The sequence below is a fragment of the Phascolarctos cinereus genome, unplaced genomic scaffold (assembly GCF_003287225.1).
Source record: "Phascolarctos cinereus isolate Bilbo 61053 unplaced genomic scaffold, phaCin_HiC Scaffold_4;HRSCAF=312, whole genome shotgun sequence".
NCBI lineage: Eukaryota > Metazoa > Chordata > Mammalia > Diprotodontia > Phascolarctidae > Phascolarctos > Phascolarctos cinereus.
In genome coordinates, this window is record NW_027555847.1 from 79,721,303 (window position 1) to 79,793,391 (window position 72,089).

Here is a 72,089-nt window from a genome sequence, read left to right on the forward strand (position 1 = left end):
TGAGAAAGTTTAAATGAAGTATTCAGGGTCATACAGCTAATAAGTGTATGAGTATGGTTTTGAACTTAGGTTTTCTTGACCCCAGATCCAGCATTCTATCTACTCTGACACCGAGCTTACAATACGAAAGAATTAGTAAGATCATTTTTTACTTTCTCTACCCTGAAAGAGCTGAACTGATGACTGAGATATGAAAAGGGAATGACTCATTCATCCCTTATACCAACGCAAAAGTGAACATCTTGTTGAATTCATCAATGGAGAAAAGGGATCCTTGAGTCAGGAAATACCACTACCACTACCACCATTCTCAAGTAGGGGAGAGCTTGTTTTGTGGAAGTTGATTTAATTTGAGTCCACTCTCCTCATGGTCCTATAGAGAGAAGAGAGTGCCAGTGGTTCATTGTGGGGGAGGGGAACAGTTTCTGTACTTTGTTCCTTGATATACATTCTCAGTAAATATCCCATTATAAATTCTAATTACTGTTAACTTGAATAAATGACATTTGGACACACTGGTTGGAGCACATAAATGCTAATACAGTTATCCTTTCCACATCGTGACTTTCTCCGTTATAGTTTTGATATATTACAAGTCAGCATAAGAAATTAAATGGGAGATTTGAGGAAGTTTTGTGGAAGCCGCAGGCAACACGTGAAAGCCAGCAGATGACACAGGAAACATTTAGAAACTCAGAAATGCATCAAATAGATGTATAGTCTTGCATAACATCAATATGTTTTAACTTTTAATACCATCATAATTCAAATTGCCTCTGGCACGAAAGGAGAGGCAAAACATTTTATGCGGATTTTCTAGATCAAGGGGGCACCATGCCCCTAAATGAAAACCCCAAGACTCTAAGTGTTTCCCTCAGAGAACTGAGGGCAGAGGGTAGCAACAAGAAGGCATACTAAATGAAATTGGATCTTGCAGAATAATGTGTTTTTTTCTCCCAATAATGAGCTTCCTGCAGCATGGTGGAGAAGTAAGAGATGTCCCAGAGTAATGCAGCCAGAAAGAAGGAAGTATCTGAGCTAAGCTCCCTCCTTATTGGAGATTTCAGGACTCATCACTTGGAGGGGTAGAGGATTTTGTTAAGGTAGAAGGGAGATAGGCCTTCTCCAGTATGTCAAGGACCAGTGATTTTGTTTATGTGATAATCTCTTTTATCAGTGAAGATTACAGCCCATCTCTAGCTTGGTAGATGGTGTTAGAGAATTTACCTGGCTGAAAAGTTATTCACCCTGCAAGCAAAGTGAGAGATAAGCATTTCTGACCTCACCTGGATGGTTCTCAGATGAAAAACATAAAATCTGTTATTGTGTTCTTATGAGAAAGTTTCCAGTTTGTTAGAACTTCTAGGGCTTATACTCCACTACTATAGTCTTGTCAAACTGAAGGTTTCCTTATTGGCAAATTGAGGTACCAAAGTAGGACTTTTTAAGGTAAAAATAATGTTAGCTAATGTTCAAAATCATGTTTTCCTATATATTTTAGATAAGGCTGTATTATACTTTTACAAAATAAACTAGAAATTCATAAAATATGCTGCCAACAAGACATTTGGAATTTGAATTAATCTCGCAAAGATAAGGGGGCAGCTAGGTGGTGCAATGGATAGTGAGCTGGGCCTAGAGTCAGGAAAACTCATCTTCCTGAGTTCAAATCTGGTCTCGGATATATATTAGCTGTATGATCTTGGACAAGTCACTTAACCCTGTTTTCTTTAGTTTCCTCATCTGTAAAATGAGCTAGAGAATGAAATGGCAAACCACTCCAGTATCTTTACCAAGATAACCCCAAATGGGGTCACGAAGAGTTGGACATGACTGAAATGACTCAACAACAACATCACAAAGACTAAGAAAAGCTTTAAATATATTATTTACTACCAACAATTGGAGGATTTAACACACTGTCATGGAAGGTGATCATCACCTGTCCCATGATGAAAACATTTCCATGAAATTCAGACTTCTGGAAGGAAAATGTCCACTTCAAGTCAAAAGCAAACCATACCTCATTCAAATGCACAAGAAGTATATGCTTCTAATTATCTAGTTATTAATTATGAGATGAATGTTTGATTTACACTATAAATTAAAAAGATGGATTTTAATGGGACACTTTAAAACCCAAGGAAAATGGTTTGGTTTTTACTCTTAACAAAATGCCTTCTATTTTGTAGCACTCTTCAATTTTCAAAGCACTCTTCTGCCCATTATCTCACTTACCTCTGTGAAGAAGGCAGTATTCCTATATTACAAATGAGGAAATGTTAACTTGGAGAGATTATATAACTTGTTGACTATCACTGTATTAGATTTTTGTTTGTCACAATTCTTTGTGACCCCATTTTGGGATTATCTGGGCAAAGGTACTGGAGTAGTTTGCTATTTCTTCCTCCAGCTCATTTTACAGATGAGTAAACTGAGACAAACAGGATTATGTGACTTCCCCAGGATCACATAGCTGGTAAATGTCTGAGCACAGATTTGAACTCAAGTCTTTCTGACTCTAGACCCAGAGCTTTATCCACTGTGCCACTTAAACCAAATGGGTTAGAATATACTCAACACTTATCATATGCATTCCATAGATACTGTGCTTATTATATTCAAATATTTGACTTAGTCAGTGTTAGAATCTTACCGAAGCATTCTTCTCTGTCCATTGGCCAGGGCTTAGCATTAGGAATTCACTTAGCTGATTGGTCAACACTGGCCTAGTAAAGACATCCCACAATAGTGGAGTGTATTGTGTTAACAGCTGGGTAAAGCAGAATGTTTGTAAAAGACAAATAGGTATTGTCATAGCTTCCAAAAGAATCAAGACAACTCAGGTCTGTACTCCGTGAAGAAAAATATAGTCATTGACTATGGAGGATCTGGCCTTACAATCAAGGTCATCCAAAGTTGGCTGCCTTTCCAAAGATGGACAGTACTTGAGTTTTAAAGGAATTCTCGCTTAGGTCAATCTGAGAAACCATTGACCTGAATGAGAGAAAAACCTAGCCTAATGATTCCCTGTGAGTAGTATCCTTTTAATATTGATAACCTTCAAAGACTATCATGGAAGGTGTGTGAATTTTGTCAGTGGAGGGAACTGTTCATGTAGGAACTTCCCCCACAACCTTAGACCAGTAGTCCATGTAGGCTACTGCATGTAGTTGGGAGAATATCTTCTCAGTATTAACCATCATTATACATGTTTTGGACAGAAACTAAAACTGGTCATTAAGATAGGCACAGAATTTGGATAGGAGGAAGAGAGCAGGTTGGATTACTTTTGGGAAATTACAAAATCATTTAATGAGCCATGTTCCACCTTGAAACAAAGCACTGTTTTTCCATGCTGCCCAGAAAAAGGCTCTACATGGCATTGAACTCAGTTTCCATCATAGCTTAAAATGAAAATTTCCCATTGGCTGTAGCCCTAAATGTCTTGCAGATGAAGGAGAAGGATGAATAGGAGGATGTCCTTTTGGATGTCATCAACTTGGGCGTCCAAATGGAACAATATAAATAGAAAAGAATGATAGCATCTATATTATTAATTTAAAGAGAACTTGGAAAAAGTTTCTGTTGGCAGCTCATGCTATTACTACCGTTGAAAATCCAACTGACATGTCATCTCATCCAGGAATATTGATCAGAGAGCTGTTTTGAAATTTGCTGCTGCCCCTGGCTCTGAAGCTATTTCTGGATGCTTTACATGCTCTCTACCTTCACTAACTAGATCCACTATTGTTCAGACTCAGCATTAATCCATAAAAATTTAAGAACTAAGTTTTCAGTAGATGTTGCCATACCAAATACATATCACCTCCAAACAGTGTGCAATGTAAAATTTTCAAAATGGAGAGACCCCAAGGAAGAAATCCAAACTATGCTGGGACAGAAAGAAATACATACCATTCTAGTTCTCCTATGTGCTACTGAATTTGTTCTGAAGATGCATTCACCAAACTGACGGATGAGCTTGCATCCCAATGTTTTCATTCAGTTACAAAAAACAATCATTTCATCTACCTTCTCAAAAGTCGTACAACATTAAACATAATGCAACCAATGGAGGGTAGTGAATTCTCTGATGACTGTATCCAGGGTGTACTGGAGGCAGTTCAAACTAGCTCATGAGAGCTGACTGATAAATTACCATGCTTACATTTATATCATGGAAAAGAAGAAATGCTACAAATCAGGGATGGATTTATCATTTTGTTTATTGTCTTGATTTAAGAAAATGATGGAGAAAATGTTAAACTTAAAAGCATGCCCTATAGACATTTATCAGCACACCCCTAAGTGTATCTGTCTGTACACCCTTGAATATAGGTTAAGAATGAAACTACAACAAAAAAGAGCAAGTTAGAAGAATTCAGGATATAATTATAAGGAAGGAACTTTACTTGGATTAGTAGTTAGGGGAAGAGGCTCCGTTTGTCCACCCCCTCCTCACAATCCTATTGCTTTTCTGGAAGTCTGAATTCTTTCTCTGATTGGATTCTAGTAATTATTCTCTCAAATCTAAATAATACAAACAGAATAGAACAATCTATACACCATCTGAAAGCATATTGTAGACCCGTTTAGATTCAGATTTTTAAACCATCTAGGCTAAAAATTTTGTAGTGAAGTTCTCTTTAGCAAATATGGATTAATCACCTACATGTTGATAGCCCTGTGGGAAATGTCAAGATATAAGGAACAAACCACCCTGTCGTGTACTAAAATAGTCTATAACAGAGGTGTCAAACTTGAGTCCTGTAAGCTTCATGCAGCCTGCAAAACTCCCTAATGAAGTCAAACCAGATGAAACTGTAATTGGGAAATGCTTAACAAAATAAAAACACAAGATGGATAATGTTAATTTGTGATTTGTTTTTTCTTTTTGCTTAGGCAATCAGGGTTAAGTGATTTGCCCAGAGTCACACAGCTAGGAAGTGACAAGCATCTGAGGCTGGATTTGAACTCAGGTCCTCCTGACTCCAAGGCTGGAGCTGTATCTGCTGTGCCACCTAGCTGCCTCTACTTTATGATTTTCTAAGTAAATATGCAGCACCCAGGGATTCATTTCTATTTGAGTCTGATGTCTCTGCACTATAATATCTGAATCTCTCCAAGAACAGTTGAGTAAAAAAGTTATTGAAGGGGCCCTTTAAGAATAATTGTTTTACAATGAAAAGACAACTTACATTTCAATTATTTTGCTCAAGATAAAGGAATAAATGTTGAAATGTCATAAGTATTATTACTCTGGTTTTATTTTCCCTTTCCTACACCCATTACATTAACAAAAGCTCTCATTTTCTTTGTGTGTATGCACACATGTGTGCTTTCCTTTGCAACACAGATAATATGGAAATGTGTTTTGCATAACTTCATATGTATAATCAATATCATATTGCTTGTCTTCTCAAGGGGTAGGGGAAGGGAGAGAATCTGTAACTCAAAGTTTTTAAAAAAAGAATTCTAAAAAGTTTTAATGTAGTTGGAAAATATTTAATAACATAAACAAAAATGCATAAAAACTCCAAAAGCCCTGATGTTTTTCACTCTTCTCCCCAACCCTACTAGACTAGCTCCTGAGCTAAGCATCTGCTATAGCTATCTTTGCTGCTCTGCTTGCCACCTACAAAGGAGGTGACTAGTGTGTTCTCTCTATTCAACTCAACCTGGTGAGTACCCTCAGACATGTCAGTTGTCTGTCTCTCAGTAGCATACATAGTTTCTTCTTTATTTCCAACTATGAATCATATAAGATTAAGCTCCCAGTCAACATGTAATGACAATAACCATAATAAACAATAGCTTACCTTTATACAGCACTTTAAGGTTTTCAAAGTGCTTTACAAATATTTTCTTATTTTATCCTTGTTAACAACTCTGGGAGGTAATTGCTATTATTATACTTATTTTACAGATGATGAAACTGAGGCTTGTAAGTGTCTGAGGGTAGATTTGAATTCAGTTCCTCCTGAGTCCAGATCCAGCACTCTAACCACTCCATCACCTAGCTGACTTTTGCTTTTTTTGTACTTCTATAAATAAATCATTACTGAGTACACCTACTTTTAGAGCTAGAAATCTTTGCACATGTAACATGGTACTGGCCAATCAGATCCCATTCTTTATTAGCATGCATAGCATATGCTGCCTAATGAAACTCCCCTCCTCTATGTGGATTTAGATACATGCAACGTGTCCTATGATTGTTTCTTGTCTGCTTACTATGTGGTGAAGAGGGACCTTTTAGTTGGCTGCTCTATCAGAACTGGTATGCATACAAAAGGCATTAATCAGTGAATCTGATTGCTCTCTTGGTTGGTGGTAAGTGAGGGAAGGCATGCTATAAGCCTCAGAACCTTCCCACCCAAGGTGTGGCTCATGAGCACTTGGCCTTTCCATTACTTCTATTTCTGTTGTGTTTTACTATTTCTTGCTCTTAGTTTAGGGAACATTGCAGTTAGCCAAGATATTGTCAGCTTCAAAATGTTGGAAGAGGGAGGGGCAAAAAGTCCAGGAATTAGTGTTTATACTAGAGCTTTCTGGTAGCCAGGCCTAGAGAGATCCTAGTGCAACCCCAAAGAGTGAGTGACTGACCTAGCTAATCAGAAGATCAAATCATCAATCCCATAGCTGACATGTCATGCCCTGCAGCAAGGGAATCACTCATCCAGCATCTATGCTCAATTTGTAAATGAACTTTAAGCCTAATAATCTGTGGTAGCCACTTAAAATTTGAGTCTGCTCTTCCCAGGTACCAAGGTGGTAGAAGGGATAATAACATGGCCTCATTCAGGGGGAATATTTTGTTCTATATGTTTTATGTGCTATATGTTTTGCTATATGTTTTCAGTAAATATCTCTTTGTGATACATGCACACACACATACATAGATATTATACATATATGTGTGTATTTTACATATAAACACACATATTATAGGTATATGTATATATAGGTATGTATAAATACCTTTTATAGGTATATATGTATACATACCTATAAAATATATTCATATGTAAAACAAATATACATGTGTGTGTATTTATATATACATAATATATATATTATATATATATATATATATCATAGGTATATATGTGTGTATGTGTGCGTGTATGTTCAATGTTAATAGATCTGGTGATATTGTGGCACTAATCACTGCATTAATGAATGACAAAAGGAAGATACTAATTGGTACTATCAATTGATATTAAGAAGAACACACCAGAATGGGGGCTTGAGCTAATAGAATTAGGAAGATACTCAAACCTTCAGGGATACCCCTCAGAGTTAGCTACCCTCTGGGGACCTAAGTTGGTAAAATGAGCAAGAATATTGATAAATATCCAGTGGATCCTATATGGAATATACACACGTACCCTACCACTTCACGTCACATATGTTCCCCTGAAAAATTACTTCAATTTTAAAAGTCTTCTGTGGGCCAGCAATCACGCAAAACACTTATCGGGAATATGTATGGCAGGGACAAGATTTGTGTCCAGATCTTCTGATACCTAGTTCCACATCATCTCCCCTAGGCTGTGTTATTGCTAAATCATGTCAAATGATTATTTCTGGCAAAAATATTACAAATAATTAGATTACTTTTTACAAAGTCAGTTTGACTAGAGGTTGTGTTGAATTTTGAGGCCTAACAGGTGCTGTTTAGCAAACTCATGATTGATGTTCAGCCAGAAGATATAGCTTTAATTTGATGACTTTGTAACAGCTAGCTGTTGCTGCTGTTGCCAAGAGAGACTGAAGCAGCTCCCTGAAAATGGGCTAAGTGCTTTAAAATCATCACCATGTGTTTATTTTAATGCATTAATTCCATTTTTGGCACTCTGACATCCATTTCCATGGGAACCCAAGCAGTATCCAGTAGCTTTCTGCTGTGACCGAGGAGTCTTATATGTTGGAAGTTGTAGTTTCAGGCTGAGCCCTATAAAGGCAGTTTTCAAAGAACTCCTCTTGGCTTTTGTGTCCAAGAGCTTTTCTGACAACCAAGCTGCCTAAATTGATTTAAAAATAACATTTAGCACTTTCTTTTGTATGGAAGATGAATAAGAAGAGCAAAAGTTAATTAATGAAACTCCAACTCCAAAGTTTTGCTAGGCTTTTATGATTTCAACCTACCTGCTCCTCCCCTAGGATTTCCATCTTCCTTCATCTCCCAAAAGATTTTCACAGATCTTTCCCCACATTTTCAGAATTTCACTTTGGCCATATGTAAAATGGGCATACACTGTGCTGTTGTTGTTATTATTGTTTTTTCACTAGATAAAATTTAAAATAAAACCACCATCAATTTGATAAGAAGATTCTTAAAAGAATCACACTGATTAATTAATATTAACTGGATTGGATTAAGGGTCATCTAAATGGGGGAGAGGGGACCTAAGACACTTAGGAGGAGTAGGGTCTTAAGTCACAAGGGATATAAGAAAAAAGTAAGAACCTTTAATGGGAAACTTGTCAAGGACCATAGATATATCCTGATTGCTTGAAGAATGGCATATTTATAAAATCTTAATCTTAGCTATCATGTAGGTGGTAGAGAAAAGAATCATATGCTCACATGTTTGATTCGGAAGGGACCTTAGAGTTTAGATAGCCCAACTCTTTCATTTTTAGCATAGGGAAACTGAGCCCTTCAGAGATTAAATAAATTGCCTAAGGTCACAAAATAATAAGTGGCAGAACAGAGATTCAAACTTTGGTCCCAGTTTTCTGGAAATTCTCTTTTTGCAAAATATTTGGCCTTTACTGGAAACTGAATCTGACTAGATACCAAGTGAAACAAAACAGTGGTTCTCTAACTTTTTGGTAGTTCTCTTAAAATTTTTTGAGAATGCCTTGAAAAGCTTTTGGTTTTGTGGGTTTTTCTGTTGATGTTTATTGTTGTTTTTCAATTGTGTCCAACTCTTCGTGAACCCATCTGGGGTTTTCTTGGGAAAAATACTGGAGTGGGTTACCATTTCCTTTTCCAGCTCATTTTATGGCTGGGGAAAGTGAGGCAAACAGGATTAAGTGACTTGCCCAGGGCCACATAAGTAGTAAGTGTCTGAGGCCAGATTTGAACTCACAAAGATCAGCAGTCGTCCTGACACTATCCTCTCTGAAACCTAGCTGGCCCTATTGTTATTTAAATGATAAAATGATAAATGATAAAATCTTAGTATTATTATAAAAGTAGTTTGGCCTCATGGACACCCTGAAAAAATCTGGGAGATCCCCAGGATTTCCCAGACCATACTTGGAGAACATTGGATTAGGGTATTGGGGAGGGGCAATAAGGCCAGAAGAAGGAAGATATTTTAGGACTCATGTGAGGGAGATTTCTAGTCTCAAAGGCAGGTTAATATGTTAGTGGTTAATTAAGAAAGCATCAGGAAAAAAAATTTTATTCTGACTAGGAGTTTGGTCTTATATGGGTCATGACTGGAGAAAACACTACATTAGTGAGAGGTGACTAATGGTAGGAGGAATTTTTAAGAGTTCTCACCAAGCTGAGTTGAGCGTAGGAAATATATGCCATCTCCACTAGTGGGCCACACACAGTGATGAATAAAAACATACATTATAAACCATTATACTTATTTTATGAACTCTCCAAGCCTCTCTGCATAACCCAGATAGGTTTATGGGGAAAAGTTTACCTATCACAGAATTGTTACAATAGGACAGCAAGCTTTCTTTTAGAGAAGATACAATTTTCAATGTTGTGCCAGGATTATTTTAAAAGTAAAAGATTCAGGATAACTTGGGGGTAAAACTTGGCATCGTATTTGCAAAAATGGCTGTTTTCTGATAAAAAATTATTTTGTAGTTTAAGAACAAGGCTTTTAAAAACCTGCATTAGGACAAATGATAGAAATGGTTAATTCTTCAAAACCAATCAATAAACCCAACAAAAGAGAAAAAAAGAGTGCATCATAAAGAGTTTGGAATGTTATACTATGATTTTTACTGGTTTAAAAGTCAGAGAATAATAGCTCTCTTTAAAAAAAATTCTCCCTTGTAGTACTTTAATTTTGTAAAATGTTTTACATATTTTATTTCATTTGATGGAGAACATATTTTGAATGATGGTAATTTACAGTATACTTGTGAAAGGAAAAAATGTACACCAAGCTTCAAAAACGTGCTGAAGGGGACAAGAGAACCTGAGAAAAGACGGCTTCAAATTTGAAGCAATTATTTAATTTGCAAGAAAGTATCCATGTTATAGTGCCTCAGAGGTAAGCATTGGCACATTCTTTCTTTTTTTTTCCTTCTTTTTCTGACAAATTGCAGTCTATAATGGGGATTTATTATTGTTTAAATCAATTTTCTGAGTAGTGGTGGGATCATTTCATATTTAACCAATCTTCCATATCCTCTATGTTTACAATACTATACGGGGCTAACTTTTGTTCATCATGCTTGTACACTGAGTAAATTAAAGACAATAAAATGTATTCAGCATAGTTTAACATTAAACATATAAGGTAGGCAGTGAAAGTATGAATATTCCCCCATTTATTTTGACTAGAGCTGTGAGTCCATTGGTTCAGGGAGCTCCCAGTGAGGAAATGCCTTCTACCATTTCAGCTCAGCAGAGAGCCAGTAGAGTTATCCCTTCCCCATTGAGACTCTCCCCATCACAGTTCTGATATGTCTCAGGTCAGCATGAGGAATTAAATGGGAATTTTGGGGGAGTTTCGCAGAAGCAGCAGTTGATACATGAAGGCCAGCAGATGACACAGAGCTTATGATCAAATACTTAACCCAAACTTTATAATAAGGTACTTTAAACACCCCATTATAAAGAAGACAAAATTCAAATTTCTGCTCTGGTATGAAAGGGGGGCCAAACTTTTTTTTACATGGATTTTTAAGATTGTGCGGGTGCTACGCCCCTAACTCCTGAGATGTGGAAGGGATAGCTGTATATTACAGAGTGTTTAGAAGGATCCTGGGAAAGAAACAGAATCCGAGTTCAAGTCCTTGCCTCTTAAATTACTGGCTTCATGCCTCTCTGAAGTTCCTTAAGCTCTCAGTGGCCCCAAGCAAATTTATAAAGCTTTGGGCTAGAAAACAGACGCTCATACTTGTTTTACAACCAAGGAAACCCGGGTTCTGAACAATTTAATGATTTGACCAAGGCTGCATAAGATAAAAGTAGAAAAACTAGGCCTTTGACTAAGGTCTTAAGATTTGGAATCTGGCACTTTTTGCCTCTCAATTTTTTTATGGGTGTGTCAGATAACATGGTACAATGTATTCTACACTGTCATATGTTATTTCCATTTATACAAATCTCTGGGTGTGATGGGAAGATAATAAAAGTGAGTCTTGACCTATAGCACTAAGAAAAGGGGTCTGCCAGAGGCAAGGATTTATATAAGAAGCCTCAACTGCAACTGGTCAGTGAAATAAGAGAAACTGAAGTCTCCCTGAAAGAAGAGTGGTGCAGAACTAGGGATGCCACATATTGCATGCAATAAGTTGTCTTTGCCAAGGCAAGCACCAGGATGAAGACAAAAGCAAAGGACTGTGAAAGGAGCAAGCCAGTGACAAACTTCCTGGTGACCCTGGATCAAGCCTTCCTCAAATTGGTCTATCTGATCCAATAAGCATTTATTAAGCCCATACTCCTTGCAAGCCATTATCTAAGTACTAGGAAGGGGAAAAGGTAAAGACAACATTAAAAAAAAAAACCTGTCCTCAGGGAGTTTCCATTTTATTTGTCATGATTACATGAATAGCTCTTTGAGCCATGGGTGGGGTAATTAGCTGCCATCAGGTCCCTAGAAGCACCCAAGGGTACCTTTGTACATCCTATTGAAACTGCCTTGTAATTGCTCTGAGAGGATTTATAGAGAATCCGTCAAGCAAGAATCAGGTGAAACAGTCTTTGATCTACGTGTCTGTTGGCTTTCGCCAAACTGTGTGATTCCAGGTTGGCAGGATTTGGGGGAAAATGTAGAACTTTGGAAAAGGGGCCTGAAATCAGGAGGCTCTGAGGGCTTTTTCCAAAAATAGAAGACCTATAAGAAATCTGATTTGTTTTGAAACATTCTGGTTGGCAACGAACACAAACATGCAGAGTCCAAATCGACCAAAGCATAATCCTCCAAAACTTTCACTTTTGTCCTGGCATCATTAATCTTAATCAGTAAGATGCAGCAGCCCACTGGCAGGCAGAACATCGGAAACCATTCACCTATCAGTGCTCCAAGATTGCCAGATGTTCCGTTGTCCAAATATTTTGATAGTAGGGTGGTCTACCGTTGCCAATTAAGTGGAACAATGTAAAATGAGAATAAACCATGAAAACTATGCCTTGGAGATTTTACTGAACATTTAATGCAGGCAAGGAGGTGTGTTTCTCACTTAAGACACTGTGGATGTTAATATTAACTGCCAAGTGCCCTTGATATTCCAGAGTGCAGAAAATATAGATCTGATGACTTTGTAGCTCTCTCACTTTTTTCTTGGGCTTTACTGTGAAGAAGCATAAGGGAAGCATAGTATAATGAACAGAAGCCTGAGCTTCTGAGTAAATGTTAAAAGATTATTCAATCATGACATTCCATTTATTGCTGTTATTAAGGTTCATATGTGTGTGTGTAAAAATCAATCAATAAACATTTATCAAATTTGTATACCAGGCAATGTAGGAGGCACTGGAAAATGCCATAATGCCTTAAGATTTGGAAAGCACTATCATTACAAGATGATATTTGGCATACTGGATAGAGCTCTGAACCTGGAGCTAGGAAGATATGAGTTCAAGACTAGCTTCCAACACTTCCTAGTTATATGACCTTGAGCAAGTCACTTAACCTCTCTCTCTCCTCAGTTCCATCATCTGTAAAATGGGAATAGCATCTACCTACCTCTCAGGTATAAGGTTGGATTGAGACAATATTTATAAAGTACTTTGAAGTGCTATATAAATGCTAGCTACTACTTTTAGGCAGATAATTCAAGTATTTCAGGGGAGGAGAGGTTGAACTTACGATTTTACTGGTCTAAGGAATCCTCAAAATGGAAAGAAAGCAGTGTGTTTTTTGTGGGGGGAAAATGCTGGACTTTTGGAATCAGAGATCTTGAATTCAAATCTCTGGCACTTCCTACACTCCCTGGGTCACTTTGGGCAAGTCTCAGTGCCTTCATCTATCAGATGAAAAATTTGGGTTATGGGGATGCTCCCATAACCTACCTTCCAGATTTAAATCTTTAATTGAAACTTTTTCCTCGGGTACTTGGCACAGTGCCTGGCACATACCAGGAACTTAATAAATGTTTACTGACTGACTGAAATGCACATCTGAATTTCACTTATTCACTTATACTCTCAGAAAGATGCCAGGGGGCAATGAGAAATAAAGTTATTTTGTCAATGGTCACCCTGCTAGTACATTTCATTGGTAGGACTTGAACCCAGGCCTCTTTACTCCAAGGCTAACCTTCTATTCACTATGTCATGCTACATCTCATTATTAGTGTGAACTTCAAATGAGATTATTATGAAAGTCCTAATAATAAATAATGATAATGAAAATATTTTAATAGCACTTTAAGTTTTATAAAACTCTATTCTCACAACAATATCATGAGGTAGATTTGAAAATATATTTTTCCCATTTCATATATCTATGCTACTTTTCATCTGCTAAACCTTTCATCCACCAAAAACCAAGGCAATTTCTTTCATGCTATTGGGCCATAATATCATTCCACTGTTGCCAAAATTACATAGAAAAAGTATGTTCTGAAAAGGTAAAATTACAAATCAAACCTCCAGGTTGTTAGAATTTTTTAAAAACATTCAATGATTAATTTGAAGTAGCAGGCTGCTATCAGTAAAAATTAGGTGAATCACATTCAGCACCAGAAGCCTGGCCTGGATGATAACCAATCAATCAGCACATATTTTATTAAGCACGTACTATGTTACAGGCTGTATGTTAGTCACTAGGGATACAAAGGCAAAAAGAAACATTCTCTGACTTGGAGGAGTTTATATTTAACCAGGGGAAATAATCTGAGGCAAAGCACTCCCCCCAGTCTCCTCCCTCCCATCCAACACACTTTCTGGGTCATTCAAATCTAGGTGTAGTGTTATTGATGTAAACCCTGTAAGCTGCGGCCTATTTGAGCTAGTTTTGCTCTTCTGCAGTCCAGCTTTAGAAAATATGGCAAATCCATCATGGGGATTAAGCTAAAAATGTGTTATAATGACTTAACGGGTAGCTGACATTTCAGAACGGGGTTGGGAAGATAATTTGGAGGCAAGAAGATGTGAGGAGAATAAATGTTCAAGAACAAAAATCAACATTAAGCAAAAGATAAAAACAATCAGCTAAGAGAAAGTTAGTTGTTTTTTTTTATTAAAGCCCATGATTAAGAATTTTACTTTGATAAAAATGGTTTATGAATGACATGTGGGGAGGCAGATCCTTCCTTCAGTTAAACATCCATAAATTTAATATGCCTCGTGGCAGAAAATAGCATTTGTAGTTGGAGAAACTTTGGATGTGACATGAATAGCGGACATGGTGGAAAAGGAAGTCCGGATTTTGAGCATAGGTGTAATAAGGTAGAATGATGGGTTTTGTTTCAGAGAACTTGTGTTTAAATCTGCCCTCATTTGCAAAGTGGCTTTGCACAAACTACCTTTTTTCTGAACTTCAGTTTTCTCATTTTTAAAAGAAGTGAGCATGGAAGATTTGGATGAGATGATCTTTAAGGTATGCTTTTCAGACTTAAACCTATCATCCTATGGTCTTTTCATCTCCCTTGGTGCCTGGCACAGCACCTTTAATGTGAAAGGTACTTAATGAATAAATGAATGGTAAATAATTGAATGAAATTGGTAGTGATGAAATTAGAAAGAGAAATACTCCATAGCTTCCAATAGTAACTAATTAGTGTTTTAGTTGTTTTCTTTTTAAAGAAATTCCTAAACTGTCTAATAGAAATTCTTCCTGCAAGAAGGCAAATTTGATTAGTTATCAATATGACCTGGTGAGATGAGACCTATGATGAGCGTTTATTTCCAGGTAGTGTTTCTATCTTATTTTGTTTCTGTTTTCTCAATTTCTCTGCCTTTGCATTGGAAATGACAGCACAAAAATTGCCAGTAGAGAGTTAATACCTGAGATAAGAAAGGAAGAGTAAGGAAATCATTCTCTACTCTCTTTATTTAATCTTTAAAAAAAATTATTTTTGGTGAGTCAATCAGGGTTAAGTGACTTGCCCAAGGTCACACAGCTAATAAGTGTCAAGTGTCTGAGGCAGGATTTAAACTCAGGTCCTGCTGACTCCAAGGCTGGAGTTTTATCCACTGCACCACCTAACAGCTTGTCATTCTCTACTCTTGAAGAATTAAGCTAACCTGTTCCATATGAACTATGTGTTAAGCTTTGAAAGAACTGGGTGACTGTCACTGCTGAGATTTTTATTGTAGTAGAACTTGAAAGACCATGGCTAACAGGAGAGGAGTAGGGACTAGATCTTGTCCCATTTGGGGGTTGTTACCTTCAGAGAACAGAATCTAGAGCACAGTGAATTTCATTTTGATTCCTGAAAAAATTCTGGGATGGATAAGTGGAGTGTCCTAAGGATCTGCGTTTGTCTCTGGGATGTTTAATATTTTTCTCAGTTTCTTAAATAAAGCCATAAATGATATATTTATTTTGATATTTGGATAACTATATTTCAACATAACTGATTTCCATTGTAACTCTCTGTGGTTTGTTTTATGCCTTTTCAAACATTTTTCTGAAAGGGAGTCCGTAGGTTCCACCAGGTAGACTCGCAAAGTGTCCCATGACACAGAGAATTTCAGAATCCCTGTTTTAGAATGTGAATAGAACCAGGAGCAATAAAGTACAAGTTTTAAAGAATCAGCTTTAGGTTTGAGGTCAGAAAATAGGAAAGCTTTCTAGCTAATTGAAAAATAGAATGGACTACTTTGGGAATTACCACATATTCGGGGACAGTATAAAGCCAGGACAGGAGACATGAAAAATTACCAAGTCAAAAAGAAAAGCTCAAATAATATATGGACCTGGGTGTTATAGGAGAAGGGAGTCAGCTATGGGACAAGTTTTAATTTTAGCTAATTCTACTCACTTACTGGGTCCTAAGGTCTGTTGTTTTTATACTTCTGAAGAACTTCAAGTCCCTTTATCACCAGCTCAATTTGGCACCATAGGACAAAGCTAATGTTTCCACCATAGTTATAATTCTGTTCAGCACTCAGTGAGTCTACAGATACTTAAACTTAGTCCTTGTCAAATTCTACCTAATGTACTTCATCCATACCTGAACCATATAATTTGAATTCTACATCATATTGCTTTGTGCTTTATAATGAATATGTATTGGTTGATATCCACTAAATTGTAATGCAATTTTGAAGACAACTTTCTTTGAAAACAAAATTATTCTAAACTTGTGCTACTTTCACTTGAAACTATAGAGCATCACTTGGTTACATGTGACTTTCACCAATTGGAACTCTGGTCCATTACAGCCTAGGCTCTGGTTGATCACTATGCACCTAAAGGTTTCATCAGTGCGGCTTCTGGCTCCTCTAATGTGAAGGCAATGGCAGGAGGAGAAAGCATTTATTAAGCACCTATTATGTGCCAGGCAATGTGCTAAGGGCTTTAGAAATATCATTTCATTTTATCTTCACAACAACATTGGGTGGTAGGTGCTATTATCCCCATTTTGTAGGTGAGGAAACTGAGGTTGACAGAGGTTGTGACTTACCCATGGTCACACAGCTAGAAGTGTCTGAGACCAGAACTGAACTCAGGTTTTCCTGACTGCAGATCTAGCACTCTAGCTACTGAACCACCAACTGTCAAAACAGATCAATAATGGACTGAAACACTTCCATGCCTAAGGAGATAATGCTCATGAGATACTTTTGCCAAAAATAAGTCATCTTCCATAACCACCTCTGGAAATGAACCCAGTTGATTGAGGTATGGATAAATGTTTGGGTCTATAAATCTATGCATGTATAACACCAGTGAAATTAATTTAAAATTGAAAAACCCCAAACATTCCACATGACAGAAAATAGTTGAAGTTTGCTCTCACCAAATTGACAGCAGGATAGATAACGGAAAATACACTAGATATATTGCTGGGAGGCCTGACTTCTATCGTTATCTTTGTCAGTTAACTATCCAGCATTCTGAAAGTACAGTTGTCCTTTCTATTTCTTCTTCTGGAATGTCAGATTCCCTGGTCACATATTCTATGACTCAGGTATTTTGCTGTTGTTTGCTTACTTTTGTATCATGTAGACAAACTTAGGTAGTAGATCAGCTGAGAAATGTTTCTTTCATCCATCTGAGATATTTGGATGAATTTATCACCTTCTAGAAACATTAAACCCTCTCCATACAAAGTCCTTGAAATTAAAAACCTCTAAACTCAGTATTCTTTAACTTCAATGCATGAAGTGTATTTACTTGTCTGTGTACATGACTTATCTACTGTACTAGATTATATTTTCCTTGATATTAAAAGCTTTGCCTTATTTTAATTTTATGTCTCCTCACCTGGAAAAATGCATCGGACATGTTTTATCTTGCCCACCTGGTCAAATATGTTGGAGGTAAGGCAAAGAAAAGTGGGTTTGTCAAGAAGTGAGCCCAAATCCTAATTTGACATTTCCAATTGGATGGCCCTGGGCAAGTCACATAACTTGTCTGAGCCCCTTTTTCTTCATCTGAAACCCTCAGTTATTCTTAACTAATCTCAGAGGGATGTTGTGAGGAATGTACTTGGTAAATAGCAGTGGTCTACAGGGTGGAGCCAAGATGGCGGAGTGAAAGCAATGACTTGCTTGAGCTCTCCTCAAACCCCTCCAAATACTCATAAAAAATGGCTCTAAAATTCTGAAGCAGCAGAACCCATAAAAAGACAGAGTGAAACAAATTTCCAGCCCAAGACAACCTGGATGATTGATCAGAAAGGTGTATCGCATTGGGCTGGGAGCACAGGGCAGCCCAGCATGGGCGTGCAGGCCGCAGCAAACCTGGTGCAGGCCTCAGAGGACTGAATCTCGGGCAGCTGTGGAGGTTTCCAGACTCCTCAATCCACCAATGCCAAAGACAACTTAGAAGGTCAGTGGGAAAAGTCTGTTTCTGTTGGTGGTCAGAGAGGAAGCTGGGGTCTCAGCTCCATTCCCCAAGAGCCTGGCCCTGAGGGGCGGGGGGCAGCTGCTTCCCGAGCTTCCAGCCCACAGACTGAGGGGGAATCCAGTGGCTGATCAGAGAGGGATGACAGGGATCTCTTTGCCAGTGCTGAGGCAGGAATCTCTTGCTTTGACCGTGTTTGGATCTGGGCCACACTTCTGTGTGGCAGTGCTGGGGTGAGGAGGAGCTCTGGATTGGTGGAGCTTGTAGTGGTTGTAGAGAGGGGCCCCTCCTCACAGATATAGGACAGAAAGGAGTACTTGTAGTCACAGGCCAGCAAAGGAGTAAACACCTCACCCCTTATCATACCACCTTGGAAGAACTGAAAATTTACAGGGCCCTACAAGTATCTCGAAAACAGCTGTACAAACCCCGAAGCTTGGGACAGTACATTCTCCACATTGGAAGCAGACTTTACCTTAACAAAGAGTTTAAAACTCAAGTAATTGGCCAGGATCATGAGCAAGCAGTGCAAAAAGAGTCAGACTATATTATCTTACTTTGGTGAATAAGAAGATCAAAATATACAACCAGAAAAAGACAACAAAGTCAAAGCTCCTACATCCAAAGCCTCCAAGAAAAATATGAATCAGTCCCAGGCCTTGGAAGAGCTCAAAAGGGATTTTGAGAAGCAAGTAAGGGAAGTAGAGGAAAAACTGGGAAGAGAAATGAGAGTGATGCAAGAAAATCATGAAAAACAAGTCAACAGCTTGCTAAAGGAGACCCAAAAAAATACTGAAGAAAATAACACCTTAAAAAATAGCCTAACCCAAATGGCAAAAGAGGTCCAAAAAGCCAATGAGGAGAAAAATGCCCAAATGGAAAAGGAAGTCCAAAAGCTTACTGAAGAAAATACTTCCTTAAACACTAGAATAGAGCAATTGGAAGATAGTGACTTTATGAGAAATCAAGACACAGTAAACAAATCCAAAAGAATGAAAAATTAGAAAACTGTGAAATGTCACATTGGAAAAACAACTGACCTAGAAAACAGATCCAGGAGAGAGAATTTAAAAATTATTGGACTATCTGAAAGCCATGATCAAAAAAAGAGCCTAGACATCATCTTTCAAGAAATTATCAAGGAAAACTGCCCTGGTATATTAGAACCAGAGGGCAAAATAGAAATTGAAAGAATCCACAGATCTCCTCCTGAAAGAGATCCCCAAAGGAAAACTCCTAGGAATATTATAGCCAAATTCCAGAGTTCCCAGGTCAAGGAGAAAATATTACAAGCTGCCAGAAGGAAACATTCAAGTACTGTGGAAACACAATCAGGATAACACAAGATTTAGCAGCTTCTACATTAAAGGACCCAGGGCATGGAATATAATATTCAGAGGGCAAAGGAGATAGGATTACAACCAAGAATCACCTACCCAGCAAAACTGAGTATAATCCTTCAGGGGAAAAAATGGTCATTCAGTGAAATAGAGGACTTTCAAGCATTCTTGATGAAAAGACCAGAGCTGAATAGAAAATTTGACTTTCAAATACAGGACTCAAGTGGAACATGAAGAGGTAAACAGGAAAGAGAAATCATAAGAGACTTATTAAGATTGAACTGTTTACATTCCTGCATAGAAAGATATTTATAACTCATGAGACCTTTGTCAGTATTAGTGTAGTTGGAGGAAAAAAAAATGTGTATGTATATGTAGATAGCTAGATAGAGGGCACAGGGTGAGCTGAAGATTAAGGGGTCATATCTGGAGAATAAAATTAAGGGATGAGAGAGGATTATACTCAGAGAAGAAGAAAGGGAGAGGTAGAATGGGGTAAATTATCTCACAAAAAAAACAGAAAAGTCTCTTACAGTGGAGGGGAAACAGGGGAAGGTGAGAGGGAATGAGTGAATCTTATTCTCATAGGATTTGGCTTAAGGAGGGAATAACATACACATTCAATTGGGTATAGAAATCTGTCTTACCCTACAGGAAAATATGGGGAGGAGGGGACAAGAGAGCAGGGGGATGATAGAGAGGAGGGCAGATTGGGAAAGTGGTTTATCAGAAGTAAATACTTCTGAGGAGGGACAGGGTCAAAAGAAAGAATAGAATAAATGGGAGGGCAGGATAGGATTAAGGGAAATAGAGTTAGTTTTTCACAACATGTCTACTATGGACATGTTTTGCATAACTGCACATGTACAACCTATATTGAGTTGCTTGCCTTTTCAATGAGGGTGGGTAGGGAGGGAGGAAGAAGAAAATTTGAAACCTAAAGTTTTAAAAACATATGTTTAAAAAAAATGTTTTCACATGCTACTGGGAAATACGAAATATAGGAAATGGGGTACAGAAGTCTATCCTGCCCTACAGAAAAATAGAAGAGGAAGGGGATAAGAGAAGGGGAGAGAGATAGAAGAGAGGACAGACTAGGGGAAGGGATATTCAGAATGCATGACATCATGGGGTGGGGGAGGGGAAATAGGGTGAAAATTTGGAACTCAAAAACTTGTGGAAGTGAATGTTGAAAACTAAAAATAAATAAATTTATATTAAAAAATTAAAAATAGCAATGGTCTATAGAAATGTGAGCTATTATCACGTATGAAAATTGATTTTTTTCAAATTTTGCATACATACACAATCATCTTATGACTACATTTGCAGGTTCCTCAACAAAATTCACAAATATAATAGATTTAAATGTGTGTGTGTGTGTGTATATATATATATATATGTATATATATATATGTGTGTGTGTGTGTGTATACATATATATATATATATATATATATATATATATATATGTAAAACAGTGTTGAAAAGACAGGCAAATCTCATAATATGAGAAAAACTGATGTGAAAAATGGCTAAAAATTACTTTCTGAAATATTTGGAGACATTTCCTAGTTAAACCTCTTCTTGTTTTGTTTTAATTTTTTTTTATTGATGCATCTTTTTTTCTTTATTTAAAAATATATTATTTATTTGTTTATTTATTTATTTATTTTTAACATTCTTTTCTTCTTAAATTTTGAGTTCCAAATTCCCTCCCTCCATCCTAACTCTCTCCCACCCACTGAGAAGGCAAGCAAAATGATATCAATTTTACGTGTGAAATCATGCAAACATATTCCATAGTAGCCATATCACAAAAAAAAGCAAAAAGAGGGAGAAAATTATACTTCAATTTGCCCTCAGAGTTCATCAGGACTCCCACTGGAAGAATTATTTTTTTCATGTGACTCCTCCGGAATTGTCTTGGATCATTGTATTGATCAAAGTAGCCATGTCTTTCACAGTTGATCATCATTACAACATTGTTGTTACTATGAACAATGATCTCCTGATTGTTCTCACTTCATTTTATATCTGTCCATATAGGTCTCACTATATTATTGTTCTCCCCTCACCATTCCTTATAGCATAATAGTATTCCATTACAATCATATACCACAACTTGTTCAACCATTTCCCAAATGAGGAGCATCTAATTTTTTTCCCACCATAAAGAAAAGTTGCTGTAAATATTTTTTGTACACATAAGTCCTTTTTCTTTTTCTTTGATCTCTTTGGGGTAATATCTAGTAGTAGTATTGCTGGATCAAAGGGTATGAACAGTTTTATAGCCCTTTGGCTTACTTCCAAATTGTTCCCCAGAATATTTGAACCCTTCAACAATCCCACAAACAGTTGAATTCTTTTGATTTCTTTTTACTCTTGGAATCTAAGATATCACGGCAATTTCCCCCATAATTTCTTTAAATATGATGTCTAGCTCTCTTTTTTTTAATCATGTTTTTCAGGTAATCTGATAATTCTAAAAATATCTCTGTTTGGTCTATTTCCCAGGTCAGTTTTTTTTTTCCTTGATGTGATATTTCACAATTTTTTCCCATTTCCTATTTTCTTTCTTTTAACTTTGTTTTATTGTTGCTTGATGTCTCATGGAGTTAATAGCTTCCACTTTCCTAATTTCTAATTTTTAAGGAAATATTTTCTACATTGAGATTCCCTTCACCCTTTTTCCACATGACTAATTTTGTTTTTTAAAGAGTTATTTAAAATTTTTTTAAAGAGTTCTTTTCTTTAGTGAATTTTTGTGCCTCTTTTACCATTAGGCCAATTCTATTTTTAAGGTATTATTTTCTTCAGTATTTTCTGTGCCTTCTTTTCCAAGTTAATTCTCTTTTCATAATTTTCTTGCCTCACTATCATTTTTTTTCCCCAAATTTTTCTTCTACATTCTTATTTCTTTCTTTAACTCTTCTAGGAATATTTGGTCATTTAAGGTCCAATTATTATTTTTCTTAGAGGATTTGCTTATAGCTCTTTTCACATTATTGTCTTTTTATTTGGTTGACGTTAGGCTGGAAAATTTTCTCACTTTGAGCATTTACTGGCTCTAATGCTCCAAAGGTGTTATTGTGGAGGGAATTGTGTCATGATCTTTCCTGCTCTAATTGGAGCAGGTCAAGTTCTTTTCTTTTTTTTTTTCTTGTCCTCTTTCTTTCTTTCTTTCTCTCTCTCTCTTTCTTTCTTTCTTTTTATTTTGTTTTCCCCTTTCTTTCTTTCTTTCTTTCTTTCCTTCTTTCCTTCCTTCCTTGCTCTCTTTTTCTCTTGTTCATTTTTTCAGCTTATTTCTTGACTTTGAACTTTATGTTAAACTTGGACTCTGTTCACATGGGGGTGCAGGAAGCACCATCCCTAGCTTCAAGCTTTTTTGTGCTACTGTTTTTAGAACTAGTTCTGGGTGTCTGCAAGTTTTTGATGCTTCTAAGATGTTATCATCCAGGGTGAGGTATAGTCACTACCCTCCTGGTCTGTGCTCTTGTGTTTACCTAGGAAGGGCTCCTGCCACTCTGTAGCCACAAGCACTGGAGCTCTTCTTATCCCTGGAGCTGTGACCAAGTCCTTAGCTTTTCTGCAGCCACAATTGCTAGTGTTCCTCTCTGCCTTGGAACTGAGACCGGGGCCCCTGCTGCCTTGTGACTGACCAGAAGCACTGCTCTTCACCCTATAACTGCATCTCAGAACTGCTTAATAACAATAGAGTTGCTCATTAGCACCAGCTAGATGCTGTGTCAGCAAAGGGTCCCCTGCAGTCTTTCTCTGACCAGTTGTTCAACCCCCTTATTGTTTCTGGGCTGAGATCTCCCAAAGCTGCTGCTTTAGCTGCCACCTCTGCTGAGGCTGCCTCCAATGCCCACAGCTAGTGCTATACTCAGGTCAGCCTCAGCCCTGGTGTCATGGACCTCTCCTGACTACCTCCTAAGTTGTCTTGGGCTTGAAAAATGTCTCACTCTGACTTTTTATTGGCTCTTCTGCTCCAAAATTGGATTTGAGTAGTTATTTTAAAATTGTTTGGATGAGAATGCTGGGAGAGTTCAGCTAGTTTACTGCATGTATTCTGCCATCTTGGCTCTACCCCAGCTAAAACTCTTAATACAATCTTGATGATACTTTTAGAAATATGTTAAAATGATGATCTTTTATTTATATATGAAAAGTAGGGGTTTTTTCCAAATAATTGATTCCAAGAATCATAAAGAAAAAAACAAGTTATTTTGATTGTAAGAGGGAAGGATGCAGAATGCATACCATTGAAACCACCTTCCTTCTCTCTCCCAGACTCATTCTCCAACTTGGCTCCTCAGTTTTATATTCTTGTGTTTATTTTCCATCTTCCCACCATTCCTTCGAATGTCTTCTTTGACATTTGTTAATTATCTTTTGCATTTTCCCCAAACATCCTTCAAGTGTCTGTCTTCTTGGAATTACCTTCCTTTCCTCTAAACTTACGCTAAAGTATCTCTCAGCAATTGTCATAATTCTATGGAGAACTTCCCAACTTTCTCACCACCCCAACTGGAAACTAGTAGGTCAAATCTGAGATCCCATATTTGTTAGCTGTGTGATTGTGGGAATTGATTTTACTGCTCAAAGTCTTAGTTTCTTTATCTGTAAAAATAGAATGATCCTCAAATTAGCTTCTTTTTAGGATTATTGTGGTATGCTTTATAGACATTAAAATATAAAGAAATACAAATTATCTATTTCTAATAGCTCTCTACCTGAATTTGCCAGTGTATTGACATATTCATTCCTATATACATATATTTATGTTGATTGGGCCTTTTCTTTTAGCTCCTACATATTTTTCTCTTCTTTCCTTTCAGTTATAAATTTTTTTCACAATAACACTATTCATGTGATGATTCTTTTATACTTGCATATTTTTCCTTAATTTAACCAAAATCCAACTTGTTCCACTCTGGATTTTGGTCACCCCATACATATATATCCTTTAGACCCATGCTACTACAGCTGTGCTTTTAACTGCTTGCAAACCAAAGAAAAATAATTTTACATGCTAAAAATGAGGATGTATAAATGCTAATTCAGGGACATTTGGGGGAAATTTGGGGATATTACAGTAGATTTTCAGCATATTCTAGTTTTCTACCCTCCATCATCTCCCTTTAAGAGAAACTTCTGGTTGCTTGGGCTCTACAGTGTATGAAAACACATGCTGTTAGAGCTAAAAGGAATCTTAGCTATGATCTAGTCCAAGTCATTTATTTTATAGATAACATATATCTTATATATATTTTATATTTATATATAATATTGTTTATATTAATATATCATATTTATTAATATGACTATGTATTTATATACATATATAAATTACATGTTTATATATTACACATAATATATAAATATATTATAATACATAAAATATATTTTATAGATATAGGGTCTGAAAGAAGAAAATTATTACCTAGTTAGTCAGTGATACAGTGAACCAGAGAACTAGAAATTCAACCTAGTCTTAAGTTCAAATTCAGCACTTGCCACAATTCAAACATCGCACATGCTATAGATCTTTCTATCATCATATTTTTTTTATTTGGAGTAATTTTAATTAGATAGTAATTTCTGAAGTCATTTGTTTTATTTGTGTGTCTGTGAATGTCTACCCCATGTTCTCCTAGCATTCAATAAACTACATAATTTTATTCCATGCCATTTTATTCCAAGTGTACTTGACAAGTATTAGATGACTATTATTAAAGAATCAATCAACAAGGACTTATTAAGCATTTGTTATGTGACAAACCACTGGGAACATGAAGAAAGAGCAAATGAAAAAATTCTAATGGGGAAGATAGTGGGTACATATAGAAGTACATACAAGGTGAAAATTGAGTGGAAGGAACATAACCTTAGGGGAGAAGGTGCAATCATCTGGAGGAACCAGGAAAAGTCTCCTACAGAAGGGAGTATTTAGACTGAGATTTGAAAGAATCAAAGGATTCTTTAGAGACAGAAGCAGAGAGGGAGTGTATTTTAGGGTTAGGGTTTAGCCAGTGCAAAGAAACAAAGAACAGAGGAATGGATATGTGAGGACCAACTTCGTAAGCCAGCATAGCTGTGTATAGAGGAAGTTAAAGTTCAAGTCATATATAGAAGGTCATCACTACATTGCCAACATTTTCTAGATTAGAAATCCCAATTCATCTTCTATTCCTAAGCAGAATTTCATTTAAAACTTCTATGGAGCTCAATTCAATTTTATATTTAGAAGGAGGATTCAAGATGATCTAATTAAATGATCACGTTTTATAGGTAAGTAAATTGATAGCAAGAGTTACATAACTTTACCAGGCTGTGTAATTAGAAATTGGTAGAACTGAGATTAGAACAACTACATCTTCTAGCTCCCAGGTTAGTGATCTTTCTATCTCATCTCAGTGCACAGCCCTGAATGTCAGCCTTTCACATCCAGAAAAAGAGAATGGGTTGCTGAAATATAGTTCCCAAGCCCCCTTGCCATCTGAAAATTGCTAGGCTAAGTTAGTTAATGGGAACTATCCAAGAAGAGGAGAAGCAGCCAACTTTCAACAAGTCAACAATTATTTATTAAGCAACTCTTATGTCCCAGGTATTATACTAAGTGCTGGGAATGCAAAGTAAGAAAAATGAAGGAGCTCACATCTTAAGTTGGGGGGGAGGGGAAGGCATTAGTTTTTTTTAGAATCTTCTGCAAAGGCATTAGCCATACCAGTCCTCATGTCCTCAAATGTCTTCATTTACAGTCCATTGGGTGTTTCAACATATTTTGCTAAAAATAAGAAAACACAGATGTTTAGTTCATCATACGAGAAGGTAAAGTTTCTCCCTCCCTCCCACCCTCCTCCAGCCCCTCCCATTGATTTGCTTACTCCTAGGATTCAAACACTTTTAGAAATTTATATTTAAAGACTGAAAGCTTGAAGGGAATTTGGAGGCCATTGAGTGAAATGTCCTCTCATTTTACAATTAAGGAAACTGAGGCACAAAGGAGTTTAATTACTTGCTAAGGATCACACAGGTAGTGTCTGAGAACTTGAACTCAGAAGCTCCTGACTCCCAGATAAACATTCCACATGTTATGACACTGACCTGCCCCCACCACTTATTCTTTTTCCCGTAAGAGAATAGGAAAACATTTTTAAAAAACCCAACTTTTGAAAAATATCTCCGTTCTCCAATGGCCTTGGGGTAACACTGCTATTGGCACATCTAAAGAGTCTTGCTTCCCATCTTTGTGCCAAAGATTCACCCTCTTATTCATGCCTTCAAAATGCCATTCAGCCTAGCACATTTTTTACCTATCTGGTATCAGGGCTGCTTGTGTAAAAAAATATGGTAATTGGGGGATCAAATATTTATTAAATGATCTGAATGTTATCAATAATAACTACATAGTGGAGTCTAGACCCATCTAGGGTAGATTTACTCAGCTAAATACAGAATGTCTATATTCAAATTTCTCTGAAAATATTGTTAATTGATCATTCAATGAAGCATCAAAAAAAATATGGAATGACCAGTTGTGAGAGTGAATAGCACCCATTCTAGGTGGTAGGAAGATAGTGAGAATTTTCTTCAAACCCTAGCAGAGTAGTAACTCATGTGAAATAAGATAAGCAGACATCAGGGGCAGCTAGGTGGTGCAATGGATAGAGCACCAAGCCTGAAGTCAGGAGGACCTGAGTTCAAATCCTGCCTCAGACCAAACACTTGACACTTACTAGCTGTGTGACCCTAGGCAAGTCACTTAACCCCAATTGCCTAAAAAAAAAGACAAGCAGACATCTGAGACAATGATAAAAAGGCATCATCTACATGGGATTATACAATACTGTTGATTTTTGCCAAAATTTTATACCTGGAGCCATGGTTGAAATTCAACCATGATTTGATAAATGGAGTTGCACCCCAATCTGATACCCCTTTTCACAATAAACTTATTGTCATTAAATCTGATATGTGTTCTACTATTAAATTACTTCTCACACTCATATGAATTGTAATAATTAAATTAAAACCTCTTTCAGCTTCATCACAATGTAGTATAATAGTGCTAACTTTTTAGTTTTTTGTACATAATTATAGGGGTTAGAAAATTGTTTGATTCTACATTATCTAGAAAATTTCAAACATCATTCAAATCAACTTCATGTTTTAAAATTTTGCTAAGATGATGTAATTTTTTTCAGCTACATATGATAAAATTATGAAGGTTTGAATATAAAAGGTATAATTTTATTTCTTGTGACTTACTCAGAATTTTAACTGGAGATTTCCACTTTCTAGCACCAACTTTTAAGTTTACAAAACTCTCATGATATATTTAATTAATTTTTGAACTTTCTAAATGATAGTTGATCTTGACTACAATTCAGTTGCAAGTAGTGAAATATCTTCAAGAACACCAATTCTTAAAGCAAAATCTTGCAAAAAAATAATTTTAGCTAATCTCTTTACCAAACTAGAACAAGAATGAGAAAAATGAATATATATATATATATACATATATAATATGCATGTATGTACATGTATATATATGTATGTATATATAAACATTTATACACATACACACATTATATATACATACATACATATACGTATACTGCTATATGTGCCATATGTGGTAGCATCTCACAAACTACATGCCACTCATCTTAGTCCGAGTACTTGACCAATTTAATAATAACAATAAATAAAATAATAAAAAGAAGATTTTTAGTTAAGTTTCTCATTTGGTTTGATAAATAGAATAATTTTTATCCAGAAGAAATTTTTGAATGATGCAGATACTGAATTTTCAAGAATCCATACATATACACACACACACACACACACACCCATATACATATCTATATGTATCCAGTCTGAATGACTGGAGGTCATGGTCAAGATAGTGTGTGTGTGTGTGTGTGTGTGTGTGCACACGCACATGTGTATTACAGGAAAGATGGAAGAAAAAGGATTTGAATTAGAGAGAACTTTCAAGTATGTATTCCTGGAACTGGGGCAGTTATGAGTGAAATCTAAGAAATGATCAGTGCATGTGACTAGAGTTGAGACTGAAGATAAAAGTCATGGATGTTGAGAAATATGATGAACTTTTCAGCCAGACTATTTGAGGGGATAACACCTCCCAAATAAGATGGCAATAAAAGATAGTGGAAAGGAAGACTGTTGGTCTGGTACTGAATATCTTTAACCAAGGAGGAACTATCACCTGAAAGCCAGTATAGTTTATTCCATTAGGGCTGTACATGAGGAAATAATTGATACAATGAATTTCAAAGAAGTCGTAGAAGGATGTGCCAGAAGGAATGTCTAGAAGTGGCAATGAGGAGCAAGGAATAGACTGATTCTTCCACATGGCCTAATACATCACAAGCATGAGAGAAAGGAGCAATCTACATTATAAAATGTGGCTAGAGTATCAATATCTTCAAAAGAGAGTAAGGTTTTGGGGAGCAAAAGAGAATGGCCAAAAGGATAAGAGGGAGAGATGTGCCATTAGGGGAAGTTTACTAACAACAATGCAGAAATTACATAGGACAAATCAGAACAAGAGTGCAGGGAGTATGTAGATTGGAGGCATTGGGGAGATTTGGAATGAGGATGTTAGGAGGGGTACCAAGGGAAAGAGGGATTTTTCTTGGCGTATGGTAACTCTTAAACACAGCAATTAGGGAATCAAGACTGTGGGAAAAGTAATACTTGGTCAGGAACTTCTCTCTCCAGGGTTCTAATTATGAAGTGCATAGGAGAGTGACAACATCATCTAACATGCCTTCTTATTCCAAACACTTGAGGAGACAGAGGTTTGTTCCAGATGTCTATATCAGCAAATACCTGGTGACTAGGTCTCCGAAGTCAGTTGAATTAAAACTTCACACTCATAGTATAGCCTTATCCCAAGATAATGGTGAGTGAACACACTGAGAAGATATACTGCAAATTAAATACACAGTAAGATTCCTGTGTTTAGTGGTTATAGACTTCATTTGATGGCAGATGATTCTGATGATTGATGTTATAGGGGTAAGAATGAAGTAGCATGTTGTTCTGTCTCCATAGCCTTAAGAGCTAGCACAGAATGAGGGACACAATAAGGTACCACACACCTAGAGGATGAATTTAGTTCTCAACCTTTGGTAATTGGCATAGTGGATAGAATGCCATGCCTGAAACCAGGAAGTCTTGAGTTTGAATTTGGCCTCAGACACTTGCTAGTTATGGGACCGTAGGCAAGTCAATTAATCTCTTTTTGCCTCACTTTCCTCAAATGTGAAATGGAGATAATGATAGCATCTACCTTCCAGAGTTGTTGTGAAAATCAAATAAGGTGTTAATTTTAAGCACTTAGCACTGTGACTGGCACAAAATAAGCACTATATAAATATTAGCTATTGGCTATTATTATTATACTTTTGAATTCCCAGACATATAGGCCTTCCAATGCATCTGGTTCCCTGGTTTCCAGGTATATACATATTTTACATTGCCCCTTAGATCCTTCATAACTGACCAAAACCCCATCCATACTGTATTTTAAACCATGGTCAAGAAATCCTAACCTCATCCCCAGAAATTATCTTCATAATCATTTATTTACTTTCCAAATCTGATCCTTTTCTAAAAATGTGCCTCTTTTGTAGGCAACAATTCTAAAAACACCAACAGTGCCCTTAAGGTCTTCAGATTTTAGCCCAGGACTTGATAATCCTTAATTATACTTCCCAGGTTCCTTCTGGCAAGAAATATTTGTGCCCCAGTAAACCAGTAGAAATAGGTAGAAGACTAGGGATTCTCAACAAGATCCAAAATACATCCCTTGAGTATGACAGTGGATTTCCATCAGGTTGCTAAATGACTGAATTGCTATACCACTTGGTCACAAATCATTGCTACTCTTCTTTTTCCCAATATGATACAATATCATAAATATTTAAGTGCCTACTTTGTGCCGGGACTATGTGAAGAGGTAGGGATAAAAATAAAAAAAAGAAAGACAGTCTCTGCCCTCAATAAGCTTATGATCTAATGAGGAAAGATAATAGAAGGAAAATGAAAAGTAGAGGAATATTATGGGCAGGTGGAGTGTACCCAGTTTTGGGGCATGATGAAGATGATGATGATGGAGCTGAAACCATGAGGAAAATGAACAGATGGCTGGGATTTGGAGCCTGTATAAAAGGACATTATGAGAAGACCTCTGAGCTAAAAAGAGATAAAGAGAAGTGGAGAAGGAATAGAGAACTACACTAGTAACCTGCCATTGGGGGAAAAGTAGCTGTCACTCTTCCTTCACATGATTCTCATCTTTTAGGTTCCTTGCACATTCCCCCCTCTTTTATGTTTATAATGATTGTAAAGAAATTCCCAACCTGAGGGAATCTCTTGAAACTTTCTGCATGAGGAAAGGGGCTGTCTTTTGTCTTTCTCTGTATTCCCAGCACTTAGCACAGTGCCTGGCTCATAGTAGGCACTTGATAAATGTCTATTGACTGAATGATTGAGTGACTTTTTAATCACTGCTGTCATTTTTTTTTTTAGCTTTACTACATGGCTGTGAGATAAGTACTATACTTTTGTCCTCTTTAGAAATGAGGAAACCAAGGCTCAGAGTAGTCACACATCTAGTAAGAAAGACTCAGAACTTAGGTCTTTAGATCAAATCTACAGCAATCTATACTCTAAGCTACAGTGACTCTAGGATTCTTTTATATATGTTAATAGTGGTGGGTTGTTGTTGATTGGTAGTGGGGATTGGTAGGTTGAAGTCTGTTAGCTGGGGTAATGGTGGCTGTGTTTTTTGTGGAGAAGGTGACAGAATCTAGTATTTCACTGACAGAGAACACTTGGTGAGGAAATTCCATCTATCGGTAAAGAATGACAACTCTTCTATATTTTATAGTCTCACAGAATTGTCTGAGGACACTGAGAAGGTAACTGACTTGCCCAGGGTCACAGAGTCAATATATCAGAGAATGGACTAAACATTCAGACTTTCCTTATTCCCAGACTTAATCTAATTCTTATATGACGTCTTTTATATGCTGTGGGATTAAATAAGAAGATGGACATAAAGGCTTGTAAGTTTTTTTTTCCCCCTGTTTCTTCAAGCCTTGAAATTTTTCCTAGCTTTGAAGATGAAATCCCTGCATTTGAGTCGACCCTTTCCTCTATAAACCTCTCTCCTGTGACTTAAAAAACAAAACAAAACAAAATGTTCATAGCTACCTTTACTCAAACCTCACCTCTCCAAAATGTGGCATTACCGATGCTCAAACTGATTGGAGAAAATGGGAGTTTTCACAAATTAACTTATGTTTTATGTTTATAGGAACCAATCAAAATCAGCTTTGTATTTTTCTATTTATTTCATGCTTTTATGAAAATACAAGTATTATAAAATATAGCAACAAAGTCTACTCAAAAATGTGAATACCAAATGGTGACTGAATATTTTTCAAAATGTTTTTTCTCTTGTTGAATCACTCCAGTCCAAAGGACAATATCAAAATTGGGGAGATATTTAACAGTGTTATTAGATCAATAGTCAATTTCAAAATGAATGAAGCAGGTTTGGTCAAAACCACTTAAAATTAGCTTCAGTGAAGGTGATATGTCTCCCCACTTCTTAGCAGAAGTTAGGGAGAGATCCACAGTTGTGGAACAAAATATAATGTCAGATTGTTTTTTTTTCCAAAATATTGATTGGTTTTGCTGATTTTTTTAAAATCTTTTTTCTTTTTGTTTTTAAAGTTAATTCTCTATTATAAAAGTTGACTCTGTGAAAGGAAGAGTAGAGGCAAAAAGAGAGAAATATAAGCTATGTTAAAATAAAACACATCAATAAAAACATTTTAAAAATAAAAAAGAAACAAACTCAGCATAGGTGATGTATAATTTTCCCTCACAAAATGGTTTTTACAATTTTACAATTTAATTTTGCTTATTTATTAAATGTCAAGGTTTTTATTTATGTTGAAAAGCTGGTAATCAAAAGCACATCCTTGCGGGATAAGTTAGTGGAAGATCCCAGGAAAAATCTCAAGGATTTCAAGATTAAAATATTAAAAATCTAATAGTTTCCACTGAAACATGCTGCCTCTTATAAGAGGGCTGAATATATAAGTCTCAGTAACCTTGACAGTTAGCATGTTTTAGGCTACTCAAGTAGACTGGAAAAGCCAATCATAAAACTGGGGACAAGATACAGTGTCAGCCAGAGATAGCTGAGAGAGAATTGTGCCTATGCACCAAGAAAGTTCAAAGAAAGAAGAAAATGACTCATATGTATAAAATTATTTATTGATGCTCTTTTTTTGTGTGTGTGGTAGTGGTGGCAGCAAAAAACCTAAAAAAACTAAAGGGATACCTATGAATTGGAGAATGGCTAACTAATATATGCATGTGATAAAATATACTTTTATAAGAAATGATGAAGGATATGATTTCAGAAAAAACTGGAAAAAACATGTATGAACTCATGCAAAGTGAAATGAATTGAATCGATAGAAAATCTTATACAATACCAACAACACTGTAAAAACAGACAATTTTGACAGGCTTAAGAACTCTGATCCACACAATGAGCAAGCATGATACCAGAGGACCGATGATGAAGAATATCCCTAACTGCCTCCTTCTGAAGGGAAGTGAGGACTAAGTATGCAGAATGAGAAATATATTTTTGGACATGACTGGTAAGGGAACTTCTTTTGCTTGATTATGTATATTAGTCCACAAATTTTTTTGTTTGTTTGATTTTAGTTCCAAGAGGTAGCATGAGAGGAGAGGAAAGAAAATAGGTGCTTTTTAGTTGAAAAAAATAAAATTAAAACAACAACAACAATGTAAATACTTTCCTATGTTGGGAGATAATAGGATTTGACCATTCATTTCCCCTCCCCCTTCCCCCATCCTGCTCCAAAGTGCTCAATTAAGAAGTTGGTTGACAACTGGTTGCCTATTATAGTTGCTGAAGTTTTGACTGCTTCCAGCTAAAAACAGGATATTGTGTATTTCTTTGGAGAGAAAAATTAAAAGAGAATTCAAGCAGCCACAAAGGAAAGGGTAATAAAAGAGAGTTTCCCATTAAACCTATGCCTATCAAGAGGCAAATGCAAAAGCGAGTTAAGGATAAAAAAAAGAAAGAGTAATGAAAGGGAATGAATTCTTCCAGTCCAGTCATGGCTAGATTTTGATCTCTAAAAAAGGAATTGCCTCATTACATACTATCTTCTGCATGATCTTCCATTAACTTATCACAGTTAGCTACCTGACAAAATAAGTCTGAGCTCACTGTGAGTAGGGGAAAATTCACACTGAATTACAGATTTGTAGAGCTGCAAGGATATATAAAGATTGATCATCTTGTCCATCTCCCTTTTTTTACACTGAGACACAGCCAGTTTATGGAAAAGCCAAATCTAGAAGCCAGATCTCTGGCTTCCCCCATCTAGGGCTCTCAACAGTGCACTGTGGTGTCTCATCTATTGAAAGATAAATGTCCTTTCCTTAATCTTTTCTCCAGAAACTGTCACCCTAGTAGTGTCAATTAAATGTGTTTTCCAATGGAGTTTCATACCCACAGAGAGGTTTGTTTTTAGCTTAATGGATTAGTCAAAGAATCCAAATACCAAGGTGAAAGATGCCAGAGAAATATGGCACATAGACAGATATTACAGTAATAGCAATACTTGGACTGAATATTTGTACTCCCTTTAAAAAGGCCAGGACATAAACCAGTGAACCTCAAAATGTTCAGAATTTGATTCAAATAAATATCTCAAAGATCCAAGTTCAGACTCGGGGCTAGAGAAGTGTTTGGGATCTTTCTTATTTTATCTGAGTCAATGCCTATCCCTAAAATAAAATTCTTGTAAACATTCCCAGTTCTTCCCCACCATGCTTTTTTAAAAATCCTTCACTGTATCCTACCATCCCCTCAAGCTATCATCCTCTATCTTCTCTTCCACAGCCAAACCCTTATATAAAAAAGAAGATGAAAAATAAAACCAACTCTCTGCACTCATTGCCTCCACCTCTTTTCCTACAACACACTCCTTAAGCTGCTGAAGTCTGAATTTCAGTGTCATCATTCAACTGAAACTCATTTCTCCAAAATTACCAGTGATCTCTTAATTTGTCAATCCTATGTTCTTTTCTGAGTTTTCATTCTTTACCTTTCTGGGGCATTTGACATTGCTGACCACCCCCTTCTCCCGGATAGTCTCTTCTCTCAGTTTTCTTGACTCTGTACTCTCTTGCTTCTCTTCCTTTCTGTCTGGCTACTCATTTTTAATCTCCTTTGCTGGTCCACCACCAATACTTTATCTACTAAATATGAACATCTGCCACATTTTTAGCATGGGCCCTTTTCTAGTTGCATTATACATTTTCTCTCAGTGATTTCTTCATCAATTGTTAGAAAGCATTGAGTTCAAATCTGGTTTCAGATACTTATTATCTGTGTGTCCCTGGGCAAGTCATTTAATCATTCTATGACTCAGTTTCCTCACCTGTAAAATAGGAATAATAATAGGACCTATCTCTTAGGGTTTTTGTAAGAATAAAAATAAATCATCTTTGGAAAGAACTTTGTAAACATATACAAGTGCTAGCTATTGTTATCCCTATGCAGGTAATTTATAAATCTATATATCCAGCCCTAGTAGATCTATTGAGTTCCAATCCTGCATCAACACTTATTAGATATTTCAAATTGGATATCCTACTGAAATGCTAAACTAAATGTGTCCAAGACAGAACTCATTAGGTTTCCAAAAACCCCTGTAACATTTGTCCTCTCTTCTCTTTCACTGCCATGCCATACCATTCATCATCTCTTGCACAGACTTTTACAAAAGCCACTATCATTTCTCTCCTTGCCTTAAGTCTTCTCCTTGCCCCATCCATCTGCTACATAGCTGCCAACGTGATATCCCTAAAGGATATGTCTGACCATATAATTCCTACTTAGAAAGCTCCAGAGGCTCCCTATTGTCCCTAATACAAACTACACATTCCTCCATTTGGCATTTAAAGCCTTTCATGATCTGATGCCTTTCCAAGTCTATTGGAACATTATTCTTTTTCACAGACTCCACGTGATAGCCAAACTGAAATAATTACCTGTTTCCAATATATAATGTCCCATTTCCCATCTCCATGTGCTCATGTATTTATCCAGGCTGGCCCTCATTCCTGGAATGCACTTATTCTTTTCCTCTGCCTCTAGAATCTCTTTCTTCTTTCAAAGTGTCTTTCAAAGTTCAGCTCAAGTTCCATGTCTTACATATTACTCCAGTAGCTAGCTCCCTAATACTTTGGCACAATGGGAAGAGGACTGAACCTGGGTTGAGGAAGACCTGAGTACAAATCCAGCCTGAGACACTTACTAGCTGAGGACTCTGGGCAATTCATTTAACTTCTGTTTGCCTCAATTTCTTCATCTGTAAAATAGAGATAATTATATCATTTACCTCCCAGCATTATTGTCTGGATCAAAAGAAATTGCAATTATAAAGGCCTTAGCACAGTTCCTAGTGCATAGTAAATATTATATAAATGTTATTGTTATTATTATTATCATTATATACACACAAGTGTAAAATAGTGTCTGTATATATATGTATATATACATCTGTATTTTAATTACTTACATATGTATACACTGTTTCCTCCCAAAAAATATAAGCTTCTTGCAGACACTTTCCGCTTTGGCTTTGTCTCTAACCCAAGAACCTCAATGCCTGGCACAAAATAGGCACTTAATAAAATGCTTATTAAGTAAATAAATATTGCTCACAGTTCCAATTAAGTGACAGTTAACAATAGCATATTTATATAGCCCTTTAAGGTTTACAAAGCATTTTCTTCACTTGGATCTTTAAGGTAGGAAATGTAAATACTAGTATCACAATTTTTTAGGTAAATGAGTTTCATGGAAGGTTAGTGACTCTTGTATAGCATAGCATAGCACAGCATAGCATAGCATAGTATAGCATAATATAGTGTAGTATAGTATAGTATAGTATAATATAGCATTGCATAGCATAGCATTGCATAGCATAGCATGGCATAGTATAGTATAGTATAATATAGCATAGCATAGCATTGCATAGCATAGCATTGCATAGCATAGCATGGCATAGTATAGCATAGTATAGTACAGTGTAGTGTAGTAGGCCAGTGACAGTGCTGGTATTCAAAAGCAGGTTTTCTGATTCCACGTGCAAAACTCATTCAGTTAAAGAATATAATGCTGCATCAGATTATCAATTTCTTTTATGAAATTAACTCTGAAACTGAACACACTTTCATACATAAAAACTCATTCAAAATGTTCCTTCCAAAATTTTCTCCAAAGATCCCATTGCGTCCAGTTCTTCCCTCAGGATGTTATTTAGTGACCTTTGACCAAAAGCAACAAAGGTTTGCCCCAAATGTGAGTCCGCGTCTAAATGAAGAAATGGTGAATAGCCTCAATCTTGTGGATAGGTCTTCAAGTCTGAGTTGAGTATGCCAGTACCAACCTTTCTGGAATATTCATTTTACAAGTTGGGCATCTGAGTTAAGTTCTCTGATAAAAGGAAATGAGTAAAGCTATGAAACAAGATTTCAAGCAAGATAAAGCCACAGAGTATAGAATTACAGAGGAGGACCGACCACCCAGAAGCCATACAACTAGCAGTTCATTCATGGAAAGAGGTTTGGCGCTTGGATTAGATCTTTTGTGTCTGCTGAAATCTGCTGTCAGTTCATTGCCAGCACTAAGCTGATGTATTGATGACTAGGAGCCCTTTCAAAGTTTGGGGGGAAGGGAAGTAGTGGGATGAGGGAGGGGCAGGAATCTATTACTACCCAAAGCAATTTTTTCTCTGTGTAATTTTACAACAATAGAACACCAGTCAGAATATTCTATTTTAAAATACCTAGAAAAGCAGGATATTTTCTCTGAGACCCTTTCTCAACTACTAGAAGTCCAGTTGGTTGCTCTTCAAGTACATATATTGTTTTGCTTTGCTCTTCCTATTTTCAATGGCATTTTTTTTGTTCTACTTCTCTGTATTGATACAAGAGGTAGATGGGCAGAGTGGAATGAGAACTGGACCCAGGATCAGGACTTGAGTTTGAACCTCAGCACTGTCATTTCCTGACTACTCATGTGCACTTGCTCAAGTATTCAGTTTCTGTGAGCCATAGTTTATACATCTGCAAATACTTCATATCCACTTACTTGCTCTACCTACCTTAAGGGGTTATTATGAGGAAAGGGGCTTGTGCTAGGCTACTAATTAAGATTTCTAAAATTCTTATGTTTATGGAATTTTGTTTTAAAAATCTTATTGTGTTAGTGTAAAAGTAAGAAAATTGAAAATAATAATCTGCATGTCCCTAATACAAAAAAAGAAAATAGAGAACATTTTTGGACTCTTGTTATATAGTTCCATTATGCATAACAGAGTGCCTGGCACATAGTAGGCACTTGATAGATGTTAATTGTTTCATTTTTTATTATGTATAACTTGTTGGAATGGAGATGAATTAATTGATATGAGGAGCTATTCTCTGGGCTCTGTAATGTAATATCACGAAGTTTTCATTTTCTACTTACTTCACATTGTACCTATTTTGGAAGACCCCTATATCTATTTATAGGAAGTCTGAGAACACTCAAGTTTTCAGTTATTCATATTATATCTTATTCCTAATCATGTTCCCTCTTCTCTATAAAAACAAAGACATATAGTGTGTGGATATGTGTATAAAAGAAAAAACATAAGCACAATGCAATGAAATTTCACAATTATATATATGTGTGTGTGTGTACATACATACATGCATATGTGTGTGTGCATATATATATATGTATATATATATACATATATATATATATGTATTTGTTTATATGAAATTGTCATAAGATTCCAGATTGAGAGGTGGAGGGGATTGTAACTGTCTTCTAGCCCAAACACCTTATTTTACAAATAATGAAAATGAAGGTCACAGGTATAGTGACTTGCCCAATGTCACCCAGATAGTTCAGGGATTCAAAGACCCATCCTCAGACCCTAAATCCAGGGCTCTTTCCACCATACTGCTCCCACCCTCAACTTCCTCCTCATTGTTTACCATGTCTCAGGCTTATCATTGAACCCTAGAGTCTAGTTCTAAATATATGTATATGTGTATATGTGGACATATGTGTATGTGTATATATACTTATGAACATATATACACGCATATATACATGTATAATATTTCTGCATATAAAGAATGCTTTAATACTTTCAGAAATTCATGATATCATTTGTATAAATGCTCCTTCTATCAATAATCACAAACCCTCAAGAGTCTTTTTCCGAAAGAAAAACCAAAAGCAAACAAATTGCTATTCAGCATCCCACCATGATCCTATTTTCCTCCTTGAAATTAGTTGCATGGCGGTCTTTGTAGAGCACTTAGTCCATCTCTGAGTCAGTGTTCAAAGCCTCACCATCCTGATAGGCTCACGAGGGCTTGCACTCTGCTGACACAAGGAGACATCACAGCAGCCTTTGAATGATGGGGGAAAGGGAGGGAGAGGGAAGAAGAGAGAGGAAAGCGAGGGGGAGAAAGGGAGCTTTTGGTTCACCAATGTAATGAAGGATCTGTTTTTTTTAAAGCATGTACAGATAGAAATGATTTCAATTTTCTCAAAGAATGTCAATCTCATCTCAATTTTCACCAGTTTCCAAAGAGTTGATAGTTACAAAGGGCAGTGTTCACTAAAGAGCTACTTCTTTCCCATACATTGCTTCTTATATTCTCTCAGAACAGTAGGAGGCATTCCCTCAGGCCTCCTTCCGCCTCCTGTTTTTAACTCACCCAGATTCCTACTTGTGACCACCCAGGGGGGAATCTCCTGGAGCAGGAAGTGGGGGTGGAAGAGAAGGAGAGAAGAATGCAGTTCCCACCACATTCCTTGGCTTTGCTGTTGTCTCTTAGAGGATACTGGGTGACTGTTAGGGAGACCTTTTTGTGTCTTTTCTCAGTCTGTGCCAACCATCTACCTTCAGATGTTCTTCTCTTCAGGTTGAACTGACTTTGTTCTGTTTTGTTTGCTTTTCTCCATCACCTTTAGACTCTGACACCTGCTCCTACGGGTGGCTTTCCCAGGAGCTAGCAGAGGTCTGTTATGTGGCAAACCTTGTTTGGGAAATCTGACAGGTGACTGTTTGAAGCCAGGATTTTCAAGACACAACTGAAAATAGGCACTGTGGTGGAAGTGAGAGAATCAATGATTTTCAAATCAGAAAACCTGAGCTTGAATTCTAGATATATAAAATTGTGGGAATTTGGGGCAGACACTTAATCCCTCTCACACTCATTTTCTTTATCTTTAAAAGATGATGATAATTGGAGTAGAATCTATGGCTTATTTAGACTGAATGAACTTTTATTTATGGAGCTCATTAGTGAGAAATTTGTGAATATGGAAATTTCAAAATATTTTATATTTTATAAAATATTTTAATAAAAGTTTTATAAATATTTTATAAATCTCATATTGCTTCCATTCAAACAGCAATTATTTTAACCTCAACCTCCTCTAAAAACATGATTAAAGAGAAAGTCACTTTCTTTCCCCTCATTTCCTTTCTTTTCTTTATAGCAACCCAGTTTGCCTCTAACATCAAGGTTCTTTGTATTATAATATATTATAGGTTGTCGCCAGTATGGTATAGCAGAAAGAACATTAGACTTAATATCTAGTGAGAGTTAGGATTAAATCACTTTATATATCTAAGCCTCAGTTTTTTCCTCTGTAAAATGGGAATATTGATTCCTGGAGCATTTACTTCATAGAGTTGTTGTGAGGAGTAAATGAGATAATGCCTAATGGGTGCTTTGCAAAGCCATGTGTATTATATATGTCTCAGATATTATTAAACAAATAGTTCCTAAAGTGAGTGCAGTTTTAAATTTTGAAATCTTAAACCAGCACTAAGACTTTTGAAATACTTTGTATTTTCAAATAAATTATTTAAGGAAATCCAATCAATAGATGTTCATGGGAAGGAGATTACTCAAGGACTTGTAGTAGCAGGGAATTGGAAACACCAAATTTTATAGACTTTTGTGTACCAGACAGTGCTCCAGTTCTCATGCCTTCAGACCAAAAGGGCATTTTAGCCATATATGCAATTCAGTGATTAGTGGAATAGCTGCACCTAGTTCAAAATAGTTCAATATGCTGGGATATCATTAAGGAACAAAGAATGTGTACTAAAAGAAAATATATCACCTATGTTGGATTGTCTAAATACCATGTGCTGGTATATGTAACTTTAATTATAGTTACAAAATAAGAATACACAAACTTGAGCACTTATAGCAAAGCTTTTGTAAATTTCTGTTCCAATGACCTATGGCACACTTTCCAAACTTAGATAATTAGGATCTTGTGTCCAGACTTTGTTTCATGTGTTCTAATAGCTGCCCAAATCCACAAACACTATAATAGCATGTTCTTGGCAGGACACTGAAAGACTATACGGGGGAAAATATGCTGGAAATAATATTTGTTTGAGTTTTAGCTGGAGTATTAGATTAACCATGTTAAATAGGAAAAAATCTTTCTTAACATACATCTTATAGGTCAAATTTTTCATATTCCTCAAATAATATTTAAGCTTTTCTATGAAAGTGTCTTCTCCTTGGCTGACTTGTCTAAGAAAACTCTCCGTTATTGTATAAAGATGAGAATAATGCCTTCAATGGGCATATAAGCCATTCACTACTGCATAACTGCAAAGAACTTTAGTCTCAAAATTAATTCAAGCTTTTTTTATTATTTTGAGAAAGCATCATCTTTGCCATGATCAGTTTTGACCATTTCTCATAAATCCTAACAACATATTTTTCTTTCATTCATCCATTCATCCATTCATCCATTCATCCATTGAACAAATATATCAAAATTTATTATGGGACCAGCACTGTTAGACACCATGAGAAAGATAATAATTTAATTTAATTCAAAACCCATTTATTAAATGGTTTATCTGTGCCAGTCATTGTGGTAGGTACCAAGAGTCAAAGACAAAGCAAATATTTGAAAAATAGTCCTTGCCCTCAAAGAGTTTATTTTCTATTGAGGGTTATTAACAAAGATAAGTCGGGGCCTATGATTTCATTGGAATCTCCAGGGATGAAGAAGACCCAAAGAAGGTCAGCCTTAGAAAATTATCTGGAGTGTTGAGAGGTTAGGTGATTTACCCAGAGTTTCACCGCTACTAGAAGTTAAAGAGGATTTGAATACAGAGCTTTCTGACTGAAGCTGGCTCTCTTTCTACTAATTCAAATAATCTCTTCTACTGTTAAATAAATGCCAAATATATTTAGAGATAATTCAATGGAATTTTTCTTTGGAGGGGAGGAGTGAGGAGAAGAACCACCAGCAAGGATACATAGCAGGAAAGACTTTGAACGCTGGCCCTGTATAGAAGGCAGCATTAAGCCTTGAAGGAAGCTCGAGATTCTAGGAAGTGGAGGTGAGGTCTAGTTCCAGGAACGAGGAATGTTCCACAACCTGAGGAAAAGTGTGGGCATAAGGGATGAAATATTGTCTATGGGGAATGGAAAGTAGGCCACTTTGTTTGGAACAGAAAGCACATGTGTAGTCAGCCTGAAAGCTTGGGTTGGAGGCAGCTTGTGAAATATTTTAAATACAAAATAGAGGAATTTGTATTTCATTCCAGAAAGAACAGGAAGCCACTAAATCATCTTGAATGTGGTAGTTACATGGTTGTGATTGTACTTTAGGAATATCCATTTGGGAGCTGTATAGAGGATGGGATGGAAGGACTTGAGGCAGAATAAAAGGATGAGAAGGATTCCTGCCTTCAAAAAACTTGGCTACATGTATAAAATTAACTTACACACAATGCACCACAAGTGGCACAGGTCTATAAATAGAACAAATCCCTATTAGCCTCCAATGACAGGATCATCACTTCTGACTGGCCAGATGAGGGGAGGCGTCATAGAGGGGGATGCATCTGAGCTGTATCCTTTAAGTAGGGCAGAATCTGGATAGGTGGAAATGGGAGCTTATGTGGTAAACTTGGTGTTATAGGGCCAGCAATATTCGAGATCAGAAGATAAGAAAGTTGAAACATATTTAGGAAGAGTGAATATTAATCCTCTCCCAAAGTCATCCATTAAGCATGTCAAAGATCCATTATCTTCCTAGTTAAAAAAAAATTCTAGCAGAAACTCAGAAATATATAATTCAGATGTCAAAGTGACAATATATCATCTTACAGTCACCACTACTCTCTTAATAATTAGTGAAAGGAGGGTATGTGTGTATGTGTGCATGTTGTATGGTATATATGGATGTTATGGTATGTGTGTGAGTATGTGCATGTGTGCGTGTGTGTGTGTGTGTGTGTGTGTGTGTGTGTGTGTGTGTGTACTAGGACCCAAGCCACTATGCTTCCCCCATAAACATTCTTTCTCAGATCAGAGCCCAGTGCCCAGCCAAAGGTTCTCCCACTTTGAATTTGGCCTGTCAATGCCTAAATAATATTCCCCTGAAGTCATTCCCAGAAAAATACTGTTGAATTGTAAACATTCAATGCACATTCTCTCTTTCTTAGGCATTGATTAAATGGTCCTTCTCATATAAAATATACCCACAATCCTCTTCTTTCTCTCCACACACCAACTCAGACCCTCTGAATCTAAACATTAGGCCTTAGATCCCAGTCCTTCCTTCAACACACTGGTGCCACCTCATAACCAAACACAAATAGTGGCATGACACTCAGATGCTCTTTTACCTCTCTAGTGAATAGAAAAACCACCTGTTTCCCAGTATTCTAAAGTATGCCACATATAAACAGTTGCTTCTCCTTTCCCTATTAACCCATAACACACAGTGACTCCATTTCCCAAAAGCAGGTAGTCCCGTTTACCTGGCATATTGGGGACATATAATGGAAACAAAAATGGGAACAACAATGGAAAGGGAGGTTTTGTTCATACCTTCATCACACAGAAGGCTGTCTATAATATCGTATCAACCCTACTCCCAACATACAATAAATGTGCTTACAAACACACGCACACACTCACACACACACACACACACATACACACACACACACACACCCTCTATTCTTAGCATTAAATGCCAGTTGAAGAAACATAGAATGATTTGGCAGGCTATTGAATGGGATGCCACTGAAGGTTTCTGAGAAAAAGAATGTCACGATCAAAGATGTTCCTCAGAAATACTAATCTGTGAACAATAATTTATTTTTCTTTCTGCATGTTTCTTGCTTTTTAAAATTTTTTTCAATATGGCTAATGCAGCAATAAGTTTTTACATGAATTCATATGTATAGTGGTGTGATATTTCTTCTCAATGGATTGGGGAGGAGGTGGAAAGAAGGAGAGAATTTGGAATTGAAAATAACAATAAAGAAAATTTTTGAAAGAAAACTAATAGCAAAAAATAATCTGACAACAGTGTGCAGAATAAATATTATGGGAAATGTCAGTGGGTGCAGAGAATAGGCTTTTTCAATGTTTTAATGGCCCAAGTAAGGGCAAATACTGAGTGCTTTTTTTTTACTTTTTATTTTGTTTTTCTCAATTACATGGAAAGCAAATTTTTTGACACTTTTAAAAAAAATTTTGAGTTCCAAACTCTCTCCCTCCTTCCCAATCCCCCTTCTTGAGAAGGCAAGCAAATTGATAAAGATTATCTATGTATAGTCATGCAAAATATTTTCATATTAGCCATGTTGCAAAAGACATGTAGACTGAAAAAAAAACCCCACAAGAATAATAAAGTTTTTTTAAAAAGTGTATTTCAAGATGTACTCAGATGCCATCAGTTCTTTCTCTGAATGTAGATAGCATTTTCACCATAGGTTGTTCAGAATTGTTTTGGATCTTTGCATGATGAGAATAGCTAAGTTATTCAGAGTTGATTATCATGTTATATTGCTGTTACTATGTAAAATGTTCTCCTGGTTCTGTCACTTCATTTTGAATCAGTTCACACAAGTCTTCCCAGGTTTTTCTAAAACCATCCTGTTTATCATTTCTTGTAGCAATAAGTATTCCATCACAATCATATATCACGACTTGTTCAACCATTCCTTAATATCTGGGCATCATCTCAATTTCCAATTCTTGGTTCCACAAAAAGAGCTGCTACAAATGTTTTGGTACATATAGGTTCTTTTCCTTTTTCTTTGATCTTTTTGGGATACAGGCTTAGTAGAGGTGTTGCTAAGTCAAAGAGTATGCACAGTTTCAAAACATACTCCAGAATGGTTGGATCAGTTCACAACTCCACCAAAAGTGCATTAATGTCCCTTTTCCTCACATAACTCCTCCAAATTTTGTCGTTTTCCTTTTCTATCATATTAGCCAATCTATAGGTGTAAGGCAGTACCTCAGGGTTGTTTTAATTTGCATTTTTCTAATCAATAGCTGATCACTTCCCTTGACCTGTCCTCTTGTAGCCACCAAAGCTAGCATTTCTCTTGACCCTGGAACTGTCACCAAGTGCCCTGCTCTCCTAAAGCCACAATTACTAGTGCTCCCTTCTGTCTTGGAATTGAGACCAGGGTCTCTATTCCCCAGTGAGTGACCACAAGCATGCCACTCTGCCTTGGAACTGTGACCTGGGTCCTTGTTCCCTTCTGAGAAAAATGCTATTGCTCCTTTTGGCCCTGGGATTGTGACCTCAACTGCCTGTGGGCAAGGCAATAGGATTCTGAACCCAGTGCCTGCATAAGGTCCCCTGAAATCTTCTTCCACTCAGTTGTCCAACACCTCCACCAACCATGTACTGGAATCTCCTAAAACTGATGTTGTCACCAATGCAGCCCACCTGTGCTTTACTCCTATTCCCACCCTTCTTCCCAATAGACTTTTCCTACTGACCTTCTAAGTTGTCTTGGACTGGAAAATTGTTTCACCTAAACTATTGTTAGTTCTGTGGCAAAATTGTAGTAGAGGCATTATTTTAATATTTGAAGGGAAATTTGGGAGAGCTCAGCTAAATGCTTCTCCACTCTGTCATCTTGGCTTTGCTATTTGCTTAATGGTCGGTTTGACTAAGTATTGGTAGGAATGGCTTATGTGAGAGATATATCAAAGAAAGGATTCATAGAACTTGGGAAGTAATTAGATGTGGGAAAAGAGGGAAGGAGGAAGTTGGAAAATAATTAAGATTCTGAGCCTGTGTTACTGGAAGAATATCAGTGCCGATCAGCAGACATAAGCAACATTGAAGGAAAATCTGGTTTGTGCATGGGAGGTAGGAGATTATGTCTGCTTTTAGGCATATTGAGTTTAAAGTTATGGTTTTATATCAATGTGAAAACATCTAATAGACAATTGGATATAGGCTGAAATTCAGACTGGAAATACAGTTTTTGAGAAATGAAAGATGCATTTGAAATTGGATGAGATCAAGATTGACATCAGAAAGAAAGAAGAAAAGAGAGCTAAGAAAAAATGCTGGGTGGTTGCCTATATGTGTGAGGTATAAAGAATAGAAGGAGAAAGGATAAGAGTCAAAGAAGAAATGGTCAGGAAAGGAGAAAGTTGATGAAAATGTTTTAAATTATATTTTTACTTATTTCATTAAATATTTCCCAATTATATTTTTATTTTTAACATTCATCTTTTTAAAATTTAATATATTTTATTTTTAGGGGCAGCTAGGTGGTACAGTGGATAGAACACCGGCCCTAAAGTCAGGAGGACCTGAGTTCAAATCTGGCCTCAGACTAAACACTTGAAACTTACTAGCTCTGTGACCCTGGGCAAGTCACTTAACCCCAATTGCCTATATATATATATATATATATATATATATATATATATATATATATATATATATATATATATATATATATATTCTTTTCTTTTCCTGAATTACATGTTAAAACAGTTTTTAACATTTGTGTTTTTTTTAAATAAAGTTTGAGTTCCAAATTCTCTGCCTCCCTCCCTCTCTTCTCCTCTCCCTGAGATGGTAAGTAATCAGACATAGGTTATACATATGTAATCACCTAAAACATTTCCATATTAGTCATTTTGTACGAGAAGACTTGAATAAAAGAAAAAAGAATGAAAGAAAGAAAGTGATAAATAGTATGCTTCAATCTGCATTCAAACAGTGTCAGCTCTTTCTCTGGAGGTGAATAATTTGCTTCATCATTAGTCCTTTGGGATTGCCTTGGAACATTGTATTGCTGAGAATAGCTAAGTCGTTCACTGTTCTTCCTTGTACAGTATTGCTGTTACTGTGTACAATGTTCTCCTGGTTCTGTTCACTTCACTTTGCATCAGATCATTTTAATTCTTTACAGGTTTTTGTGAAATCACCCTGCTTGTCATTTTTCATAGCACAATAGTATTGCATTACATTCATTTACCACAATTTATTCAGTCATTCCCCAATTGATAGACATACCTTTAATTTTTAATTCTTAGCGACCACAAAAAAAATGGCTATAATTTTTTTTAACATTCATCTTTAAAAATTTTGAGCCTCATATCTCTCCCACTCCTCCTCCTCTTCTCCCACCTTTCGAGAAATGAAGTAATATGATATCAATTAAACATGAAAAGTCATGCAAAATAGATTTTCATATTAGCGCTGTTGCAAACACACACACACACACACACACACACACAAACATAATGGAAGAAAGACAAAGAAAAAGAAAAGAATATGCTTCAATATGTATTCAAAGATCATCAGTTCTCTCTCTGGAGGTAGATAGCATTTGTCCTGTTGGGTCCTTTGGAATTGTAGCACTGTCTTGATCTGAGTAGCTAAGTCTTTCACAGTGGATCATTGTTGAAATATTGCTGTTACTTTATGCAATGTTCTCTGTTCACTTTACTTTATTGTCAGTTCATATAATTTTTCCCAGGTTTTTTTTACTTCTTCTGAAACCATTCTACTCATCATTTCTTAGAGCATGATAGTATTCCATCACTATCATAAACTATAACTTTTTCAACCATTCCCCAAATGATGGGCATCCCTTTAATGTCAATTCTTTGTGCAAACAAAAAAGGACTGCTATTGTACAAATACAAACCCTTTCCTTTGATCTCTTTAATATACAAAGCTAGTAGTGATACTGCTGGATCAAAGAGTATGCATAGTTTTATAGCCCTTTGGGCAAAGTTCCAAATTGTTCTCCAGAACTGTTGGTGTTTCAGTTGTTGTTCAGTCATTTTTCAGTTGTGTCTGATTCTTTGTGACCTGATTTGGGGTTTTCTTGGCAAAGAAATTGGTGTGGTGAGCTATTTCCTTCTCTAGCTCCTTTTACAAATGAGGAACTGAGGCAAAGAAGGTTCATTGACTTTTCCAGAGTGACGCAGTTAGTAAGTGTCTGAAGTCAAATTTGAACTCTGGAAGATGAGTCTTCCTGACTCTAGTCCTGGTGCTCTATCCACTGGGCCACTAGAATGCCCCTGAGAATGGTTGCACCAGTTCACAACTCCAACACTGCATTAGTAATATTTATTTTTCCATACCTCCTGCAGTATTTGTCACTTTCTTTTTATTTTATGTTAGCCAATCTGATAAGTGTGAAGTGGTATCTTAGATTTGATTTAATTTCACTTTTGGTTAGAATTTTTTTAAATAAAAATGTATGAGTTCCGTATGTTTCCCTTTTCTGATCATTTTCCTCTGACTTTTCATAAAGTTGTAGTTTATGTTCACAGTATTTCTCAAATTGTTATGGGATCTTCATCTGGAAAATTAATTCTTCCAATAGATATCCTGAATAGTTATCCTTCTCAGGCTAGAGCTTTTTTTTCAGGGATCCAAAGCAATAGCTTTCCTGAGCACCAAAATTCAATATTGTTCACTATTAACTATGTTTGAAGATTGAGAGCTTTTATTACCATCAATTAAAACAACATTTTCTCTAATCATATATTGATCTGAATCACATAAGAAGAAAGTATATATTTATGTATACATATATATTTATACACACTGATATAAACATTTCCTTTTAAAAGTGGTGCTTGAAGAGGAAAGTAAGGAATGAGGCCAAAATATAATTCAGGTTTGAAGAATCTCCACTTTAGCAAAAAAAATATAAGAATGTATATAATTAAATGGCATTGACCAATTGTTACATTCCATAATTAATATTAAAGTTAATTTGATTGGGCAAACAAATTCAATTCAAAAGACAATGGGTGATCATATACATTGAAAAGGGCACCATACTGGACACTTTGGTAGATGAAAATTTTAGATGCACTATGGTCCCCATCATGAAAACGAACATATAGTAGAAGCATAATCCACAAATAAATAACTATTACATATAATATAAATGTATCAAAAGAGTACAAGCCAATTTCTATGCAAAGGCCAAATTAAAAAAAAAAAGATCCTCAGAGATCCTCAAAGATGAAGGATAAAGGAAAGTTTAATGGAAGACATGGATCTGATTTATCCTCTTAAGGATTGGCATGATCTAAGACCAATCCAGGCATTACGTACCACACCCTCCCCCCAAAACAAATAAACAAACTGTCCTTTCCCAGTTAAGATGCCCAATGGATAAAATATTAATTTGCTTGTTTTCATGCTTGCACAAGGTAAGATTATTTTGGATTAGTCTCTTTCCACTTTCCAAATAGAAAATTCAAAATAAGATGTCCCAGTAGCTAAAAGACTAATTTCCTGTGTTTTTTCTCTGACTAGGGTATTCAATCCTTCAAACTTACATTAAAATCTTATTGTTGCATCTTTTTAAAAAAATATATTGTTTTAAAAGAAATAGGAAACATTGCTTTACTTAAACTGAACCCTAAGATTATTCATGACAGCCATTGGAACGTGTCTATTTCCTCACTACCAGAACTATACTTAGTCTTTACATGAAGACAAGTACCCATTTTTCTTCGTCAGCCCATGGCGCTCACTGTACTAACCTCCTCTCTCCAGGCACTCAAAATCTATGTGAGGAAGTTGGAGGATAATCCAAACTACTTTTCCACACTATCCTTCCTGTAGACCCCCTTTTTTGCGAATACAAGGAAAAATTCTTACATAAATAGTTATAAGTATAATCAACTATAATCAGAGCAAACAATAATTTTCTTTCTCCCCCATTATCTACATCATGTCTTCAGTACCATGTAAGGGAATGCAATAAAAAATGCTATGGAACAGATTAAAATTGAATTGGAAATGAAATAATCTAATCCTAAATAATGAACGGGTCAAAGAATAAATCATAGAAACAATAAATAATTTTATTAAAGAGAATGACAACAGTAAAATGACATATCAAAATTTATGGGATGCAGCCAAAACAGTACTTAGGGGAAAATATATATCTCAAATAGAGAAAGAGTCATTCAATGAATTGATCATGCTACTAAAAAAAAAACCTAGAAAAAAATAAATTAAAAGTCCCCAATTAAACACAAAATTTGAAATCCTGAAATTGAAGGAAAGATTAATAAAGTTAAGAGTAAGGAAACCACTGAACTGATAAATAAAAGCTTGTTCTCTAAGAAAAAACAACAACAATACAATGGATAAACCACGGGTTAATTTGATTTTAAAAAAGAAGAAAAAAAAAAAAACCAAAATACCGGTATTAAAAATTAAAAGAGTGAATTTGCCATCAATGAAAGGTAAAATAAAGCAATTAGGAATTATTTTGCCCAATTATATGCTCATAAATTTAACATTCTAAGTGAAACGGGTAAATATTTATAAAAATATAAATTACCAAAATTAATAGAAAAAGGAAATAAAATTCTTCAATAACTTTATCTTAGAAAAGGAAATTGAACAAGTAATCAACGAGTTCCCTAAGAAAAAATACCCAAGACCTGATGAATTCACAATTGAATTCTATCAAACTTTTAAAGAACAATTAATTCCAATGCTATATAAACTATGAGGGAAAACAGGCAAAGAAATAGTCTTACCAAATTCCTTTTATGATACAGATATCATGCTGGCACCTAAAACAAGAAGAACAAAAACAGAGAAGGAAAATTATAGACACATTTTCCTAATGAATATTGATGCAAAAATTAAGGAAAAAAATACAAGAGTATAACACAAAGATAGTGCATTATGACAAGCTGGGATTTAGACCAGGGGTACAGGGCTGATGCAATATTTGGAAAACTAGCAGCATAATTCACCATTTCAATAACAAAAAAAATTATATGATTATCTCAATAGACTTTTTGAAAAATTGACAAAACATAACATTAATTCCTATTAAAACACTGGAAATCATAGGAATAAATGGAATTTTCCTTAAAATAAGTAGCAACTATCTAAAACCATCAGCAACAATTATCTCTGTTGAGGATAAGCTAGAAGCCTTCCCAATAAGATGAGGGATGAAAGATGTCCATTATCACCCCTACTATTCAATATTGTACTAGAAATGTCAGCTTTAGCAATAAGAGAAGAAAAACAAATTGAAGGAATTAGAATAGGCAGAGGAAATAAAAGTAGGGAACTTGGAACTCAAAATTTAAACAAAACACAAATGTTAAATACATTTACATTTATTTGGAAAAAAATAAGACAATAACGTCAATCTTTCTCTTATTACGTTTAATTTTAAAAATATTTTCCTACTGTTTAGTATTATAAAATTCTTTCTCATTGTGTCAAGTCCATTCTCAGAAACATATGATAGCATAATGATAGAGGCATTTCATTTGAATTTAAAATCTAGGTTAGAATTCTCCCTCACGTTTTCCTTTAAGCTATATGCAAGGCTTAGTTTCTGTATCTATTAAGTAGGGATAAATTAAGTGTGCTAAGGTTCCTGACTTGGTGAATATCAAGTGATTATGTATTTTAGCTGAAACAACCCTTGAAGTCCATAGACCTAGAGATTATTTGCTGGATTGCTCTAAAGTGCTTTTTGCATGTGGCTATAGAAAAGCTGGGTTGTAATACTTCACAATTTGTTGACAGTAGTATGGCATATGACTATGCCATAATTCAACTTCTTCCTTTTCAAATCATGTAAAGACAATATCGACCAGGCTGACATGCCCCAAACTTCAAAGCTGGATGTCAATAATTAAAGTCAATTTAAGGATAATTTCCAACTACTTTATTTTATAAATATAAAAAAATTGGCCAACTCCATATGAGAAAAATAATGAGCTACATATACTCAAGTACAGTAATAATAGGGGTCAAAATGTCTACATATAATGTGAAATGATGTGAAATATTAAAATTCTCCCTAGTTGTTGAGAGGCAATATGGTGAACACTAACTCTGGAGTCAGAGATTTGAATCCCAGATTGTGAGGGATTACTTAGTGCTTGTGAACCCTTGAGTGATTATCTTATCCTCTTTGTTCTTGTTTCCTCATCTATAAAATGAAGGGGTTGGTCTCTATATGCTCTCTCATGTGAATTCACACTCTAAATTAATGATCTGGTGATTCATTCTCGTGCTCAAAACCATAGAGGATGAATTACTAAGAAATGCCCAATATTCAGATTTAGATGAAGGTGAGGAATATTTTATGTCGGTAGATTTCCTTGATCATAGTTATATATCTGATAATCCCCATACAAGATAAGTTATGAAGAAATGAAGATTTGTGTCATTGGCTCAGCCTATCTTTCCTGGCACTCAGTCTTGGATAGTCTGATAAAAATGGGGGTGGAGTGTAGAGGAAGGTGAGGGAGGCAATAGACTTCTGAACATCTGCTGGGAACCAAGTCATGATGTGATTGCTGATTGAAAGTGCTAGCAATAGACTCATTGCCTGGAGCCATAAGCAAGAACACGTTTTGCAGAGCTAACAGAGGCCCAAGTAGAGCCCACAAGTTCTGACAAGGGACGTGCCACATATTAGAAAACACTTCTGGAACATCAGTGCCTTCTAATTTTTAATTGAGATTCCATAGCTCCATAAATCTTTTAATCATTGAAGATGCCTGAGGGTAGCTGCCAGCGTCCATTATCACCAATGCTAACCATACTGGACAGATGGTGTCTCATTATCCTCATTTTAAAAATCCTTGGGGAAGGTGATTGTAACATATACTTTTAACAGATACTTATAAAATATTAGACTTTGAAGGACCCTCAGAGGTCACCTAGTCCCTGGAAGGTGATTTGCTCAAAGCCATATATGTAAATATTCACTGATAAACTAGAGACTAGAATTCAGGTCTACTGATTCCTTTTCCAATGGTCTCTCCTCTAGAGTATACTGCCTTGAATGTGAAAAAAAAAAAAAGGTAAATAAAAATTTACATTTTAAATGCATATGAGGGAGGCAGAGCCAAGATAGCAAAGGCAGGAATTTTCCTGAATGCTCTCAACATTCCCTCCAAATAACTTTAAAATAATTTCTCAAATCAAATTCTGGAATAGCAGAAGCAACAAAAGGTTGGGATGAAAGTTTTCTAACCCAAGACAACTTAAGAGGTCAACAGAAAAGGTGTGTCATACTGGGATGGTGGTTGGGCCCAGAGTGCAGCACAGACCATACCACCAACAGCAGGCCTCATAGGCAGATGCAGCTTAGAGGCAGCAGTTCCTTAGGGGGATCTAAGCCTATAGGTGGTAAGGGGGTCAGACAACCGGTCAGAAAGAGATTGCAGGGGACCTTTTGCTGATACTGGGCTTAGGAATCTTTTGCATTGCCCATATGCAGTTCCAAGGTGAAAAGGAGCCCTAAGGCTTGCAGATATAGGATAGCAAAGGCCCTGGTCACAGTTCCAGGGCAAAGAAGAATTTTTTGTGGATACTTACAAGGGAGTAGGAGCCATAGTCTTAGTTCCAAGGAAGAAAGGAGCACTAGAGCTTATAGCTATAGGGTAGCAGGTGCCCTGATCACAGTTCCAGGGCTAAGAAGAGATCTAGCATTTGTGTCTACAGGGAAACAATGTCCCTAACTTTATAAAAATAAGAGCATGGGCCAGGAGTGTAGTGACCACACCTCTCCTTAGATCATATTACTTTAGAAGTGCTAAAAACTTACAGACCCCCAGAAGTAGTTCTAAAAATAGCAGCACAAAATAACCTGAAGCTTTGGGCAGTGCCTCCTTCACCCAGGGAGCAAAGTCCAAATATAACATAAAGTTAAAAGTCAATAAACAGATTAGAGAAATGAATAAACAGTAAAAAAAAAAATCTGAACATTAAAAAAAGTTACTCTGGTAACAGGGAAGATGAAGACACAAACTGGAAAGACAATGATGTCAAAACAGCTAGAAACAAAGCTGCAAAGGAAAAAATAAGTGAATTGGACACAAGTTTATCAAGAATTCCAGGAAGAGCTCAAAAAGGATTTTAAAAATCAAATAAGAGAGTAGAAGGAGAACTGGGGAAAAATGAAATTGGTACAAGAAAATTATGAAAACAGAATCAACAACTTGGTAAAAGAAGCTCAAACAATACTGATAAGAAAATGCCACCTTAAAAAACGATTGACTAAATGGAAAAATGTACAAAGGCTCACCAAAGAAAACAATTCATAAAAAATTAGAATTGGGCAAGTGGAAGCTATTAACTAACACCAAGAAATAATAAGGTAATGTCAAAAGAATGAAAAATAGAAGAAAATATGAAATATTATCAGAAAAACTGACTTGAAAAATAGATCAAATAGAAATAATTTAAGAATTTTTGGACCACCTGAATTTAATGATAAAAAAAGAACCTAGAACTCATACTTCAAGAAATTATTAAGGAAAACAGCCCTAATATCCTAGAACCAGTGGGTCAAATAGAAATTGAAAGTTCCTACAAGAGCCTAAAATAAAAACTCCCAGAAATACTATAGCCAAATTCAAAATTTTTCAGTTCAAGAAGAAAATACTTCAATTTGCCAGAAAGAAACAATTCAGATATTGTCGAGCCATACTTAGGATCACACAAAATTTAGCATCTTCCACATTAAAAGACTGAAGGGCTTGGGATCTGATATTCTGGAAAAGGAGCTAGGACTATAACCAAGAAGAGCCTACCCAGAAAAACTGAGTATAATGCTTCAAGGAAAAATAGATATTTAATGAAATAGAGGATTTTCAAACATTCCTAAACATCCCATAGTTGATTAGAAAATTTGACGTCAAAACAAGCATCAAAAATGAAAAAGCATGAAACACACTATTAAAGATAAAGTTAAAACAACGAACTCATGCAAAGTGAAGTGAGCAGAACCAGGAGAATATTGCTTACAGTAACACAATATTGTACAATGATCAATTGTGAATGATTCAGCTATTCTAGTCAATACTATGATCCAAGACAATTCTGAAGTACTTATGATGAAAAATACTATCTACTTTCAGAGAAGGAACTGATGAAGTCTGAATGCAGACAAAATCATACTTACTTTATTTCATTTTTCTTGTTTCTTTTCTTCCTTTCTTCCTTTTTCTGCCTCTGTTTTGCAACATGGCTAATATGGAAACAGCAACTAGATAGGACCTCTGGGCCTGGAGTCAGGAAGACCTGAGTTCAAATCCAGACTTATGACACTTACTAGCTGTGTGAGAACCTGGGCAAGTCACTTAACCCTGTTTGCCTCAGAGTACTCATCTGCAAAATGATTTGGAGAAAGAAATAGTGAACCACTCCAGTATCTTTACCTAGAAAACTCCAAATGGAGTCACAAAGAGTTAGACATGACTGAAGTGACTGAACAACAAATATGGAAACATGTTTTGCATGACTTAACACATATAATCTATATCAAATTGCTTACCCTTTCAAGGAGTAGGGAGGAGAGACAGAGAGAGAATTTGAAACTCAAAATTAAAAAAAAATGAGACAGAGAGAGAATTTGAAACTCAAAATTAAAAAAAAAATGAATGTTAAAATGTTTTGCATGGGGGCAGCTAGGTGGTGCAGTGAATAGAGCACCAGCCCTGAAGTCAGGAGGACCTGAGTTCAAATCTAGCCTCAGACCAAACACTTGACACTTACTTGCTGTGTGACCCTGGGCAAGTCACTTAACTGCAATTGCCCTTAAAAAAATGTTTTGCATGTAATTGAAAAATAATTAATAATATAAATACAAATATATTGAGAGGAAATGCATATGAGAGAGTTGGGGGGGAAATGGTCCAGTATCATACATTTATATGGACTTTGAAAATTATTTTAAATTCTAAAATTTTAATTTTAAAATTTATTTTTTAAAAATTTCAAATATCAACTAACAAGTATTTTCTAAATTCCTACTAGATGTAGGCATTATATTAAGTACTGAGGATACAAAACTATTTACCACACTATCCTCACTGATTATCATGTTTTGTTTTGATTATAATAAATATAAAATGATGTAGAGACTGTCAAAGCGATCAAAAATTATAAATGATTTAAAATCATTAGGTAAGATTTACAAAAGAGGAATCTGTTTCTTATTCTGTGCAGTGTAGGGGGTAGAATGCATTATTTCTAAGGCCCCTTCCAACTTTGCCACATAGTAAGAACTAAATCAATTCTTATTGGCTGATTGACCCTATGATCCCAAGAATAAATACAAGCAATGCTTCCATACAGTCTGAATTCAAAATTCCTTTCCCACCACCAAATCAACATAATCTTTGGAAATATTGCCTTCTTTTTTTTTTACAAACATAATTCATTTGACATTTACCTTCTCTTCCCACTCCTATTTTACCCTCTTCTTTTCTAAACTGTGTTTTTGCCTTCTTAGAATATTCTTCGAATCCTTTCACACATTTATAGGCTACCGTCTTTCTGGTATACCAAAGAGTCTTTATCAGCAACATTCTTTGTCCTTCCCTATTCCCCTTTCCTTTAAACAAGTCCCTATAAACTCTTTCTTTGTAAACTATAGATTTTCACTTTTCTTTTTTCCCACAGTTCTGGCCAGCTGGTTCCAAAAGTCTTTTACTATGGTGCATTCAGAGAGGAGGTGTTTGCTAGGCCTTCTCCTCACATCCTTTTTTCCTTGATCTAAAACTTTATGCTGACTTAGACCAAACCATTTATTATGTGGAGCATTCCTCGTGACTCCTCTGCTTTGTTCTATTTCTATTTTTCTGTAGTCTCTTAAAGATTGCTTTAATACCCTCCTTCCATCAATTTCTATTTTATGGTTATAGACCTCCTCTGATATTTCTTTGTTAGTAGAATTCCAAGTTCTGTCTTTTTTGTGTGCTTAGCCTTTGTGCTCCACTCCACTATGTTCTTTCTCATGACACTTTTGTAAGGTGCCCTTACTGATTTTTTAAACATCTCTCTTTCATAAAGTACTCCCTTCCTACCATTTAGCACCAGCCATTACAATCTGATGCCTGTGTCTCCCAGTGATCACCATCTCTCTTCTTTGCATTGAAATGCAAGGTCTTAAGCTATACAACAATTATCCATCAATCTAGCCTGGTCCTGGAGCTAAGATGCCAAATTAGAGGTAACCTAGCTGAACTCTCTCAACATTCTCCTCCAAACAACTTTACAACAACACCTCAAATCAAATTTTAGAGTGGCAGAGACAACACAAGGTCAAGGTGAGACATTTTTCTTTCCTAAGAAAACTTAGGGGATTGGCAGGAGAAGTTTGTGATACCAGAATGGAGGTGTGTCTGGAGCCCACACATATGATAGCAGCAATAGCAGTCACAGCACCAGTAGCCAGTTCAGGAGCTCTTAGTCCAGAGATGGTAAGGTGGTCAAAAAACAAATAGAAAATTTTACATTAAAACAAAAGACTCAAAAGAAGCATTAAAAGCTAGACATAAAAGAGTCATAAGGAACTCAAGAAAATCAAACATTCCTACATAAGAATATGATTCACATAACTCCTAAGAACGATATCATTATTAGGGCAGTTTAAATTTTTTTACACAGACAGAGGGCATAGATGTGAGTAGAATATGTTGAAATGATTTCCCCTAAAAATGAAGGAGTGAGAAATAATGATGCTTTGGGAAAGAGGGGAAGGGAGAGGTAGAATGGGGAATTTTTTCTCACGTAAAAGATGTACACAAGGAAGAATTTTTACAGTGTAAATGAAAATGTGGTGGTGGGGGGGAATTTTTATTTTTAACCAGAGAGTTAAAAGATTGCACATAGAATAAGAAGCTAAATGGACCACCTAATACTAGAAATCAGGAGAACTATCTCCCACATCCACTTGAAGTGAATACCTTCAAGTTAATTACTTCCCCTCTCTGGATGCCAGTTTTACAGTATACAGGGACTTCCAAGATGATTGTCTAGGCCCCTTCTAGCTCTTGCATCTTATTCCTGTCTGATTCCCCTTGGCATTTTTAATTTATTTCCTACATACCCATCAAGTGAAGAGATGTTAGTCATATTGTCATACAACAATGTCACCGGTCTCACCAGCTTATTTGACAGACTACATTTGAATAGTCTAGAAGAGACAGTCATGACTGGTTTTATAAAAAGCTTTTCTTGATTTAAAAATAATAGACAGGGGTGAGGTAGAGTAGACATGGCAGAGAAAAGGCGGGAAGTCACCTCAATTTTCCCCCAAATCCTTCCAAACAACTTCCAATAATGCCTCAAAACAAATTCTGGAATGGCAGAACTTACAAAAGGATGGGGTGGAACAAATTTCCAGTCCAATACAACTTAGAAGTTCAGCAGGAAAGGTCGGTTTCACCAGACTGAGAGTGGAGTGAAGTCTAGCACAGGCTGTGCCCCAGCAAAACAGCAGGAATTGGAATTAGAAGTGATTGAATCAGCGGTGGCAATGGTCATTTCTAGACATCTTAGCCCACAGAGGGTAAGGATATCAAACACCTGGTCAGAAGAAGACTAAAAGGATTCCTTTGCTGGCACCAGGAACAGGACTCTGTTACATTGTCCATTCTTGAATCTGGGTCTTAGTCCTTAGTCTCAATTTCAGGGCAAGGAGGAGCACCAGTACTATAGAGCCTGTGGCCACAGGGAAACTGGAATCCTGATCATAGTTCCAAGGTTAAAAAGAGTGTTTGTGGTCACTCACACACCAAAGTATAGGCAAGGAGAGTAGTAAACACACCTCCCTCTAGATCATGCCATCACGCAATATCTGAAAACTTAGAGGTTCCCAGAATTATCTCTGAAAGCAGCTGCACAAAAAAATCTGAGGCTTGGAACAGCTCTTCACTATGGAAGCAGAGCCCCACTTAAACATATAGTTAAAAGTCAAGACATAGGCTGGAAAGTGAGCAAACAGCAGAGAAAGATCTTAAGTATAGAAAATGACTAGTAGAATTGGCCACATGAAAAAGGACGTACAAAAGCTCCCTGAAGAAAATCATTCCTTAAAGATTAGAATTGGGCAAGTGGAAGCTAATGACTTTATGAGACATCAGAAAACAATAAAACGAAATCAAATAAATGAAGAAAAAAAAGCAGAAAATGTTAAATATTACATTGGAAAAGCAACTGACCTGGAAAATAGATCTAGGAGAGATAATTTAAGAATTATTGGACTACCTGAAAGCCATGATTAAAAAAAAAAAAGCCCAGACATCATTTTCAAGAAATTATCCAGGAAAACTATTCCAATATTCTAGAGCCAAAGGGTAAAATAGAAATTGAAAGAATCCATTGATCAATTCCTCAAAGAGATCCCAAAGTGATAACTCCCAGGAATATCATAGCCAAACTCTAGAGCTCCCAGGTCAAGCAGCCAAAAATAAACAATTCAAATATCATGAAACTACAGGATAACACAAGTTTTAGCAGTTTCTACATAAAAAGATTGGATGCCTTGGAATATGATTTTCTGGAAGGCAAAAGAGCTAGGATTACAACCAAGAATCACCTACCCAGCAAAACTTGAGCATAATCCTTCAAAGGAAAAAAAATGAATAATTCAATGAAATAGAGGACTTTCAAGTATTCCTGATGAAAAAATAAAAACAGAACTAAATAGAAAATTTGACTTTCAAATACAAGAATTGAGAGAAGCATAAAAAGTTAAACAGGAAAGAGAAATCATAAGGGATTCAATTGTTTAAACTTCTACATGGGAAAATGATACTTGTAATTCTTAAAACCTTCTCATTATTAGGACAGTTATAAGGAGTATACATAGAGGTCATGGATGTGAGTTGAATATGATGGGATAATTATCTAAAACAATAAAATTAAATGGTGAGAAAGAGGAATGCACTGGGAAAAGGGGAAAGGGAGAGGTAGAATGGGGTAAAAATGGGATAAATCATCTGACATAAAAAATGGACAGGGTGAAAATAAAGAGAGTAGGATAAACTGGGGGAAAATAGAATGGAGGGAAATATATCATAATCATAACTGTAAAAAAATTTACAGCAAATTTCTCTGATAAAGACATCATTTCTCAAATGTGTAGAGAACAGAGTCAAATTTATAGAAATAAAAAACGCTCCTCAATTGATAATTAAAGAATATGGACTGACAGTTTTCAGACAACGTAATCAAAGCTATCTATAATTACATTAAAAATGCTTTAAAATACTATTGACTGGAAAAATGCAAATTAAAACAATTCTGAGCTACCACTCCACACCTATCAGATTGGTTAATGCGATAGAAAGGAAAATGACAAATGTTGGAGAGAATGTGGGAAAATTGAAATATTAATACACCATTAGTAAAGTTATGTACAGAATCAATCATTCTGCAGAACAATTTGAAACTATGACAAAAGGTTTATAAAACCATGCATACTCTTTGACCAAACAATATCATTCCTTGATCTATATCCTAAAGGAATAAAAAAAACTAAAAGGAAAAAGACCTATATGTAGAAAAATATTTATAGCAGCTCTTTTAGTGGTGGCAAAGAATGGGAAATTGAGTGGATGTCTATTAATTGGGGAATGGCTAAACAAGTTGTTGTATATGCTTGTGATAGAATACTATTGTGTTATGAGAAATGAAGAGCAGGATGCTCTCAGAATATCTTGGAAAGACTTACATGACCTGATGCAAAGTGAAATGAGCAGAATTAATATAGCATTGTATACAGTAATGGCAATATTTTATGATGATCATCTGTGAATGACTTAGGTATTGTCAATAATAAAATGATCCAAGACAATTCTGAAAGACTTACAATGAAAAAAAAGAAAAACGCAACCCATCTCCAGAGAATGAAATGATGGAATCAGAATGCAGATTTAAACATTTTTTTTAAATTTTTTTTTTTGGTTTTTTTTTTTTGGTCTGTGTTTTCTTTCACAACATAACTAACATGAAAATTTAAAAAAAAAATAGACCTCCTTCTCCTTTCCTTTTTGAATAGTCTGTACCTTTTCTAAAACTCATCCATCACTAGATGATTTTCTGCACCATGGTAGCTTAGCCCTATGTTTCGTAGTTACGTTACTCAGACAAGCCTATAAACTCACCAACAATCTCAATTTCTGTATTATTGTCTAATATCCTTCTCACTTAATTTAATGAAGGCTTCATTCAAGAGTTGGTATTTTATTATTCACTCTATCCACCACATGTTGGCTTCCTCACATTGTTAATAATCCATGCTTTACAATGCTTGACACTTTTCTTCTCTCCCAAAGTCATTGAGAACAAAAGCCAAAAGTTTATTCAAATTGTTATAAAATGTTTGAGGGAACTCCAAACCCAAAGCCCTTTCCTCAACCACTTGATGATCAACCTCAAGCAGTGATGTCTTTACTAAATTATTTCTTTCTTCATCCTTAGATAAGCATCCTTTGTTTGTCTGCTTCAAGGCTCCCTCATTTAGTCTACTCTTTCTTCATTATGCAAAACCCTAACCTTTCTCTTGATCTCCAGCCTCACATTTGTACCTTCCTACCTCTTAGGCATCTGGATGTTCACAGACATCTTAAACTCAACATTTCCAAAGCTGAACTCATTATGTTTCCCCTCCCTCCTAAATCTCCACTCATTCAAATTTCTTGTAGAAGACATCATCATCCTTCTAATCACCTAGGCTCTCACCAGCTTGGTATCATCCTTCATCCATCTCTCTCCTTTCTCCTCTCTCCTTACTTCTCTCTCTTTTTTCTCCCCCCTTCTAACTTTCTTTCCCTCTTCCTCTATCTCATGCAGAATTTGTTGCCAAGTCCTATCAACTTCACTTTCATAGCATGTCTCCTGTGCCTCTTTTTTTCCTCTGACACTGCCATTAGCCTGTTGCAGGGCATCATCTTATCACACCTGTACTATTGCAACATCTTTTTGGTTGGTCTCCCTGATTCAAAGCACCGCCCCCACTCTAAAATATCTTCAATTCAATTGTCAAATTGATTTTGAAAAAGCCTGTGTCTGACTTTACCTCACCCTAATCCCCACCACCTCCAAGATCAAATATAAAATCCTTCATGGATTTTAAAGTCCTTTATGTTCTTGCCCCTTTTTATCTTTCCAGTCTTCTCATAGTTCATTACTCTCTATATTCTCTATGATCCAGTGAAACTGGCCTCCTTTTTGTTGATCAAAGAAGGTAGTCATCTCCTGATTCCATGCCTTTCCACTGGCTGTATCCCATGTCTAGAGGGTTTTTCCTTCTCACTTTCACTTCCTGGATTCCCTGCTTTCCTTCAAGGCTTACCTCAAATTCCGCTGTCCTACAAGAGGCCTTCCCTAGTCTTCCTCAAACTAAAATGTCTTTCTTCTGAGATTATTTTTCATTTCTTTTGTATGTACACAATTGTGTGCCTGCTAACTCTCCCATTTGAATGTGAGTTCCCTGAGGACAGGGACTGATTTTCCCTTTCTTTGTATTCCTAGTACATAGTACAAAGTCTGGCATATAGTAAGTCTTTAAATAAATGCCTCTTGACTGACTTTTTTTTTCCTTTAGGTTCCACTTTCTCCCCTTCTTGCATACCTTAGGATACATATAGCAATCCCCTTATTCCTCCTTGACTTCTTTATTCAGTCAATTACCTCATAGTCCTATTAAATGCCTACTATGGGAAAAGTATTGTTCTCGGTGCTGGGGACAAGACTAAAGATGGAAATATAAAGTTTAGACTGGACATCTTCCCATCCTATGGAATTTTTGAAATTAACAATAAGGGGTTGAGTTACAAATGCAGATAAATACAAAGCATGATAAAACATCATGCATGCATTATCTGATTAGCTAATTAGCATAAATTGATATTTATTGATAAATAAATCAGAATCAAAATCATATATCTGATAGTTGGAAGGGATCTCAGAGGTCATCTAATTGACCACATAACTGAACAAGAATTTTATGTACTGTGCATCTGAATAGCAGTAGCAGTTGTTGTTGTTGTTGTTATTTTGTTTTCTACATGAAGACCTCTTGTAGGGGGAAGGGAGGGATTTTCCATCTCTCAAAGGAGCCTATTTTATTCTTGAATGGCTCTAATTATTTTTTAAAGTTTTTGTTTTTATTTTTGTTTTTGTTTTCCAATTGACATTAAGCATAAATCTTTCCCTTCACAACTTCGCCCATTGTTTCTGGTTTTTCCTTCTGTGCCCAAGAAGAATTAATCTAATTTGTTGTCCATGTGACATGTCTTTAAATACTTGAGGACAGCTATTATGCATTGCCCCACCCCATCGTGTCTCCCAAGTTAAATATCCTCTGTTACTTCAACCCATTCTCATAGGCCATGATTTTAAGGACCTTCAATAGTTTCATTACCGTAGCCTGGATACCCTCCAGCTAATCAGTGTCCTTCCTAAAGTGCATTGTCCCTAAATGGACATAATACTCCTGCTATGGTATGACTAGGACAGAATATAATACCATTTCTACAGCACTTTAAGCTATTTAAGATTACAAAACACTTTACATATGTGTCTTCATTTAATCCTCAAAACTTTGTGGGGATAATGATATTCCCATGTTACAGATGAGGAAACTGAAGCTGAAAAGTTAAATGCCTTTCCCCTGGGTCACACAGCTACTAAGTGTCTTAGTCTGGATTCACATTCAGTTCTTCCTGACTCCAAGTCTGACACTGATCACAAAAGTGTTGTCTTGTTAGCCCTAGATACAATACCTGAACAAAGTGCTCATGTGGTCCAGGAGAGACCAGGAAGGTTTCACAAAGGTTGTAGTCATTTGATTTGAGATCTAAAAAGAGATAGGAATTCAACAAATGAAGATGAAGAAAGAAGACATTACAAGCATAAGAAGCAACAGAGAGAGGGTAGCAGGAGGCCTGCCTGGAGACAAAAAGGCGCTCCAATTTGCCTGGGGTATAACGTACATGGAGGAGAATAAAATGAGGTAAATCGGGAAAGGTAGGGTAGTGACAGATTACATTGAGTGTTGGGCAAAAAAATTTGAGGTTTACATGGAAGGCAGTGGGGTACTACTGAACATCTTTAAAAAGAGGAGTAATAGGACCAGATTTATGTGTAAAAAAATTACTCTGGCAGTAGTATGGATGTATTAGTGTAGGTAGAAAATAGAAGATGGAATAGTTCAGGAAGTAGATGATAAAGAGACTATAATAGAATAATATACTGTTAATTCACTTCAATTCAGTTCAAAAAATATTCATTAACTACCTGCTATGTGCCTAGAATACAAAAAAAAGTTCATGATTTCACAGAGCTTACATTCAACATGTATACAGGGACCCAATATGAACACACATAAGTAAATTCAAGATCATTCAACAAGAAAGGTTCCATGAAGAATTCATGGAAGAGATGGTACCTGAGCTAAGCCCAAAAGGAAGATATGACTTCTGAGAGGCAAAAACAAAACAGAATGCCAAATATGAGGAACAGTTTGTCTGGAACCCAGAGCAAATCTTCCAGGAAGATAAGGGAGGTAAAGGAGATTGATGAATATCATTTCTTTATCCTCAACACTTTTACCATTAAGTGGACTTCACTAATTTAGTCTTTGATTTTGACTTTTTATGCTTCCATTTTTTTTTTCAGCTTTGTGTGGTACATGCATGTGTGTGAGTGGGAGAATGTACTCTGGTTAATTATGTCTACAGATGTGAATATGTCTTTTGTTCCTTAGAGCCTTCGGGTTTATTGCTTCCCTTGAAAGCTTTCCTTTTTTAAAAAAAGCAATTCTTTATTATAAATTTAGTAACTGTCAACAAAAAAGTGGAAATAAACACAATGGCTGGATTTCTTTAGATAATTTTTAACATGCCTCACAAATGTCTGATGTCTCCAAAAAGGAGCAGAGTCTCCCTTCCTCCTATATCATCAATCTCATCTCTGATATGCTTTTGTCAATATTTTCAAATTTTGACAAATTAATTTTGGATGTTATCATTGTATAAACAGGAAAGACAGAAATAACACAAGGGCTCTTGCAAAAGATGAAATAGACCTGAACAGGAGTCTGGCCATCTCAGAGCAAATTTACAGGCACCCAAATTTAAGGATGCAAATAATCATGCCCAGGAAGTCACTTCATACAAGGTAAGCATTGTGATAATAATTTCTAGAGTCCTTTAAAAATATAAAATGGAAGGTGACTTCCCAGTACTGATTATAACCCTAAAATTCCATTCATTTCACCATTTTTTCAAATACAGCACAGTACACATGTGAAACAAACCTGTAAAATGAAATGGTCAATGGGACAAAAAATCTCACCATGCCATCAGTATAGTTATAAATAGATAAGGTGTGTCAGATGCTCAGGGAAATTAGTAAGGGAAGACAAGGCAAGGAAAGGAAAGATAAGAAGCAATGATTAGGCACCTGCTCTGTGCCAGGCACTGTGCTAAGTGCTATACAAATGTATCTCATTTGATCCTTTTCACCTCTAGACCCAAGTTGAAGGTTCAAGGACATTTTCATATCTAGTGCCCTGTATAATGCCCATCACACAGGAGGCACTTATACTCTTGTTCATTAATCGATATTCTACAACTACTCCATAACATATGGTAACATGCTGCAGTGGTCGGAGCATTAGATTTAGAGTCTGAAAGGGCAAGTGGTTATTTCAAGGGGTTAGCATGTCTTCATTCAGAATAGTTCATGACAAAATAACTTCATTTCCATTACTGACATTTTTAAAGTTGCAGATACTATGCTCATCAAATTTATCTAAGACACAAAGCTAGGAAGTATAGTTAATGCAGCAAATGACAAGAGTCCAAAAAATATCTTGTCAGGCTGGGGCATTGGGATGAATCTAATAAGGTAAAACTCAGTAAAGATAAATGTAAAATCACATACTTGCATACAAAAAGAAACATTTCATAACTCTAAGAAGGATGGATGTCAATGGTTCTGAAAAAGAGATGGAGGAATGTTAGTGGATTGCAATCTGAGGAGTCATCAATGTAATATAGAAGCCAAAAAAGCAAATACGATATTAGGCTGCATGAAGAAAGGTGTACCTTCCAGGTATGGAGAGAAAAGCTGAAGAGTGTTCATAGGAAGGATAGGGAAGATCCTTCAGTCCATATTATGTGAGATTTGGTTGAAGTATCCAGGCATGTCTATCCTAAAGAAGAGAAGAATCAAGAGGGGGCACAATGACTACCTTCAAATATTTGAAAAGATGACATATGAATCAGGAACTAGACCTCCTCTACTTGGCATCAGAAGGCAGAATTGGGAGTACTGGATAGAAGTTGCAATGAGGCAAATTAAGGGGGATAGATGCCAAGAAATATTTCCCAACAAATAGAGCTGTCTGGAAGTGGAATAAACTGCCTCAAGAGGTAGTGGGCTCCCCCTCTTTGGAGGACTTCCATCAGAGGCAGAACAACCACTTGTTTGCTATGTTGAGTAAAGATTCCTCTATGTATAGATTGGGCAAGCTAGCTGCTGTAATTCTTTAATTTTGTGAATCAAGAAGACCTGAGTTTGAATGCTACCTCAGGCATTTCATAGCTGTGTGCCCCTGGGGAAGTCATTTCATCTATCTGTAAACCTAGATGGTTGGCCTTGAGAGGCTCTTGCAGCTCTAAATCTACGATGTCTATGGCAGGTTCTATACTGTAATTTAGGGGAAGGGGGACTGTATTCAGAGTCAGGAGACTTGAGTTCAAGCCCTACCTCTACCATTTAGTAACCCTGAGACCTTTGGCAAATCACTTAATCACTCTCAGCACCAGTTTCTTCATTTTTTTTAATTGCAAAAATGTATCAAATGACATCTGAGGTCTTTTACAGCTCTAGGTCTGTCATACTATGACCCTATGACCTAAGTTTACATCCTACTCCTTCCACTTATTACCAGAACAACCTTAGGCAAGTTATCTAACATTTCTAGGCCTCATTCCTCAAGTACAAAATGAAAGGGATGGTCTAAGTGAACTCTAATATTCTTCAAAACTCTAAATATGTGAAGTTCTAACTACCTCTTCCCAATTCTATTTATTATTATTATTATTATTATTATTATTAATTGGTATTTTTATTGAATAGTCTTTGTTGTAGAGCCTCATTAGAGACTTTTGGGAAATCAGATCCAGAGTGCTGAAAAAACTCCTTCTCAGTGAAATCCACACTAGTGTGAGGGAGATAAATTCAATCGTCCACAAAGAGAAAATTAAATGGTTGCAAAAAATGTATATTGCTTAGCTGAAAATTGGACAAAGAACCCATTGAATTAGATCATAAATGTATGTTTGTTGAACCTCATCTAAAAATGGTTAATGAATTTAGCCTGGAATTGAGTAAGAAGATGAGTGATTAGATTAACTAATTATAACAATATGTAGTCTTCCCAGCTCACAGCTTTTAAAAATCAAATAGAATTTTAACACCAGTTTTCTCCTGGTGATGCCTTGTGGCTTCAAAACAGCATGACCTCATACCAATTAAAGGTACTAATGCTAATCCAAAGGGCAATGGAAAGACCCCTGATTAGCATAAGCAGACCACAACATGTTGCTAGTCATGATTTATGTGACAGAGGTTGCATAAAAGACTCTATGAAAAATAACTGAAAAAGACACTATTTCTGAGGTCAGAGGACCTGGATTGAAATCCACTTCTCACACTGTCTTTGTGACCTTGAGTAAATTGTTTAACCTCTCTGGGCCCCAGTATACTCATCTTTAAATGAAACAGTTAGAAAAGATAGCTTTTGTGGTCCTTTTTGGCTCTAGATTAATAATCCTTCATGAAACCAGAAAAGTAGACATGCTGGTCATTTACTGAGATTGTAATCCACTAAAGGGGAAACACAGATGGTATGATGGTAATTTTAAGGGCTCTAGTGATCATCTAATGGAAGATTTTATGAAAATATTAAGAATTCCAAAGAATGTGATGCATTGAGGATACCATCCAGGATGATGATTCCTCCAAAGAGAAAAACAACAATTCAGCGTATAGATCTCAGTTGTAAGAAACCTCAAAAGCTGTCTAGTGCAACCTACACCTGGAACAAGAATCTCTCCTACCTCCTTACCAACAATCATCCAGTGTGCATTAGAAAACCTCTGCTATATCCAACAACATCCCATTTCACTTTTGCATAATTCTAATTATGAGTTTTTACTTACATTAAATGTAAATCTGTCTCTCTGACCCTTTTTTCCATAGTGCATGGTCCTGCTTTCTATGGTGAAGTAAACAAATCTAATTCTCCCCCTAATTTCTATTTGTTTTGTGAGGGAAAGACATTCTTTTCTTGGAGCTAATCTTATGTGTTGAGGTAGAGAGGAAGGTGTCTAGAAGTGAATAGGATGGGCCATAGTAAAATGGGTCAATGATAGCTCCATAGAGTTTCCTAAGAAGCATAAGGGCTTAAGATAAGATAGTTAGGGACTCATCCAGGACAAGTTCTACACTTCTAATTGTCTTTTTTTTGTGGGGTGGGGGAGAGCAGGGAGGAGTGTCAGACCTGTGATTTCCTCAGAAGAAAGAATTTTGTTGAGCTATATCACTGCAGATCAGCAACTACTCTACAATTTACAGTCTTAGAGATTTGCCTAGGGGTGCTACAATGTTAGGTAACTTGTCCAGGGTCTCAGGGCCAGGATTTGTTAGAAGCTGAGCTTGAACTGAGTTCTTTTTGACTCAAAGGCAGGCTTTCTATCCGTAACTCTAAGGTGTTCCTCCTTATTACATTATGCTGGTATATTTATCAATTCATACAGTTCATTTTCGCCTTGTATCAGAAAAATGAAGAGAAGGTATGTAATGTTAGTTTTGTTTGATTCCAGGTTTTACCTTTGAATCAAACTGAAAGCACTCAGAAACTTAGACAGCATGTTAATAATATAATTAAGATTATCACTAATAGGGTTATTCATTGTGAATAACCTTCAAGTATAATTTCAAATTATTATTATTATCAACATGTTAATTGAGCAGAAATTTCGTGTTAAAATCCCTCCTTACCTTGACCAGTAGTCTCACTCACCTTCAAGACAGTGGATAGGAAATAGGGTATGATATAATGCAAGATGAAAGAGTATTAGATCCGAAATTGGGATCTCTGGGTTTGAATCTGTGTCTGATGCTAGCTATCTCTAGGGCAGTGGAGGGAAGAAAAAGAAAAAAAGAGTTCCATGATAACTGTAGCAAGTTGTATATAATAGATTTGCAGTTTCATGTGCAGATGTCTTTTTTTTAATTCTACTGTTATGGAAATGATTTTTTCATTTCATAAATTAAAAATAAAATAAGAATTTAAAAAAATACAGCAGTATCAGAACTAAAAAATGCTACATAGATACGAACTTTTAACGCATATGCACACAGCCAACATTTTATATGTACACAGACAATTTCAATTAAACAATCCTTGACTTCTGCTTGCAAGGCTTTATGATAAGTACCAGAGATAGAAAGACAAAAAGACACAATCTCTACAGTCAAAGAACTTGCTTTCTAGTTGAAGAAGTAAAGGAATTATCATTATAAAAATAAGTGAGTATTAGGAAACAAATTTTGAGCATTGGAAGCATCGTAGGACTCTCAATATACCAAGGTGACTTCTTTGAAGAAAAACATCTATTCAGATATATAAGTTGTGGGATGTTTGTCTAAAATTATCATTATCATTATTATTTTTATCATACCTTATACCATTTCTACTCTGGTCCTTAATAATTTAAGGTCACTCAAGAAGACAATCTATAAAAAGAAAATGCACATTTAATTAGGTCTTCTCAGAAGCGTGGCATTGTGGTATAGAAGAACACTAGACCAGTAGCAATCAGGAGATCTTGATTCTTCCATTAGCCACTCACGAGACTTTGGACAATTCACTTTCCTTCTCCAACCCTCCCCCAGTTTTTGCATCTGGGGAGTAGGAGACTTGACCGGTCAATCTAGTTCTAAATCCAGGTTCTGTAATCCTATGCAAAGAGCAGTCAAATTCCCAAATGATGTAGGGGATAGGTAGACCTAAGCACATTTGAGCTTCTCTTTTCAATTAGATAAATTCCACGAGAGAAGGTTGTTATTGTTACCATTGTTGCTAAAGGGAATTTTCACAGTTCTATTCAGATCCTCTGTACTTGCTGTGGGGTATTAATTCTCACCACCATTTTCTCAAAAGAATGCTTTGCTAAGAAATACTGGGCTGAAAACTGAGCAATTTTGTAGCAGAGGATGAGCTAAGGGACATGTAAAATATTCCAAAACAATCTACGTAGCCTCCATTGAGCTTTACTGGATTTATTCCTTGACCTACATTTCTGTTGTTACACATTTTAAAGGGAGAATTGCTCTAGAGGGTACCCCCACTAAAGAAGTTCAGTCCAAGAACACTTGAGGCCCTTGTGCGGAACAACATGTGTGGATAATAAATATAGCTGCCAGATCTGAACTTTCTAGGAAATGGATTTTTTTCTGTGACAACTTTCTTGGAAAATGAGCTTTTCCCAAGTACTTTCAATACATTTGTCATAACCTTCTCATGGTATATTGTTTAGACGTCTATGAAGTTTGGGTTGTATCCTTTTACATTTTAGTGAATTCTCTTGCCACTCTAATTTCTCATTATACATTGAGGAAAAAACAGCTATTGAAATCAAGTATCTTCCACATCCATGAAAATGGAGTAAAAACCTAATTAATCACTTCACTTCACTTGCCCAACCCCATCCTTAATCTAAGCAGGTTTGAAGTCAGAGCTGAAAATCTATTGGGTGGAAACATAAAATTCTTTTACTGTTTTCCAACATCTGTATGTCTACAGCCTGGAAAAAGAGTAAACAAGCAGCTTCATGATATTAAGTTTTCTTCACTTCTAAGTATGGTAAAACTGATTCAGAAAAAAAAAAAGTTTTCCAAACATTTGCCCATGTCAAAAACCAAAGGTGAATAGACCAATTGTTTATCTAAACATTTCAGAAACTTTTTTTTCCCACTTCTGGTTTCCGGCCAGGAGAGGAACCGGAAATGTCAAAATTCCTCCAGACAAGCTGTTCTCATAGCATATTTGGCTGTGATTTGGACTTAATTTGCCAGAAATCCCATGAGAAATTCTGTTTTCATTACTTTTCCAACTTGGTTTTTGCAGACTTGATATCTCTCCAGCACAGATCCTAAATTTGGGAGATATATATCCACAGCTTAAACTCTGATGATGTGGGGAGTTTACCCCCTCCTCATCCTTATGTTTCTTACTTCCTTTTTATTATACTGCCTTTCAAAATTTGAAGTACAGGCCAGAAGGGGCTACAGTCTACCTTTGATCATTCACTAGACTCGATGAAATATTTATAAAGTAAGTCAGAATTTGGATTGTGGTCACTCTAAAATAAATGCCTTAGATTTAAAAAGGGAGGGGGGTAAAATACCATGAAGATGATTTGTTACTGTTGTTATTATCATTATAATTATTCATCTATCTGGTCTGATAGTTTTAGACACCTGCTGACAGTGTCCAGTCTTGAATGGTTATTAGGGTGGAGCCTAGAAGAATCAGGGCAAGAAATAGACATAGCAGTGGAATTATGCATGTATATTGTGGGTTGTTTCAAGATTCTATACATGCAAAGAGTCATTTGTAGGAAATAGCTGAAGGTAGGAGGCGGAAAGGAGTTTCCCTACTCACTAGAGTTCTTCAGACTGAGGCTGAACAATCCCCTTGTTAGGAACATTGTAGTGGTGATTCTCTCTCTCTCTCTCTCTCTCTCTCTCTCTCTCTCTCTCTCTCTCTCTCTCTCTCTCTCTCAAACACTGTACTACATAGTCATGGAGTTCCCTTCCAACTTCATAACACTGATTCTCTGGTTCAGGGATAGGACCCAGGATCTGAGGGCCTAAATTAATCAAACAAGCAGTAAATTAAGTACCAACTTGTACCAGGAACTCTGCTAGGTGAGGGACATGCAAAAATAAAAAATTAGAGAGTTTCTGCTTTCAAGAAGTTTATTTATTTATATTATTCAAGAAGCTCTATGGGTTTGGGAACAAGACACCAACAAGCGCACCAACAAGTATATACAAACTATATTTTAAAATCAATGAAAGGTAATTTGATTGGGAAAGAACTACCACCTGGGGGAGCAGAAAAGGCTTCACATAGGAGCTAGGACATAAGTTGACCTTTAAAGGAAAGTGAGCATTGTAAGAGGCACAGAAATGAGAAATGGAATATCTATTAGATGTGAA

At 36.1% G+C, this 72,089-nt stretch overlaps 1 long non-coding RNA gene across 1 annotated transcript; it reads right to left on the reverse strand.

Moving 5' to 3' along the window:
- Positions 1-26,083: 26,083 nt before the first annotated feature.
- Positions 26,084-50,578, reverse strand: LOC144456621 (uncharacterized). Its single transcript, XR_013485622.1, has 2 exons — positions 50,549-50,578; positions 26,084-26,309 (listed from the first exon to the last, which is right to left on the reverse strand). It is a non-coding gene; the product is annotated as an uncharacterized LOC144456621 (long non-coding RNA).
- Positions 50,579-72,089: the final 21,511 nt, after the last annotated feature.